Source organism: Lepidochelys olivacea, assembly GCF_965140295.1.
Source record: "Lepidochelys olivacea isolate rLepOli2 genome assembly, chromosome: 9".
NCBI lineage: Eukaryota > Metazoa > Chordata > Testudines > Cheloniidae > Lepidochelys > Lepidochelys olivacea.
Genome location: NC_140419.1, coordinates 58,115,973 through 58,187,908, shown reverse-complemented (window position 1 = coordinate 58,187,908; position 71,936 = coordinate 58,115,973). Strand labels below are relative to the sequence as shown.

The window sequence follows — 71,936 nt, the reverse complement described above, 5'->3', positions numbered from 1 at the left end:
CCGTCTTTTTGTTGTGTGTTTGTACAGCACAACAGGGTCCCAGTCTATGATTGGGGCTTCAACATGCTAGGGTGATGCACATAAACAATAATATTACATAAGTAATGAATGCACAATGAAAATGCAGCTGTGGGTATGACAAGTTTATTACATAGTACCAGTGTGTAGATGTTATGGTTGATCAGAAGATGGGCTATCTAGCACTTATTTTATCCATTTACAATAATAATAATAATGAAAATCCAGACCTATCATTTTCCATTTCACCTGCCCTTCCCTTCCCACCCCTTGTTTGTCATTTGTCTTCTTAGACTGTAACATTTTCAGGGCAGGGATCATGTCTTCCCACATCTTTGTACAGCTCCTGGCACAGATCCTAATGGGGTTGATACCAAATAGCACAAATATTAAAAACAATAATATAAGTACTATTGAATAGTTAATACCAGGGAACAAAAAGAAAAGGAGGACTTGTGGCACCTTAGAGACTAACCAATTTATTAGAGCATAAGCTTTCGTGAGCTACAGCTCACGAAAGCTTATGCTCTAATAAATTGGTTAGTCTCTAAGGTGCCACAAGTCCTCCTTTTCTTTTTGCGAATACAGACTAACACAGCTGTAACTCTGAAACCTACCAGGGAACAGTGACTAGCCAGGACTTCTGCAGGGATCTGGCATTCTAGGTAGAGAATTTGAGCATTCTGGTCCTCTTCAAGGCACTGAATTCATATCTGTGTGTTCAGTGAGCACTCAGTGCTTACGGTGCTTGCAAGAGCTCTGCTTTATGCTGTGCTTTGTTCCAACTGGCTGTGCACAACAACAAGAGCATCACAGTGCCCTGACCAGAGTCTCAGCTCTTAAAGGCCTGGACCCCAATAGCACGTCTATGTGTGCGTCTCTACAAGCGCGTATGTGTCTCTCTCTGCTTGGTTTTAAATAACTCTTTTGTTCCTGTAGCAGATGATTCATCAGCCTCAGGACATCCTGGGATGCCTGGCTAGAAGGAGCCACATGTGGGGCATGTATCTCAAGAGTCTTGTGTTGATTATCACAGAGAGATGTATGGTGGCCTCTAGGGGTGCATCTACACGGCAATCAAAGGCCTGCAGCTGGCCCAGCTCAGCTGACTTGGGCTCATGGGGCTATAAAATCACAGTGTAGATGGAAAAGGAGTACTTGTGGCACCTTAGAGAGTAACCAATTTATTTGAAGTGAGCTGTAGCTCACGAAAGCTTATGCTCAAATAAATTGGTTACTCTCTAAGGTGCCACAAGTACTCCTTTTCTTTTTGCGAATACAGACTAACACGGCTGTTACTCTAGAACAGTGTAGATGTTTGGTTTTGGGCTGGAACCTGGGCTCCGAGATCCTACGATGAGGGAGGGCTGCAGCCCGAGCCCAACGTTTACAGAGCTATTTTTAGCTCTGCAGCCTAAGCCCCGTGGGCCCAAGTCAGCTGAGTTGGGCCAGTTTTATCGCAGTGTAGCTGTACCTAGGGCTGATTAAGGCACAAGAGCCTGCAGTGGATTCTCCAGCAAAGCTCAGGACCTGGGAACTTACTGTCTCTCCCCTCCCCCATAAATTACTCTAATTTAGATGCAACTACATGGGTCACAAGTTGTTTTAAAAAAAAGCAGCAGCCCTCATAATGCTTCTGTTTCCTTCCCTGGGCTGAGGAGCAATGATGGGATGTTACATCCGGCTTCTAGGACACAGAATTAGCCTCCTGCCTGGGAAAGACACTGACAGCTCTGCCTGCAGATCCATCACTCCTGAGTTCTGAGGTCAGCAGCACATCACTGTGTTGCTAGGAAAGCCGTTCCATATCCTACAGATGCATCCTCTCCTCAGCTTGCGCCCTCTCCAACAACTTGCCATGTGAAAGACAATTACCTTTTTATTTTACCTTTCCTATTCATTTGCACCCTTGATGGTCATCTGACCAATTCTGCTGGCACATGGAGGCTTCAACTGTACTCTCCAGTGTAAGGAACATCATGATGCTCCACTCCAGGCAGTCTGGTTAGGAGAGGGACTGAGGGAGCTCTTCTGTCTGTGCCATTAGTCCATGCTTGGTCAAAGTATACTTCCAGGGTGGAAGCATTGGGTAGTGGTCACAGCAAGACTCCTAGGTTCTGTTCCTGGCTGTACCCTTGACTAGACTTCCTCTCTCTTGGGCCCCTGTCTCCTCCACTTTTAAAATGGGGATTTTAGAGCTAGTCAGAAAACGGGATTGCCATTCAACATAAAATGGAATGAAAACCCAAAATTTCAAAATTTTCCACAGAACAAAAATTCTGGAAAGTTTCAGTTCAGGACAATCAAAACGTTTCTGTTTAATAATGTCAAATAATTTTGTTTCAATAAGGTAAAACCATTTTGCTTTGATAACCTCAACACATAATATAAAATAAAACATTAAGTGTCATATATATTGTATAAATATAATATGTTCTTTTCATATTAATATAATGTAAAAATCTAACTGGATTAATCAAAACGATAAAGACAAAATGAAATGTTTGCTGTTGAAATGAGAGATTTTGACATCAAAACAATGCAAAAAAATCAAAAGGACGGTTTTTGACTTTTTCAAAATTGACACATTCCCACAAAATGTTTAGATTTTGATGAAACTGCATCGTCCAATAGAAAATTGCTCCTTCGAACTTGTTTCCACCGGCTTTGGGTAATACACTGTCATCCTTGTGTCTTGGGTGAGAGGCATTCCTTAAACTCACAGTTATCATATACCACAGAGCCTGGCTTGCTCTAACAGTTGGAAGCAGGAGGGGACATGGCTTTGGGGGATATCAGTGGAGACTGGGGATGTTGCAGCAGTGTAAACTGGGTTCCAACACTGCTGGACTCAGTTCTACAGGAGTAAGAGCTGTAGGACATGGCCCTGTATATATAATATTCAGTGCCTCAGCATTCCCCGCTCGTGGCAGAGTGGCAGGAGGTGGTAATTGCATATTAAGCTGAGCTGTCCAGCTGCAACGTGTGGACTCCATTTGCCGCATCATGATCCCTGTGCAAAAGAGCTTCCAGGTCATTTTCTAGAAATGGCTAATTACACAGGTATGTTCTGACACAACATTGCAACTAATGTTCTCACCTGCACTTGTGCTTGCTCACTGAGCCAATATTTTGATCTCTGTGACTCTTTGAAAATATATTGTTGTTTTCAGATAGAGGTTAAGCACTTATTAAGGAAATCCAGGTGTGTGTGGTGTGAATCTTCCACACTCCCAGGTTGGAGGAGGCCAGTCTTGCCAAATTCAGCTGACTCAGGACAAGCAATTGTTCTGATGGATCTGCTAGCTAGTCTGTCTTCTTGCTGCCTTGGCACAGGGCAGGCAAGAAAATTTTATACCTGGCTGGTACATTTTCCAGGCAATTTTGCAAGGAACATAATAAAAGAAAAATCAACACAAAGATCATCCCTAGCTAAAGCAGATGTGCAGTAGTGTACATACCATTTGATCCAAAGCCCACTGGAGAATGGAAAAGCTTCATGGGCTATGTGGATCAGACTTATTCAGGCTTATAGTACAAGGTAGACTATTACCAGGGCAAGCCAGGGGCTCTAAGGGTATGTCTACATAATGACTAAACACCCGCAGCTGGCTCATGTCAGGTGACTTGGGCTAGTGCTAAGGGTGGGGAAGGTCCCCGAATGTCTACACTGCAATTACTCCCTAGCCTGAGCCCCATGAAGCCAAATCAGCTGACACAGGCCAGCTGCAGGTGTTTAATTGCAGTGTGAACTCACCCTGAGTGCTACCCTGTCTGGTTTCTCAAAGACACTGGGGCCTCACCGTTCACGAGGATTCTTCTGAGATGCGCCTTTCTGAATTTAGCCTGCCCCCTCCCCCCAGAATGCACTGTGTCCCCATGGAGACACAATTGTTTATTTATTTGTGTTCGTTTTTTACATTTAATTTCATTTTGCCCTCCTTTTTTTGGTTACTTGAAGGAAGGAAGGAAGCCCAGGCTCGGATGTTTATTCGTTCTGTCCTGGCTGATGTTCCCTTGGTCTCGCTCCAGTGGCCAATAAACTGGCAGGGAACTGGAGCGTGGAGCACAGCAGAGCCTGGGAAAGGTCAACACCCTGCTCTCCCCCATCCTTGCGTCATGGCTCCTCTATGATTAGCTCAGCCTGGGGGACGTGCTCTCCCAATCCTACTCACCCTGGATATTCTTTTGCCAGTCGCAGTGTTCCTGGGGGGTTGATAACAAATGGAACCTTGGTGTCTCGGAGTAAAGCAGGGAGCACAGAGTGCGAGGGTTCACGGAAACATCTTTCGGCAAAGGCTATTGCACTGCAGAAGCCTGGAGGACGCCAGCCAGCCTTCATGGAGGGGTGCCCTGATCAGGGAGCGGGTACCCTGATCAGGGAGCTGCTGCCTGAATGGCAGCGTGGTCTAATGGTTAGCACAGAGACTTGGGAGGCAGGACTCCTGGGTTCCATTGTCAGCTCTAGTATTTGGTAGCCTGGCCGCGAGCAAACATTGTGTGTTTTGATACAGCTAAATGTGGACGTGCACACCTAGGAACAAAGAATGCCAGCCATGCCTACAGGGTGGGGGATGGTGTCCTGGGAGCAGGGACTCTGAAAAAGATCTGGAGGTCCTTGATTCAGCTGAACATGAGCTCCAGGTGTGATACTGTGGCCAAAAAAACTAATGTGATCCTGGAATATATAAACAGGGGAATCTCGGGTAGGAGCAGAGAGGTGATTTTTACCTCTGTATTTGGTAGTGGTGTGACCACTGCTGGAATCCTGTGTCGAGTTCTGGTACCCACAGTTCAAGAAGTGTCAGAGAAGAGCCACAAGAATAATTAAAGGATTAGAAAGCCTGTCTTATAGTGATAGACTCAAGGAGCTCAACCTATTAAGTTTACCAAAGAGAAAGTGAAGGTGTCTTGATCACAGTCTGTCTAAGTATCTATATGGGGAACAGAGATTTAATAATGGGGTATTCAGTTTAGCACAGAAAGGTGTAACACAATCCAATGGCTGGAAACTGAAGGTAGACAATTTCAGACTGGAAATAAGGCATATATTTTTAACAGTCAGGGTAATTAACCGTTGGAACAATTTACCCAGGGTTGTAGTGGATTCTCCATCACTGACAATTTTTAAATCAAGATAGGATATTTTTCTAAAGAATCTGCTCTAGGAATCATTGTGGGGAAGTTCTCTGGCCTGTGTTATGCAGGAGGTCAGACCGAATGAACACAGTGGGCCCTTCTGTCCTTGGAATCTGTGAATCTAAGAATTGACCAGTTGTGTGTGATTTCATATTACTTACTCTTTCTGGATCAAGTTTGCCGCAGTTTAAAGGACCAGCACATGGGCCTAGGCACCACTTAGGACCCACAGGGCAATTTTGCCTTATGTTGGCCCACTGGGCAAGGGGTGAATTTCACCTTTGATGCCCCAATTTCCCCATATGTAAAATGTGGGTGCTGATATCTACTTCCTTTGTAAAGTGCTTTGAGACTAAGGTGAATGCGCAAAATATTGTTATGTTTCATTATTCAGCCAGGTCTTCTCCTCAAGGGGTAAGTTCCCGACAAGGAAGCATGATAATGCAAGCAGAAAAGGAAACAGTTAGTTCCCTGGCTTGGAGAGGCTATCCCCAGAGCATGACCTTCCCAAAGTCACTCCCCCTTCTCTTCCTACTAAGCAGCCCCTCGCATAGCCCTTGCCCCAGCATCCATGCAAAGGGAGAGGGAGCTGTGCGGAGATTAATCTCATGTCCACCAGGAAAGAAGTAGTGTCTCTGCAGCCTGGTATGGATGTGAAACACAAATACCATGAATGTCTGAAAGTACATTGCAGCACATGAGCTGCAAGAACTGATGTTTCCTTTTCAAAGAATCAGTCTTGAGCATGGATACAGCATGCCAGCCTGCATGGCTGTTTAGCTGAGTAGCATCCTGATGACCAAGTGGATTTTAACATGCATGGGCTATTAAAAGGCATGGGAGGAGGAGCTCTGTGCAGGTCTGAAAACCTGTCAGTAACTCATTTTGCAGCTCTTGACTAGAGCCATTAGGTTGTAAACTCTCCGTTTCCTACAAGGTATGATATATGTTTGACATGGCCCATAATGGGAAAATATTTATGGGGTATTGAATATATGCCATATATAAATGGATGAGTGGAGCGTAACTCACTCAGCTGAGCTGGAAGGGCCTTTCAATCCTGGGCAGGGTCCAGCTGCTGAGAGACTAAATTCCAAGAAAAATGGAAGCTGCAGCACTAGCTCATTCAGTTCATTAACATCCTGGTATAAAGCTCTTATGCCGAAGGGTCAGGACAGAGAGCCAGGTCTTCATAGAATCATAGAATATCAGGGTTGGAAGAAACCCCAGAAGGTCATCTAGTCCAACCCCCTGCTTGAAGCAGGACCAATTCCCAGTTAAATCATCCCAGCCAGGGCTTTGTCAAGCCTGACCTTAAAAACCTCTAAGGAAGGAGATTCTACCACCTCCCTAGGTAACGCATTCCAGTGTTTCACCACCCTCTTAGTGAAAAAGTTTTTCCTAATATCCAACCTAAACCTCCCCCACTGCAACTTGAGACCATTACTCCTCGTTCTGTCATCTGCTACCATTGAGAACAGTCTAGAGCCATCCTCTTTGGAACCCCCCTTCAGGTAGTTGAAAGCAGCTATCAAATCCCCCCTCATTCTTCTCTTCTGCAGACTAAACAATCCCAGTTCCCTCAGCCTCTCCTCATAAGTCATGTGTTCTAGACCCCTAATCATTTTTGTTGCCCTTCGCTGGACTCTCTCCAATTTATCCACATCCTTCTTGTAGTGTAGGGCCCAAAACTGGACACAGTACTCCAGATGAGGCCTCACCAATGTCGAATAGAGGGGAACGATCACGTCCCTCGATCTGCTCGCTATGCCCCTACTTATACATCCCAAAATGCCATTGGCCTTCTTGGCAACAAGGGCACACTGCTGGCTCATATCCAGCTTCTCGTCCACTGTCACCCCTAGGTCCTTTTCCGCAGAACTGCTGCCTAGCCATTCGGTCCCTAGTCTGTAGCGGTGCATTGGATTCTTCCATCCTAAGTGCAGGACCCTGCACTTATCCTTACTGAACCTCATCAGATTTCTTTTGGCCCAATCCTCCAATTTGTCTAGGTCCCTCTGTATCCTATCCCTACCCTCCAGCGTATCTACCACTCCTCCCAGTTTAGTATCATCTGCAAATTTGCTGAGAGTGCAATCCACACCATCCTCCAGATCATTTATGAAGATATTGAACAAAACCGGCCCCAGGACCGACCCTTGGGTTACTCCACTTGATACCGGCTGCCAACTAGACATGGAGCCATTGATCACTACCCGTTGAGCCCGACAATCTAGCCAGCTTTCTACCCACCTTATAGTGCATTCATCCAGCCCATTCTTCCTTAACTTGCTGACAAGAATACTGTGGGAGACCGTGTCAAAAGCTTTGCTAAAGTCAAGAAACAATACATCCACTGCTTTCCCTTCATCCACAGAACCAGTAATGTCATCATAAAAGGCGATTAGATTAGTCAGGCATGACCTTCCCTTGGTGAATCCATGCTGGCTGTTCCTGATCACTTTCCTCTCATGCAAGTGCTTCAGGATTGATTCTTTGAGGACCTGCTCCATGATATTTCCAGGGACTGAGGTGAGGCTGACTGGCCTGTAGTTCCCAGGATCCTCCTTTTTCCCTTTTTTAAAGATTGGCACTACATTAGCCTTTTTCCAGTCATCCGGGACTTCCCCCATTCGCCACGAGTTTTCAAAGATAATGGCCAATGGCTCTGCAATCACAGCCGCCAATTCCTTCAGCACTCTCGGATGCAACTCGTCCGGCCCCATGGACTTGTGCACATCCAGCTTTTCTAAATAGTCCCTAACCGCCTCTATCTCCACAGAGGGCTGGCCATCTCTTCCCCATTTTGTGATGCCCAGCGCAGCAGTCTGGGAGCTGACCTTGTTAGTGAAAACAGAGGCAAAAAAAGCATTGAGTACATTAGCTTTTTCCACATCCTCTGTCACTAGGTTGCCTCCCTCATTCAGTAAGGGGCCCACACTTTCCTTGGCTTTCTTCTTGTTGCCAACATACCTGAAGAAACCCTTCTTGTTACTCTTGACATCTCTTGCTAGCTGCAGCTCCAGATGCAATTTGGCCCTCCTGATATCATTCCTACATGCCCGAGCAATATTTTTATACTCTTCCCTGGTCATATGTCCAACCTTCCACTTCTTGTAAGCTTCTTTTTTATGTTTAAGATCCGCTAGGATTTCACCATTAAGCCAAGCTGGTCGCCTGCCATATTTACTATTCTTTCGACTCATCGGGATGGTTTGTCCCTGTAACCTCAACAGGGATTCCTTGAAATACAGCCAGCTCTCCTGGACTCCTTTCCCCTTCAGGTTAGTCCCCCAGGGGATCCTGGCCATCCGTTCCCTGAGGGAGTCGAAGTCTGCTTTCCTGAAGTCCAGGGTCCGTATCCTGCTGCTTACCTTTCTTCCCTGCGTCAGGATCCTGAACTCAACCAACTCATGGTCACTGCCTCCCAGATTCCCATCCACTTTTGCATCCTCCACTAATTCTACCCGGTTTGTGAGCAGCAGGTCAAGAAAAGTGCCCCCCCTAGTTGGCTCCTCTAGCACTTGCGCCAGGAAATTGTCCCCTAAGAAAAGCGCCCCCCCTTGGGTCTTGCTGAAATAGAAATAGAAACACTTAAATAGAAGGGCAAAGACAGAATTATTTGTTAATAACAATTAATTTCCAACTGTGACTGAAGGGTTAATGCCAGATCAGAGTGTCCTAGGTAGCAAGGTTGTTTTCTGATGTTGCCTTTCTCTGGCAGTTCAGCTACCACCCCCTTCAGCTGATGCCAGGCTCCCCAGGGCTGACAGCAGGAATCATGGGAGTTGTAGTGGAACCCTCTCCTACCACAATGGCTACCAGCTTCCATCTGAACAGAGAGCTGGCTCTCCGGGGATGTGACAACGGGTTTCTCCATCCTTCTTCCGAGGGGGCGGGCCTACAGGGCAGATAATCCTGATCTCCCTCCTCCTGGGCAACAAGGGCACCCAAAGCTCCTCCTTTGGGCAGTTTTTAAAGCCTCTTACTTTCCTTGTGATGAGAAATTTTGCCCTGTGCTTCAGTGGGACTTGGCAAACCTCACTTGCAATCACTGTCGCCACCTGAGAGCTCCTGTCATCCTATTAATTGTCAAAGGGGACTGCTCAGTCAGAGAGCTTCTCTGTCTTGCTATGGCTCCAGTAAGGAGTGCGGCAAAGATCCCTAGAAAGAGGGAGTGCCTGACCAAGGAGAAGCACACCAGTCACCTCACAGGGGTCTGGTGTTGGACTGGGCCAAAGATGTCAAGGTTCGACTGTCTGCACTTCTCAGCTATTAGCAGAGCTCTGACTAGAGAAAGAGGAGGGCCTAATGGTTAGGGCACTATCCTGCTACTTGGGAGACTGGGTTCAAGGCCCTGCTCTGCCATGGCTGTCCTCTGTGACCTTGGCCGCGTCTCAGAGCACACTTAGATTCCTCACTGTCACTGAGCTCTCGCATCCCCATGATCCTTATCTTCAAAGTGCTCCATGGCCTGGGCCACAGGTATCTAACAGACCAGCCTGAGCTCTGAGACTAAGACTGTGGTCAACAGTGTTGGCCCTGGGCTCCAGGGAACTCTCAACCATAAAAGTAAAACTCCTCTGGGGTGATCTGTGGAATGAACTCCCCCAGGAACTTGGGAGTGTTGTTAACCTTCCCAGCTTCTGCTCCAAAGGCAAGGTCCATTTCTTTGACCTGCTTTCGCTAGGATCAACAAGCAACACGTATCTTTATTTATAAAACAAAAAGTAACCACAATTAAAAAACTCTACCAAAACAAGACACTCCTTATTATTCCCCCTCTGGGCAGAGGCTGAGCGGTGATAGACATGTACAACTGGCAAGCGCTCAGATAGTACAGCGATAAGCATGGTATAGAAACCTTCATAGACTAGAACACACCTAGGCCCAGATCCTCAAAGGAGTTTAAGCACCTGACTCCCTTTGAAATCCACAGGAGTTAGGCACCTAAATATATTTCAGGATCTCAGCCTTAGTCTTAGAATCATAGAATATCAGGGTTGGAAGGGACCTCAGGAGGTCATCTAGTCCAACCCCTTGCTCAAAGCAGGACCAATCCCCAATTAAATCATCCCAGCCAGGGCTTTGTCAAGCCTGACCTTAAAAACTTCTAAGGAAGGAGATTCTACCACCTCCCTAGGTAACACATTCCAGTGTTTCACCACCCTCCTAGTGAAAAAGTTTTTCCTAATATCCAACCTAAACCTCCCCCACTGCAACTTGAGACCATTACTCCTTATCCTGTCCTCTTCTACCACTAAGAATAGTCTAGAACCATCCTCTCTGGAATCACCTCTCAGGTAGTTGAAAGCAGCTATCAAATCCCCCCTCATTTTTCTCTTCTGCAGACTAAACAATCCCAGTTCCCTCAGCCTCTCCTCCTAAGTCATGTGTTCCAGACCCCTAATAATTTTTGTTGCCCTTCGCTGGACTCTCTCCAATTTATCCACATCCTTCTTCACGAACAAGGTCAGCTCCCAGGCTGCTGTGCTGGGCATCACAACATGGGGAATAGATGGCCAGCCCTCAGTGGAGAAAGAGGTGGTTAGGGACTATTTAGAAAAACTGGACGTGCACAAGTCCATGGGGCCGGATGAGTTGCATCCGAGAGTGCTAAAGGAACTGGCGGCTGTGATTGCAGAGCCATTGGCCATTATCTTTGAAAACTAGTGGCGAATGGGGGAAGTCCCGGATGACTGGAAAAAGGCTAATGTAGTGCCAATCTTTAAAAAAGGGAAGAAGGAGGATCCTGGGAACTACAGGCCAGTAAGCCTCACTTCAGTCCCCGGAAAAATCATGGAGCAGGTCCTCAAAGAATCAATCCTGAAGCACTTACATGAGAGGAAAGTGATCAGGAACAGTCAGCATGGATTCGCCAAGGGAAGGTCATGCTTGACTAATCTAATCGCCTTCTATGATGAGATTACTGGTTCTGTGGATGAAGGGAAAGCAGTGGATGTATTGTATCTTGATTTTAGCAAAGCGTTTGACACGGTCTCCCACAGTGTTCTTGTCAGCAAGTTAAGGAAGTATGGGCTGGATGAATGCACTATAAGGTGGGTAGAAAGTTGGCTAGATTGTCGGGCTCAACGGGTAGTGATCAATGGCTCCATATCTAGTTGGCAGCCGGTGTCAAGTGGAGTGCCCCAGGGGTCAGTCCTGGGGCCAGTTTTGTTCAATATCTTCATAAATGATCTGGAGGATGGTGTGGATTGCACTCTCAGCAAATTTGTGGATGATACTAAACTGGGAGGAGTGGTAGATACGCTGGAGGGTAGGGATAGGATACAGAGGGACCTAGACAAATTGGAGGATTGGGCCAAAAGAAATCTGATGAGGTTCAACAAGGATAAGTGCAGGGTCCTGCACTTAGGACGGAAGAACCCAATGCACAGCTACAGACTAGGGACCGAATGGCTAGGCAGCAGTTCTGCGGAAAAGGACCTAGGGGTGACAGTGGACGAGAAGCTGGATATGAGCCAGCAGTGTGCCCTTGTTGCCAAGAAGGCCAATGGCGTTTTGGGATGTATAAGTAGGGGCATAGCGAGCAGATCGAGGGACGTGATCGTCCCCCTCTATTCGACATTGGTGAGGCCTCATCTGGAGTACTGTGTCCAGTTTTGGGCCCCACACTACAAGAAGGATGTGGATAAATTGGAGAGAGTCCAGCGAAGGGCAACAAAAATGATTAGGGGTCTGGAACACATGAGTTATGAGGAGAGGCTGAGGGAACTGGGATTGTTTAGTCTGCAGAAGAGAAGAATGAGGGGGGATTTGATAGCTGCTTTCAACTACCTGAGAGGTAGTTCCAGGGAGGATGGTTCTAGACTATTCTCAGTGGTGGAAGAGGACAGGACAAGGAGTAATGGTCTCAAGTTGCAGGGGGGGAGGTTTAGGTTGGATATTAGGAAAAACTTTTTCACTAGGAGGGTGGTGAAACACTGGAATGCGTTGCCTAGGGAGGTGGTGGAATCTCCTTCCTTAGAAGTTTTTAAGGTCAGGCTTGACAAAGCCCTGGCTGGGATGATTTAATTGGGGATTGGTCCTGCTTTTGAGCAGGGGGTTGGACTAGATGACCTCCTGAGGTCCCTTCCAACCCTGATATTCTATGATTCTTGCAGTCCGATGAAGTGAGCTGTAGCTCACGAAAGCTTATGCTCAAATAAATTGGTTAGTCTCTAAAGGTGCCACAAGTACTCCTTTTCTTTTTATATACTTGGGTGGCTGACGCCTCCCACTCTCTGGGAGATAGGTCTGTATTACTATCCCCAATCTACAGCTGTAGTGGAAACGAAGGTATAGAGAGATTAAGGGCCAAAGTCTGTTCTCTGTTACAGTGGTGTAACTCCAGAGCAACTCTAACAAAGCCAATGAATTACCCAGATTTACACCAGAGAGCAGTCTTTGGCACTAAGTGACTTGCCCAATGTTATCCAGTGTAGAGCACAGCACAGAACCCGGTGTCCGGACTGCCAGTCACCTGCTCTCAGCACTAAACAAGGATAACATTGTACAGTGAGCTTACAGGGACCATGTTGCTGATCGGGATCCCATTAGCCAGTTTGCTGGTGGCTTTGCCAGTATCCATTCATCAGTCTATCAGTGTCCATTCCACTCCAAGAGGTTGGCCCTTCCTTAACCCTAGGGAGTGGGGGCAGCTCTGTGGTTGTGGGGGGGCTGTCCATGGGCACCATGCAAGTCCCTGTGTCTCTGCAAACCCAGGTCACGCCCAGCACCCTGTGCAGCAGCTGCCACTTTGGCTGGCTGCCCGCTGGCCTGTGCAGTAATTCCACAGGATAATATATGGCTGTGATGCTGCTAATAAGAGCTCTTTCCCTACACTTCCTTTCAATCTTCCTGTGCCCCTGGCTCTGCAGGGTCAATAAGTGACTTGCATTAAGGCAGTCTCCATTGCTCCTGTGTGTCTAATGCAGCCAGGCCTCTTGCAGGGCCTCTGATTAGGTTGGGTCAGGGATGGTGGGCTCTTCACAGGGAGGATGAATCCTCTACACAGTTTGGGAAAAGGAGATGAACCCCAGTGCCTTCCTCCATATGCTCCCTTTCCATGACGTCATAGGCCACCATCCCCTCCTGCCCCCTCAGCGACTCCCCTCTTTCTCCCAGCTGGCTGCTCTTCCCTTCAGGCTCTCTCTTTGCCCTTGCCCTCCCCCCTTTCTCTGTCTCACTCACTCACCCTGTCCATCAGCAGACAGCCGCTATTGATTTGCCTGCTTCAGCAAAACCCGGCTGTTAGCCGAGACCACTTACTCCCTGTTGTGTAGAGCTCTGAGAGAGCAACACATGCTCCCTTACCCTTTGCTCCTGCAGCCCTGCCCGCCATGCCAGGGCACCAAGGCCATTGTGGCAGTGGAGGCATGTGAAAATGCAGCCGTGCCACCTGTAAAAAAGTACCCACGAAGGTGTGAACCTGGGGCTGCCTTCAGGTGAATGTTTCCACCCTCCTGTACTTTATTCCACTGTGTGGGGCCCAATCATGCCTGCTGAGGTTCCTCTTGACTCTTGCCTTCTGCCTCTGCCATTAGCACGGGCTCAGCAGTCTCCTCCTGCTGAGCTCCAAAGCCTGGTCCCCTCGAGGTTTGATCCCATTTATGCCTTCCGCAGCTCTGGTAAAACTACCTCTCCTGTCCTCCTGCCCCCTCAGGGTCACCCTGGTGTCTTTCAAAGTCACCTCTGAGTCATCCTGGTGTCTTTCAAAGCTGGCCCAGGAGGAAATGCAGCTGGGTTCAATCATACTGAATGAAAAGGGTAACAGCTTCCCCTCTACCTGATTTCCTCATGAGGGAGTGAAGACCATAATGATTCATTTGGAGGTTTAGATGGTAGGGCAGTAGAGTAGAAGAAAGAGAGGAAGTGCAAGGACTGAGGCAAGGCTGTCACTCATCCTCTGTGGCAAAGGGATTCCCCTAAAAACTCACCTGAGGGCAGGAGATGGGAACTTCTGGAGTTCAACATGGAACCTGGGGATCCTGAAGCCAGAGGGGAGTCCAGTGCTCTGTCAGTACTTCATATCAGACCACAGGGCTCCCATAAACTCTCCACGAGGGATCCCAGGAATTCCATGGACTCTTCATGGGGGATCTCAGGAGTTCTGTTAAGGGAGGACCTATAGAATTCTGTATGCTTGGTAGAGGGGACTCAGAAAGTTTGTAAACTTTCTATAGTGTTGGGAAATTCCTTCAACTCTTCAGATGGACTTTGGTGAATCCATAAACTCTTCATCCAGGAAGCCTGTAAATCCCTTAAATTCATTCCCTGAAGAAGTTCCACGAACTCTTCTCTAGAATCCTGTGCTGGCTTCAGGGGTAGGGGCGGGGGCAGGGGCAAGGTGGCTGGGGGGAATGCATGAGAACATAGGTCTGGATCATCGAGTCTAGTCTCCCAGACAACCCTCTCATATAATCCCCTTCCTCATGGAATACTTAGGTGTGGTCTCCTCCAACATGCCACAAAATCTTCAGAACCTCCAGACCTATGTTCTCTGAGGGCCACCAAGAGCCCCTGGTGTAACAGGATGGGAGAGAGAGGAATATTGCCCACACAGACAGACAAGTTGAGATTTACATTAGACTGGGCAATCAGCAGGATTATTCTCAGATTCCCCTTACTACCACGAGGAAGCCAAGAGGCCCCGCAGAGGCTGGAATGCAGGAGCACACCTGGATCCAAACTACAGTCAACAACTGCCTGCGATTTATTCATGGAATGTTGAGCGTGCACACAGGACTGTACAACCAGAGAGCAAAATGTGGATGTTGCCCCAAGAAGCCCTCAGTCCAAACCAGGCAAAGGACGCTGCAGTTCAGCCTTTACATTTTAACTGTCCCCCTGCTCGAGGGACACCTGCCCCAATCCCTGCTGATGTGCAAAGCGCCCCCAGTTTAAAGAAGCAGAACACCAACATGGCTGGGATAGTAGTTCTTTAGGGCAGGGACCATCTTCTCATTGTATGTTTGTACAGAGCTTAGCACCACAGGGCCCCAGTCCTGACCAGAGCCTCTAGCTGCTACTGCAATGCATGCAGATAATAACAACAGACCTTCCTGGTTCTTGATCACTGTTCTTGATCATACAACACAGGGGAATTGGCATAAGGAGATGCACAGAACAATATGGCATGCAGTTTCTTTAGAATGCTTCCCCAGTGTTTTCAAGGAGCCCTGGGGATGGCAACTGATCAGGCAGAGCCAGAGGCTACTGATCAGGGCTATCAAGCAGGGAGAGTTAGGAAGAGGAAGACCGGAAATGCCCTCAGCAATGTCCTGCCTCCCAGGCAGGCCCCAATAGGGTATCTCCCTCAATGGAGGCAGCACCATACCACCTCTGATGCATGGATTGTGTTCACTGATACTTGCCCTGGCTGCAGTTCCAGAGATGTGATGACTCCCCTGCTCCTCACTCCCCATGCTTCTCTTTACAGGAGGGACGGGGAAGGCAACTGTTTACTCAGCTGCAGTGGCCCCAGCCAGCCGCTCTGCTATGTGTCATAGCTGCAGGCGGACGTTCTTCCTGTACCTCCACGGAAGATGTTTGCGGAGAGAAGGGTGTTGGGTTATTTTCCCACAGGGAGAGGATGAGTCAGGTGGAAAGCTCTTTGGAGTCCATCCAAGATATACCAAGGTTCCCCCCATCCCACAAGTGACTCCGTGGGCTTTGGGTGTGCACCAGAGTTGTTACTTTTGTTCCTTTCAGTGGCTCTTTGGCCCAACCAAGATTTGGCACGTGGCTGGTCTCCTGTGCCAAGGCAGTGGTGCCTGCCATGTGATGGCTGGCCTGTCAGGTCTCCCATGACTGCTGTGTATGGACACCTCACCCCATCGTGCTGTCAAACTGCAAGACTCTTGTTGCCTTTCTGAGGGGGGCTCTGGGCCTAGTGTCCTGAGCAAGCCCCCAGCCCACCCCTGGTATCTTGGCTTCCCAGAATGTCCAGCTACTGCAGCCTGTTTCAAAACTGGTCTCTGCTGTGACTAGTTACTGGAAATGGGCACAAGCCACAATTGTTCAGGGCCAGGTTTGGAATACCCCAAAGTTCAATGGGTGTCAGGAGCTGCAGCGTTGCTTGGTTATTATCTCTGCTAGTTACCCCAGTGAGGGAACAAAGCCCATGTCTGCTAGCTTGGGCCACATAGTACGGTTTGATTTTTCAAAGCTCACTGGCTGTCAGAATCCATGCCAAAAATGAGACTTAAGAATCAGGCTTGGGGAGAGAAGGGGAGAATGGGGAAGGCTACAGGACACTTCCCCTACCACCACCTCTACACCCCTTTCTATTGCACCACTTCCCAGTTCCTAGAACCATTTGCTCTGGAAGTCTCTATTAGCTGGGTGGTTTCCTCTGCTCTAGGGAACAAGCAAACATTCTTTTATAGAGGAGGGAAGAAACAAACCTGAGCCCTGTTTAATAATAACTGATACAGCCTAGTCCCAGCTCCTGTACTTATGGGGAAACGAAAGCTCAAGGGCCTAGGGCATCTCTGGTAGCTCTAACCACTAGGATCCCGCTGCTGTCAAAAGTGGAAGTTTTCACTAATGCAATGTGCACTAGCATGCAGTAGAGCTGGACACCTGGGCTTGGCTAGCGTAAGAGAAGCTAATGTACTCAATGCTTTCTTTGCCTCTGCCTTCATGAACAAGGTCAGCTCCCGGACTGCTGCGCTGGGCAACACAGCATGGGGAGTAGGTGGCCAGCCCTCTGTGGAGATAGAGGTGGTTAGGGACTATTTAGAAAAGCTGGACGTGCACAAGTCCACGGGGCTGGATGCGTTGCATCTGAGAGTGCTAAAGGAATTGGCGGCTGTGATTGCAGAGCCATTGGCCATTATCTTTGAAAACTCGTGGCGAATGGGGGAAGTCCCAGATGACTGGAAAAAGGCTAATGTAGTGCCAATCTTTAAAAAAGGGAAGAAGGAGGATCCTGGGAACTACAGGCCAGACAGCCTCACCTCAGTCCCTGGAAAAATCATGGAGCAGGTCCTCAAGGAATCTATCCTGAAGCACTTACACGAGAGGAAAGTGATCAGGAACAGTCAGCATGGATTCACCAAGGGAAGGTCATGCCTGACCAATCTAATCACCTTCTATGATGAGATTACTGGTTCTGTGGATGAAGGGAAAGCAGTGGATGTATTGTTTCTTGACTTTAGCAAAGCTTTCGACACGGTCTCCCATAGTATTCTTGTCAGCAAGTTAAGGAAGTATGGGCTGGATGAATGCACTATAAGGTGGTTAGAAAGTTAGCTAGATTGTCGGGCTCAACGGGTAGTGATCAATGGCTCCATGTCTAGTTGGCAGCTGGTATCGAGTGGAGTGCCCCAAGGGTCGGTCCTGGGGCTGGTTTTGTTCAATATCTTCATAAATGATCTGGAGGATGGTGTGGATTGGACTCTAAGCAAATTTGCGGATGATACTAAACTAGGAGGAGTGGTAGATACGGTGGCAGGTAGGGATAGGATACAGAGGGACCTAGACAAATTGGAGGATTGGGCCAAAAGAAATCTGATGAGGTTCAACAAGGATAAGTGCAGGGTCCTACACTTAGGACGGAAGAAACCAATGCACCGCTACAGACTAGGGACCGAATGGCTAGGCAGCAGTTCTGCAGAAAAGGACCTGGGGTGACAGTGGACGAGAAGCTGGTTATGAGTCAGCAGTGTGCCCTTGTTGCCAAGAAGACCAATGGCATTTTGGAATGTATAAGTAGGGGCATAGCCAGCAGATCGAGGGATGTGATCGTTCCCCTCTATTAGACATTGGTGAGACCTCATCTGGAGTACTGTGTCCAGTTTTGGGCCCCACACTACAAGAAGGATGTGGATAAATTGGAGAGAGTCCAGCAAAGGGCAACAAAAATGATTAGGGGTCTGGAACACAGGACTTATGAGGAGAGGTTGAGGGAACTGGGATTGTTTAGTCTGCAGAAGAGAAGAATGAGGGGGGGGGATTTGATAGATGCTTTCAGCTACCTGAGAGGTGGTTCCAAAGAGGATGGTTCTAGACTATTCTCAGTGGTAGAAGATGACAGGACAAGGAGTAATGGTCTCAAGTTGCAGTGGGGGAGGTTTAGGTTGGATATTAAGAAAATCTTTTTCACTAGGAGGTTGGTGAAACACTGGAATGCATTACCTAGGGAGGTGGTATAATCTCCTTCCTGAGAAGTTTAAGGTCAGGCTTGACAAAGCTCTGGCTGGGATGATTTAATTGGGGATTGGTCCTGCTTTGAGCAGGGGGTTGGACTAGATGACCTCCTGAGGTCCCTTCCAATCCTGATATTCTATGATTCTAAGGTAGAATTATATTAGGACAATAGCGAAGTTCTCCTCCTAGCTCTGCTGGGTGACCTGAGGCAAGTCACCTGACCCTGCCTGGGTCCTTCCCATGTCATCCCTATAGCCTGCCAGGCAACTCTCCTACTGTCTCACTCCTGGATTCCCCACCAGTTGTGCCAATCCTCCTCGGACCCCACCTCCATCGCCCCCTGCCTTTGCACCTGACACAGTTTGCTAAGCATATTTCCCTTGTGGCCAAGGAAGGGATGCAGCCTGAGTGCCAGCTGGGTCGGGACTGACCTGCAGTGGGCATTTACCAATTGCCCAGGGGATGCCAGGATTCTGCCCTCTGGGCCCTCACCTCATATCCATTCATCTGTTTACTGGTCTAGCTCCTAAGCCATTTCCCCTTCCCCTCCTTTGACGACAACCTTCCCACTGTCATTGCAGTTGAAAGGACCCTCCACAGATGAGTCACCAAGGACTCCGCCAGCTGCTGTCCTTTGCACCTGGGCTCGGCACCAGCATCTGGCTTGTCAGTTACTCACTTTGGCTGTCCCTGAAGCTTACTCAGCCCAGCTCCTTCCCCTGGGTGGGTCACTGTGCTGATGGGCGTAGAGAACATCTGGTTTACAGAGGAGGGGCTCTCACAGGGAGCCAGCTGCTTGTTCTAACCCAATTCTTTCCTTTCCTGATGCTTATTGTCAGAAGGACCTTGCAGACTGATATTTCCCCCTGCTCATTGCCTCCTCTCCCGCGAGTCATTCTAATCCCCCCCGGCAAGAATCCAGGCCACCTTCATAATCCAGCCATGTCTCCCAGGCAGCTGGATTACCAGCACACACCACATGCTGGGTGTTTCTCCCACAGCATCAAGATTTGGCAGGGTAAGGGACTGGAATATCTGGTACAGCCCTATGGAAGAGTGGGCTCACTGTGGGTGCCCCCTCGTGGCTGGGCATGGAAGAGCAGATCTTTTCTCATATAGTGCTCCCTGCCAACCACTCTCTGGCCTGCGCAGGCTCAGCCTTCCAGCCAAGCCATGTTAAAGTCTCTCTGCTTCAGTTGTATCATGTCCCAAATGGCCAGCATTCCACACAGGACTGCTTGTGAGTCTTTCACCCCTCCACGGGCCTCTGCCGTTCCATGCCTCTGTCAGCCCCATGACGTATCCCTTTTAACCTAACCACAACAAAAACTTCTGCCCCCTCCCTTGGGCTTATGTTTTAGTCCATCCTGGGTCCTCCCCAGCTCTCTGTTCCTCTGCAGAAAGCTGCCTCCCTGGAGTCTTGCCTGTACTCTGGGTGCTCTGCTCCCATCCACCCCCAAGGCAATCTGCCTCTGGGGTGGCTTCTCTCAGGCCTACTGCAAGAGTCTCCTTCACCCCTGGTGCCTGCTCTGATCAGGGCCTGTCCCAGGCTGCAAGCTCCATCCTGAGGCTCCTTTTCAGTGGAACGCCTCACTGGCTCTCTTCCCTGGAGGTCCAGGATTTGGCCTTGTCAGGGCTCACCTTCAGAGCATGCTCTACCTCAGTGACATCTCCATCACTCTCCAGGTTCCCTTCCCTGCTTCTCACAGAGGGACTGCAGGGTTCTTCCCTCTCTACCCCAAACCTTCCTCTCTTTATAGAACCCACCCAGCTGGACTTCATCTTTAATTAGGCCTGGCTCAGCCTCCAGGTGCAACCAGATGGGTTAACTGGCCTCTCAGGACCACATTAATCCTTTCACCTTCTGCAGGGGGTAAACATCCCCTCAGAGGCCCATTCTTCTCAGTTGTCACAGGATAGGGGAAGATCTCGCCTCCTAACTGTGGAGTCCTCACTGCAGGCTGGGATCCCTCCTCCTCCTCACCAAGGGGCTACGTGTCCTTGCTTTTGAGATAAGATCATAGCAATCTTCTAGGGATGCTCCTGAGTGACATCTTGGCCCCTCTGCAGTCAGGGGGAGTTTTGCCATTGATTTCATCTCTCTGCATGTACCAGAATGTCAGCCCATCAGAGTTGGCTATATTTTAAAGAAGCCTTATTGAGGGCGCAGGAACAAACTATCCTGATGTGCAGAAAGAATAGCAAATATGGCAGACGATCAGCTTGGCTTAAGAGTGAAATCTTTGGTGAGCTTAAACTCAAAAAGGAAGCATACAAGAAGTGGAAACTTGGACAGATGACTAGGGAAGAGTATAAAAATATTGCTAGACCATGCATGGGTGTAATCAGGAAGGCCAAGGCACAACTGGAGTTGCAGCTAGCAAGGGATGTGAAGGGTAACAAGAAGGGTTTCTACAGGTATGTTAGCAACAAGAAGAAGGTCAGGGAAAGTGTGGGACCCTTACTGGGGGAGGCAACACAGTGACAGATGATGTGGAAAAAGCTGAAGTACTCAATGCTTTTTTTTGCCTCGGTCTTCATAGACAGGGTCAGCTCCCAGACTGCTGCACTGGGCAACACAGCATGGGGAGGAGGTGAGCAGCCCTCAGTGGTGAAAGAACAAGTTAAGGACTATTTAGAAAAGCTGGACATGCACAAGTCCATGGGTCCAGATCTAATGCATCCAAGGGTGCTGAGGGAGTTGGCTGATGTGATTGCAGAGCCATTGGCCATTATCTTTGAAAATTCGCGGCAATCGGGGGAGGCCAGGATGACTGGAAAAAGGCAACTATAGTGCCCATATTTAAAAAAGGGATGAAAGAGAACTCGGGGAACTACAGACCAGTCAGCCTCACTTCAGTCCCCGGCAAAATCATGGAGCAGGTCCTCAAGGAATCCATTTTGAAGCACTTGGAGGAGAGGGAAGGTGATCAGGAAGAGTCAACATGGATTCACCAAGGGAAAGTTATGCCTGACCAACCTGATTGCCTTCTATGTGAGATAACTGGCACTGTGGATATGGGGAAAGCAGTGGATGTAATATATCTTAACTTTAGCAAAGCTTTTGATATGGTCTCCCACAGTATTCTTGCCAGCAAGTTAAAAAGGTATGTATTCAATGAATGGACTATAAGGTGGATAGAAAGCTGGCTAGATTGTCAGGCTCAACTGGTAGTGATCAACAGCTCGATGTCTTGTTGGCAGCTGGTATAAAGCAGAGTGCCACAGGGGTCGGTCCTGGGGCCGGTTTTGTTCAACACCTTTATTAATGATCTGGATGATGGGATTAATTGCACCCTCAGCAAGTTTGCAGATGACACGAAGCTGGGGGGAGAGGTAGATACACTGGAGGGTAGGGATAGGGTCCAGAGTGACCTAGACAAATTGGAGGATTGGGCCAAAAGAAATCTGATGAGGTTCAACATGGAAAAGTGCAGGGTCCTGCACTTAGGACGGAAGAATCCAATGCACCGCTACAGACTAGGGACCGAATGGCTAGGCAGCAGTTCTGCGGAAAAGGACCTGGGGGTTACAGTGGACAAGAAGCTGGTTATGAGTCAGGAGTGTGCCCTTGTTGCCAAGAAGGCCAATGGCATATTGGGCTGCATTAGTAGGAGCATTGCCACCAGATTGAGGGAAGTGATTATTCCCCTCTATTCAGCACTGGTGAGGCCACACCTGGAGTATTGCGTCCAATTTTGGGCCCCCCACTACAGAAGTGATGTGGACAAATTGGAGAGAGTCCAGCAGAGGGCAACGGAAATGATTAGGGCCTGGGGCACATGACTTACGAGGAGAGGCTGAGGGAACTGGGCTTATTTATTCTGCAGAAGAGAAGAGTGAGGGGAGATTTGATAGCAGCCTTCAACTACCTGAAGGGGGTTACAAAGAGGATGGAGCTAGGCTGTCCTCAGTGGTGGCAGATGACAGAACAAGAAGCAGTGGTCTCAAGTTGCAGTGGGGCAGGTCTTGGTTGGATATCAGGAAACACTATTTCACTAGGAGGGTGGTGAAACACTGGAATGGGTTACCTAGGGAAGTGGTGGAATCTCCTTCCTTATAGGTTTTTAAGGCTCGGCTTGACAAAGCCCTGGCTGGGATGATTTAGTGGGTGTTCGTCCTGCTTTGAGCACAGGATTGGACTAGATGACCTCCTAAAGTCTCTTCTAACCCTAATATTCTATGATCAGGAGGCGTGCCCCCCGGCCCAGGTTAACCAGCGTGCACTCAGTGCACTTGCAGGGGGAACCCCTGGTCACTTGGGGTGGGTTGGGGGCAGTGGACGCACAAAAAACTGCCAACTCAGGGCCAGGAAGGGGACCAGGCAGGGGAAGAGCCTGCCTGCACACTGTGGGGAGAGCCAATGGACCGGAGTGCGGAGCCGGTCCACCCCCTTGGGGCAGGAGCCACTGCGGGATGCGTGGGATGGGCTCACTCTACAACACCCTCCCCACCCAGGGACAGGTCATCACCCCCACTAGGGCTCCCACCCTTCAGGGGCAGGACCTGACTCCCCTTCCTAGGACCCTCTCTTCCCCCATTCCAGGGCCTCACACTCCTTGGGGGCAGGGAAGGTGGGGGGCATTTGCATTGTGCACAGGGCCCCAAAATGTGATAATCCGGTGCTGGGTGCATCAGTGGCCTGGGGAGCACAGCGGCTGCATGTCACCTGATGCACCCCCTCAAATAGGCAGTAGCAACGTGATTCATCCTGACGGGGGCTTGGGGGGAGGGGAAATTAAATTATTAGACAATTATTGTGAAAACTGTCAGTTATAAAACACTGCCAAGCACCTCACAGGAATGTCTTTGAGGCCTATAATTCCTGACAGGCACTGGCCTCTCCTGCTCTAGAGGGTCCTGTTGCTAGTGAACATACTGGGTCAGATTCTGGGTTCATTTACACCCATTCAACACAACTCAAGCTGTGTCCCCCCTTTTAACACAGGGTGGGTCCCCATAAGCGGTTACTGCATCTGCTTGTGCTTGCAGCTACTGAACTCCATTCTGCGATCACCGACTAGGTTCAATTCCTGCTGCTGACTTATCAATGCTGGGTGCTCAGCAGCTGTCAGAACAGTCCCCTTTGTTTGTAGCACACATCTTTTGTTGCTTTCTATGAAGGTACCCAGGAAGCAGTAAATGAAAACACATTGGTGAATTATTCTGACAAGTCCAGTAACCAAGAAGAGCTCACTGCCTCCTTCCAGGCTGCTGCTGCAAAGCTAATGTGATCCCAAGGCCTAAAAGCAGGCAGGCATGCTGGCTTGTATGTTGGATAGTATAGGAGTATGCCGCATGGCTGTTATCAGAGATCAGGATCAAACCTATGCGGAGTGCAGCTCATCCCACATCTCCTTATTGCAGAATTTTTACCCCTTCCTCTGCAGCATCTGGTACTGGCCACTTTCAGGGACAGGATACTGGGCTAGACGCTCTGACCCAGCCTGGCAATGCAGATGTTCTTTATACCGTGCCTTGCAGGTTCTAGTGCCACAGTCCTGAATGGGCGCTGCAGTGGATATCTGAGCTTTTGCTCGTGTGAACTGCACCTGGCAGCATTTTCATCACTCTGGCTAAGCAAAAAGTTGATAAATGGGTCACTTGAAAAGGGACAGAGGCAGGACGTGCTCTGGGTTACTCACTGAGATAAAGGACTGTGGCTGGGGGCAAAGGGGGGAAACTGAGGCAGCTTTTGGGTCTGGACAGGGCTTGAGGCAATTGAGGATTATTTACAGCCAGGGCTGGTTTGATTGCAATGGGACCACCAGGCGTGCCGCGCCTCTGAGCACCAGGCCACTCCCTAACTATGGATGCAGGTGTCTGATGCCAGCCCCCGAGTTTGATATCACTGGCTTGTGTGAGTTGCTCAGGGCCAGAGAGGGAGTTGAAACCAGTGCTAGGATGAGAGCCCAGCAGACCCTTCTGGGACAGCCTATAGAATTTCAAAGAAAACAAGAACCAGGTGATGGATCGTTGTGTGTTTTTTTGAAAAACACCCTCTAGAATTATTTTTCTGCTGTAGAAAAATTAAGGATCCTTCAAAAAGCAAAAGGAAGGAGCAGGCTCCAATGGCTTTTCCAGACATTTCTGCAGAGCCCCTTTATGTTGCTATCAGCCTCCATTTGATTCCCCAGGACCATTGCAGGTGCATGCATGGACTGATTTGATTGGGGGGGGGCAGATGCTACCTGAGTCAACAAGTCCGCCTGTTCCATGCATGGGGGGAAGGAGGGGGAAACCACATTCGATTTGATAGGACAACAGGGTGAAATAAGCAGATAGGAATCCCATGGGCCTTTCTGGGCCCAATTCTAAAGTGACAGGAGCCATGGTGTAACTAACACATTGTGCCCAAATTGGGCCGAGCATAGTGTAAAGCAGTGAGCACCAAGATGTGGGTTCTGTCTAGCAGGTGGGCAAATGAGTATGGCTGGCACATACTGGGAGGTGGGGGAAAGGGGTGGCTGGAAGCAACTACCACGAGGTGTAAGATAAAGCAGACTGCCCCCCCCCACTCCCCATTTTAATTTACGAACACCGCACCACCTTCAGCATGTCTCACAGTAGAGAGAAGCAGTACAGGAACCAAGAGCTGGAAGTTAAAGCCTGACAAACTCAAAGTAGACATAAGATATAATTTTTTAACACTCATGGCGATTAAGCACTGGAACGAAGCACCGAGGAGAATCATAGAATCATAGAATATCAGGGTTGGAAGGGACCCCAGAAGGTCATCTAGTCCAACCCCCTGCTCAAAGCAGGACCAATTCCCAGTTAAATCATCCCAGCCAGGGCTTTGTCAAGCCTGACCTTAAAAACCTCTAAGGAAGGAGATTCTACCACCTCCCTAGGTAACGCATTCCAGTGTTTCACCACCCTCTTAGTAAAAAGTTTTTCCTAATATCCAATCTAAACCTCCCCCACTGCAACTTGAGACCACTACTCCTCGTTCTGTCATCTGCTACCATTGAGAACAGTCTAGAGCCATCCTCTTTGGAACCCCCTTTCAGGTAGTTGAAAGCAGCTATCAAATCCCCCCTCATTCTTCTCTTCTGCAGGCTAAACAATCCCAGTTCCCTCAGCCTCTCCTCATAACTCATGTGTTCCAGTCCCCTAATCATTTTTGTTGCCCTTCGCTGGACTCTCTCCAATTTATCCACATCCTTCTTGAAGTGTGGGGCCCAAAACTGGACACAGTACTCCAGATGAGGCCTCACCAATGTCGAATAGAGGGGAACGATCACGTCCCTCGATCTGCTCGCTATGCCCCTACTTATACATCCCAAAATGCCATTGGCCTTCTTGGCAACAAGGGCACACTGCTGACTCATATCCAGCTTCTCGTCCACTGTCACCCCTAGGTCCTTTTCTGCAGAACTGCTGCCTAGCCATTCGGTCCCTAGTCTGTAGCTGTGCATTGGGTTCTTCCGTCCTAAGTGCAGGACCCTGCACTTATCCTTATTGAATCTCATCAGATTCCTTTTGGCCCAATCTTCCAATTGGTCTAGGTCCTTCTGTATCCTATCCCTCCCCTCCAGCGTATCTACCACTCCTCCCAGTTTAGTATCATCCGCAAATTTGCTGAGAGTGCAATCCACACCATCCTCCAGATCATTTATGAAGATATTGAATAAAACCGGCCCCAGGACCGACCCTTGGGGCACTCCACTTGATACCGGCTGCCAACTAGACATGGAGCCATTGATCACTACCCGTTGAGCCCGACAATTTAGCCAGCTTTCTACCCACCTTATAGTGCATTCATCCAGCCCATACTTCCTTAACTTGCTGACAAGAATACTATGGGAGACCGTGTCAAAAGCTTTGCTAAAGTCAAGAAACAATACATCCACTGCTTTCCCTTCATCCACAGAACCAGTAATCTCATCATAAAAGGCGATTAGATTAGTCAGGCATGACCTTCCCTTGGTGAATCCATGCTGGCTGTTCCTGATCACTTTCCTCTCATGCAAGTGCTTCAGGATTGATTCTTTGAGGACCTGCTCCATGATTTTTCCAGGGACTGAGGTGAGGCTGACTGGCCTGTAGTTCCCAGGATCTTCCTTCTTCCCTTTTTTAAAGATTGGCACTACATTAGCCTTTTTCCAGTCATCCGGGACTTCCCCGGTTCGCCACGAGTTTTCAAAGATAATGGCCAGTGGCTCTGCAATCACAGCCGCCAATTCCTTCAGCACTCTCGGATGCAACTCGTCCGGCCCCATGGACTTGTGCACGTCCAGCTTTTCTAAATAGTCCCTAACCGCCTCTATCTCCACAGAGGGCTGGCCATCTCTTCCGCATTTATGATGTCTTTAAATCCAGACCAGAGGCCTTTCTGGAAGATCTGCTTTAGCTGAACACAGGCTACTGGGCTCAATACAAGGGTGAGCAGGTGAAATTCTCTGGCCTGTGTAATGCAGGAGGTCAGACTAATTGATTGAATAGTCCCTTTGAGCCATAAACGCTAGGAATGAATCATTGGGCCACTGCCTGGCACCTTGGGTGCTCCTTTACACTGGTGAAAAGCCAGTGTGGAGCATGCCCCACTCCCATTGGTAGCATTTACACCTCCTTAGCACGGACTTTGCACTGGTAGGGGATTGGGGGTGACAGAACAGACAAGTGATGGCAATTCAGGCCAGTTGTGTTTGACACAGTGAGGCTGTGTTGAGATCAGCTCCCTCCTCTCCTGCACACAGGCAGATGTACACACACAGAACTATATGCGGTGATGAGATATCACAGAGAACAAGCAGCGAGGCAGGTACAGGCTGTAGATAACTATCACTGTTGGGCTACACTTCTTGTTTCCTGCAGGCACAATTCTCAGCCGTCTGCTTGCCCAGTGTAACTTTAGCTCTCTCCCTGCCCCCTCCAAGCTGGGTGCTGACTCAAGTGCTGCTAATTGAAACAGCATAGCAGTGAGATTGGCAGGGCAACAGCAACTGGTCTTATGGGAACTAAATGTGCTGTTAAAACCCAATTGAATTAAGATATTTCCTCTCTGTGCATTCCTCTCCCAGAGAGCTCAGCTCTTGCTAACAGCCGTGGCTGTGATTGCCACCCAGCCCCTTCCATAACCGCTCTACTTTCATCTTGCTGTTCTGGCTCTAGGTGGCTGGGATTGGGTGGGGAGTGGGAAAGTACTATGCCTGACACCCTGCAGATGGCACTGTGCTGTGGGACAGCTATACTGCACTCACTTGCACGCCAAGACTCAGCACTCTGCATGATGGGGCAGATCCCCAGCTGCTGTAGATGGATGTAGCATCCTTGAATGGATCTAGCTCTGTCCAGCTTTGGGGTGAAATTGCCCCCCGATCGCCGTGAGTTTTCAAAGATAATGGCCAATGGCTCTGCAATCACATTCACCAACTCTTTTAGCACCCTCGGATGCAGTGCATCTGGCCCCATGAACTTGTGCTCGTCCAGCTTTTCTAAATGAGGGGGTGGGATAGCTCAGTGGTTTGGGCATTGGCTTGCTAAACCCAGAGTTGTGAGTTCAATCCTTGAGGAGGCCACTTAGGGATCTGGGGCAAAAATTGGGGATTGGTCCTGCTTTGAGCAGGGGGTTGGACTAGATGACCTCCTGAGGTCCCTTCCAACCCTGCTATTCTATGATTCTTTCTCCACAGAGGGCTGGTCACCTCCTCTCCTCCTGTGCTGCCCAGTGCAGTAGTCTGGGAGCTGACCTTGTTCATGAAAACAGAGGCAAAAAAAGCGTTGACTACATTAGCTTTTTTCACATCCTCTATCACTAGGTTGCCTCCTGCATTCAGTAAGGGGCCCACACTTTCCTTGACCTTCTTCTTGTTGCTAACATACCTGTAAAAACCCTTCTTGTTACATCCCTTGCTAGCTGCAACTCCAAGTGTGATTTGACCTTCCTGATTTCACTCCTGAATGCCTGAGCAATATTTTTATACTCCTCCCTGGTCACTGGTCCAATCTTCCACTTCTTGTAAGCTTCTTGTGGGCTAGACCGGTGCTTACTGAGGACTCAGAATGGGCTCACAGGTTCCATCGGCAGCTCCTGCATAAGTCAAGTATTCTGACTGCTTAAATCTGTTCATCCTTCCTGGTACATCAATCACATGGCCCTTTGCCAGATGGGCCCTCCGCCACAACAGCCACAACTGTGGCCTTCCTGGCATCCCATTGAGTGGTAACTTGATGGGATACCAGCACTGATAGTGATATTGCCACTCCTAGCCCTTGGGGGGCGGGGATTGGTGTTGCAGTGTTGGGCAAACTTAGCCTAGAGTTCTAGGAAAGACTCCTTTCTTCTCCTGAAGTTCTTCAGCCCCCTTTTTCTTGCCCCAGCTCTCAAGAACAAGTTGGTCCCATCAAGTAGGTGGTCACGGTCCAGACATCACATTTGTGCTCCCCCATTGGAGATCCTCTGCAAGTGCAGTAGGGAGCTATCTGCTTGGGCAGTACGTGCCTGACTGATGCACGGTGAATGCCATGCGCTGCTTGGCCGAGCCTCTGTGGGCTATAATATTTGAGTCTAGCATGTGGGTGTGAGTGGTGTTGGTACCTGTGACATACAGGAGGTTAAGACTGGATGTTCTGCTGGTCCCTTCTGGCCTGGAACTTGACAACTCTGGTTCTGTGCAGGTGCTTGGGGCATCTCCACCTTCTCAAGGCAGCTGCCCCATGACTGCCTTCCAAAAGCTGCAGCAGCCAAACCTTTCCTGGTTAGCATGGGGTAGGGTTGCCAACCCTCCAGGATTGCCCTGGAGTATCCAGGAATTAAAAAATAATCTTTCATTTAACTTTAGGGTCATGTGATGAAATCTCCAGGAATACATCTGCCCAAAATTGGCAACCCTAGCATGGGGTGAGACCTGAGCCCTCCCTGGCTTCCGCTCTGAGCTAAGGCCTACAAAATGGCAGTGGCACTAGAGGGCTGATGGGATTTCCCCTGGGGAATGACGGGAATTTGACCTCTTCTCCCACAATTCCTGAAAGGTCTTTCAAAATTTCCCAGAGGCCACTGCTTCAGAAAGCTATACCAGAGGGATTCTCAAACTGGGGGTTGGGATCCCTGAGGGGGTCATGAGGTTATTACATGGGGGGGTCGCAAGCTGTCAGCCTCCACCCCAGACCCGACTTTGCCTCCAGCAGTTATAATGTGGTTAAATATATAAAAAAATTATAAGAGGGGTCGCACTCAGAGGCTTGCTATGTGAAAGGGGTCACCAGTACAAAAGTTTGAGAATCATTGCTATACCAGGTACCCAGAAGGTGCAATACACTGGTAGTGTGAATGCAGGGCAGAAGTACAACCACACTGGCCCTGCATGGCTGACGTGGACTCACTGCACTGAACCGCTGGTAACTGCATCTCCAGCACAGACAAGTCTCTAAGGCACCAAGTTCCCAGAAGGAATCCTAGTGGGTGGGAGGATGTAGTGGGGGTGGGGCATTTTTGTCCAGGCTCCGTGTTTCAGTTGAGAGAAGAGGGGGATGGGAGGATTAGCAAAGTTCCTGCCTGGCATAAAATTGCTTAGACAGAAGGTCAGAGACTATGGATAAACCAATGGTATTTAATTTATTTTTTCAAAATAAAAAACGGAAGGAAGTTAATAAATAATGTAAGATGGAGAATGCATTAATGAAAGAGAGAGCGAGAGGAAGGAAAAGAAAGGAAGGGCCAGAACAGAGAAAGAGAAAGAGAGAGAGCACAAGAGGGGAGAGATTCCTGCCTTTATTGATTGTATATGATTACATTAGGCCTATCAAATATTAATACTACATCCCACAAGAGGTCCTGCTGTGTGCTTTTCCAAGTGAGCCTTGCGTAGGCAATGGGAGCAGACTCCAAGTGGGCAAAGGCTACGACATCTTAAGCTTCCGGTCCTAGTGTCTCCAGCTGGCAGGAAGCATAGGAAGCACTACGACCCTCAGGCAATGGGGCTGAGCAGTCTGCACAGGCAGGAGGATCTGGGATGCAGATCCAGAATGGGGCTGGGTGGCAAAACAACCCTTATGTCTCCCAGCACTGCTGCAATGTTAGACCCATCTGCCCACGGAGAAGTCCCAGACACAACATTTGGAACCAGAACTCGTTCCAGACTTTGGATTGAACCATTTTAGGTAGACCATAATGGATCAATGTACTCCACATAACATACAATTATTGTACACACCACACACAGCAGGGGAAGTGGCACTAGAAACATTGCCATCCAGCTCCAAGCACACAAACTTCTGCTGCTTAGACTAAAGGAATATAATACCAGGAATAGACCCTTTATTTTGCCTGGGGGCCAGGTCTCTAAAAGGCAGTATCACTCACTCAAAGCTAGTAAATTATAATAGAAGTGAGCCACAGTTTGGATTTGGACAGAGACCTCAACATGAACTCTGCTCAGAAAGAACTGAGGATGGTCAGATCTGGGCTTGTAGTCCAGGCTCATGTCTGCCCACAACATCCATTGCCACAAGAGCAGGGAGAGAGGGTGGCCTGACACCTTGGGCTGCCCTAAGATAGCTGCATGTTGTAGGATATGTTTAGCACTAGGCAAGCAGTGGTGGTTGGGGAAGCATTGACCATGATGGGGCATGCTGAGATGGGCCAGGAAAACCAACATCAGAATATGGCCTTAAGTATCACATTATAGCACATTAAACATCATGGGCCAGATCCTCAGATAATGCAGCTCTATTGACTTCAGTGAAGCTCCATCACTGAGGATCTGTCCCTATTTCCCGTTTTAGCCCACTGAACTTAAGCCTCCTCCTCCTCATCCACCACTGCTATTTCACTGGTCTTTGAACAGCCCTTCTCCCAAGGAATAGGGATCAGTTGTGTCAATCAGTTATGGTGTTACAATATTCTCTGCAAACTGGTCTTATCCTTGTACATCAATTAAATTCTAAATAGCAACAAAAATCAACGTGCCTGGGCATTACAATAGGGAGAGCACTGATCCCTTGAAGTCTGAGGACAAATACTGTGTTGGGAGAGAGTTGCACTAGTGGACTGAGCACAGACTCAGTCCAAATTCTAGCTCACTGTGGGAAAAGTCCCTCCTCTGTTCTGAGGCTCAGTTTCCCCATCTGTAGACAGGGGCGAAGGACACTGGCAGGCCTGTCAAGAGAAATGTGGGGTCCCAGTACCTCATGTTGGCCTCCCCTTTCACTTTATTTACACAGATATTTGTGGGGGCTGACCTTGGGTCCCCAGTACAAGCGGTCCCCCTCTTGTCAGCCTGGATACTGGCCAGTCTCACAGAGCAGTGGTGCTGATGGTGGTAAAGCTCTCTGGGGATGGAAGGAGCCGTGCAGTTTCCATATTCACAATTTAATCGCAGGCCTGATTGCAAATTGATGTAATGCCACCTCTCAAGTGACTGACTAGACACCTACGTGCCCCTCACCCCGAGTATCTGAGCACCTCACACTCACAAATGAATTTGAATGCAACAGTCCTGGGAGGCAGGGAAACATCATCCTCCCATTCCAGATGGGGAACCAAGGCCCAGGGTAGATTGTGTGGCCTGCCCAAGGCCAGCGAGGCTATGGCTGAGCCAGGAATTAAATCTAAATCCCTTATGGCCCAAGCCAGTGCCCAGCCTGCTAGCCCCAGAGCAGCACCTCCAACACCAATTGTCTCAGGGGAGCTTTCCCCCAACCAGCAAGTTATGTGCCAGCACTCAAAGGCTCTCTGTTTCTCCTGTTTCACTCAGGAAGGCTCAACCAGAGGGGCTCTCTGGGTAACCTTGGTGGGTAGTAGCTGAGCTTATTCAGCAAGGGCAGCCACCTCCAGGGTGGTTGCCTGAGTTGTGAGTGGCCTCCAGGGTGGGTGCCTGAATTGTGAGTGGTCCATATGGACATATTTGAGTTCTGGGACTCCCATTCTTTCATGGTCCTGACGCAGAAGCCTGTGAGAATCAGTGGCTGCTGCGATCAAGCGAATCCGGTCCAGGCTCCTCCTCATCTCCTAGCAGGCATGGGGACACAGAGGCTGTGTCCATGCAGGAGTGCGCTGTGGTGCTGCCAGGGATCATACATGAGCCAGATCCACCCCTCTGTCTCCCCAAATCACAAGCTTCTCCTCTGACTTACCCTGCTTTTCCTGCCCTTCCCAGGATTCCCCTCTGCTCTGGACTGGCCTCACTCAGAAGCAGGCAGAATGCTGTCCTTATTACTTCAAAGCTCACTGCAGTCAACAAGGGTCTTTCCAGTGCCGCTTTGGACAAGGCCCCTGAGGCATCCCCCTTGTCTGCCCCACACCCTTGGATCTTAGAATCATAGAATCATAGAATATCAGGGTTGGAAGGGACCTCAGGAGGTTATCTAGTCCACCCCCCTGTTCAAAGCAGGACCAATCCCCAACTAAATCATCCTAGCCAGGGCTTTGTCAAGCCTGACCTTAAAAGCTTCTAAGGAAGGAGATTCTACTACCTCCCTAGGTAACGCATTCCAGTGTTTCACCACCCTCCTAGTGAAAAAGTTTTTCCTAATATCCACCCTAAACCTCCCCACACTGCAACCTGAGACCATTACTTCTTGTTCTGTAATCTGGTATCACTGAGAACAGTCTAGATCCATCCTCTTTGGAACCCCCTTTCAGGTAGTTGAAAGCAGCTATCAAATCCCCCCTCATTCGTCTCTTCCGCAGACTAAACAATCCCAGTTCCCTCAGCCTCTCCTCATAAGTCATGTGTTCTAGACCCCTAATCATTTTTGTTGCCCTTCGCTGGACGTTTTCCAATTTTTCCACATCCTTCTTGTAGTGTGGGGCCCAAAACTGGACACAGTACTCCAGATGAGGCCTCACCAATGTCGAATAGAGGGGAACAATCACGTCCCTCGATCTGCTGGCAATGCCCCTACTTATACATCCCAAAATGCCATTGGCCTTCTTGGCAACAAGGGCACACTGTTGACTCATATCCAGCTTCTCATCCACTGTAACCCCTAGGTCCTTTTCTGCAGAACTGCTGCCGAGCCATTCGGTCCCCAGTCTGTAGCGGTGCATGGGGTTCTTCCGTCCTAAGTGCAGGACTCTGCACTTGTCCTTGTTGAACCTCATCAGATTTCTTTTGGCCCAATCCTCTAATTTGTCTAGGGCCCTCTGTATCCTATACCTACCCTCCAGCGTATCTACCTCTCCTCCCAGTCTAGTGTCATCTTGTTGAAATACATCTGGTTTGTTCCTTTAAGTGTTTCTCTTTCACCTCCTCAATGCCTCTGGAGTACGGAGACCTGGGGCTGATTCTTGCCTCATAGGATATCTCAATAGGAGTCACTTGTATCCTACAGGAGAGATTCAGGACCCTTGTTTCTATTCCAAGCTCTGCCACTGGGCAAGTCCTGTCCCCTCTCTGTGCTTCAGTTTCCTCCACCTGTGAAATGGGGATGCTGCTGCTGATCTGGCTTTGCAAAGCATGTGGCTGCAAAGGGCTCAGTGTGGTTATTTTCTCTCTGTGTCTTTCTCTTGCTTAAACTGGAATTTTTGAATCAGCTTCTGCTTGCCGCAGACTGGAAAGCTTTCCTGCCCTGCTAGCAGCCAGTACTAAATTATTCATGACTGACAATGAGGAGCTTCAGCCCAATCTATCTTCCCCCAGTAGAATGGGCCATGATAAGCAAAGCAACCAGATTAATAACATTTAAATAAAGAAAATCGCTCCCTCTGCCCCCTTGCTGTGGAGTAACCAAGACGGCCACAGGAGATTCACCTTCTGCCTGGCAGGGCTACTGCCGAGTTTGTTAACACACTAAACCTGTGCTAAAGTCAAGCTAAAGGAGGGAGAAAGGCAGTAGATGAGAGAGAGAGGGAGAACATGTGTTCTAGCTCAGCTGCTCTGTCCCACCCCAGAGGAGGCTGCATTTCAGTGATGTGTGGGTTAGCCTGCAGAATGGAGGGTGCTGTAGGTAAGTCAAGGACACTGTGATGTAGGTATCTGAGGCACATCAGAGGCACCGTTTCTTCTCCTCTGTCCCATCACACCACCACAGCCTTCCATCTCCTCATTCTCACACCTCCGTCTGAAGGGACCATGCCTCCCATATGTTCATGAGTGGGTTCTTCCATCTCTGCTCTTTGGTGGTGGGGGTGGGGTGTTATGTGGCCTTCATGTCTGGCAGTGGCAGCAGAGGCCTCTTCTGGGGGAAGCCATGCATAATGTCTCCATGGGGCTTTGAACCTGGCTAGCACTAGCAAAAGGCTGAATATTAAAAAGAAATAAAATCACCCCCCATTTGTGCTATTCTGTCCAGGCTATTCCACATGCCCATTGCCATGGTACCTCACTGCCTGGGGGAAGTCACAGTCCAGATCCATATCCGCACCCCAGCTTTAACCCAGCTTATGTGTTAATTATGCAACAAAATTAACCAACCCCCAACAGAACCACATCCCTTCTGCACATTCACAACAGCATTCCAGCCAGCCCTCTAACCCCACCTCCTTGGAGCCCCCAGATGTGAGACCCCACTGCATCCCCTCTGCCGGATCACTGCACACGGCACCCAGGAACTGCCAGCACCGAGACCCCACTGCATCCCCTCTGCCGGATCACTGCACACGGCACCCAGGAACTGCCAGCACCGAGACCCCACTGCATCCCCTCTGCCGGATCACTGCACACGGCACCCAGGAACTGCCAGCACCGAGACCCCACTGCATCCCCTCTGCCGGATCACTGCACACGGCACCCAGGAACTGCCAGCACCGAGACCCCACTGCATCCCCTCTGCCGGATCACTGCACACGGCACCCAGGAACTGCCAGCACCGAGACCCCACTGCATCCCCTCTGCTGGATCATAGAATCATAGAATCATAGAATATCAGGGTTGGAAGGGACCTCAGGAGGTCATCTAGTCCAACTCCCTGCTCAAAGCAGGACCAATTCCCAGTTAAATCATCCCAGCCAGGGCTTTGTCAAGCCTGACCTTAAAAACCTCTAAGGAAGGAGATTCTACCACCTCCCTAGGTAACGCATTCCAGTGTTTCACCACCCTCTTAGTGAAAAAGTTTTTCCTAATATCCAATCTAAACCTCCCCCACTGCAACTTGAGACCATTACTCCTCGTTCTGTCATCTGCTACCATTGAGAACAGTCTAGAGCCATCCTCTTTGGAACCCCCTTTCAGGTAGTTGAAAGCAGCTATCAGGATCACTGCACACGGCACCCAGGAACTGCCAGCACCGAGACCCCACTGCATCCCCTCTGCCGGATCACTGCACACGGCGTCCAGGAACTGCCAGCACAGAGACCTCACTGCATCCCCTCTGCCGTGTCACCACGCAGGCACCCAGGAACCCTTGTACCCAGACCCTACTGCATCCCCTCTGCCATATCACAGTACAGAACTACAAATATATCACCCCTACTGTCTCATAGCACTGGAAGCCCCAGCTCTGGAACATGACTGCATTGTCTATGCTTCTAGAACAACACCACATGGGGGAATCTCCAGCAGTGCATTGTGTGTGCTCTGTGTTACCTAGAACCTTACTGGACCCAAGACTCATGCTATTGCACTATTGCTAATTCATACCCTAGTGCACCTTCCACCCTTCTGCCTCCCAGCCCTGCAAACATCAGTGCAGCTAGAGCCAGCAATGCATTCTCCTGTTACATTAATAAAAATTTTACAGCACGGTGGCAGGAAATGCATTTTCAGTTCATCTGCTGCAGCTATTAGCTTACCAGGAAATGGCTGTCTGGCAGGCAGCCACGGCTTCTTACTTAAAGGGCAGCACACACCCAGAGGAAGAGAGGGAGAATGAGAGCAAGAGGACTGCACTGGCCTAATGGACACATCGCTGAGGCACTGTAAGTACCTGCAGCTGCCACTCAGAATGGGGGTGGGGACTGGGGAGAGAGAGAGAGCATCTGGACACTTGAATGCAGATGTAAACTCACATGTAGCAGAGACACCAGGAAGCTGAGTCACTCTCTGGCTGGAAATGCTCCCGCGCTGGTAGTGGATAGTGGGTGCATGGAAGGGGAAAGGATGGATTTGGCTTGTTCCATTTACTTATTTTTGGATGAATCTGGGCTTTGTGAAAGCAACTCCCTGAGAGCACTGGCTAGAGCCAGGGGAAGGAGTCGAATGGGAGGAGATCAGTAAACTTCCTCCACGCAGCTCTATGGATGCTCCTCAGTCCTCACCTGGTCCTCACCTGAAGCCCACGTGACTAATCCAGCTGTGGGTGCCAGTACAGCTCTGCCAATGCACTTCAATCTTCCACCACAGCCCCTGCTATTCCAGTCCTGGCCCCGTATACAACTCTACCAATGGACCTCCATCTTAACCTAAATCCACTAGCTCAGAGCCAGAGGTATGCCCTACATGCTGGTGCCCAGTTTCCATGGTGATGGGCAGAGTACAAGAACCTGAATAGAAAAGAAGTGATGCTATTGAGAGAATCACAGCAGGCTCTGTTATTAATTCATTGTCTTAATAAAGTACGTTGGGGCCAAAATCTTCTTAACATCAACTTGGCCAGACGTAGAGCTTGCCATAGGTGTGCAGCACTGGCTGGGCTATTCCAGGCCAGTGGCTGGTTAATAGGGACGCACTGCTGGAGAGTCTCATCTAGCTGCCAATTACCTTTACAACACTGGCTGAGGCTGGGAAGTCTCGTTAGCCTCATTTCGCAGACAGGAAGACCAAGGCCTGGAGAGACAAAATGTCCTGTCCGAGCTCACCTGTGACAGGGCTGAGGCCTGAACCCTGGATCCCTATCTAGCACCTTAGCACCAAGTGCATTCTTCCTCCTCTGCTAAGGGGCAGTTACTAATGACCCCACAGCACTTCTATAAGAGAAGGGTGACAAAGGTTAGAACCCAGCCCCCAACTGTCTCATCTCTGCAGGACTAGCAAGAGTTAGGCCTTTTTCTGGGCCAGTAAAATCAGAAGATGCACAAAGACCAGATAGGTTGGTGTGACGGGGTGCACACTGCTAGTGGCACTGCCTCCTGGTGGCTCTGGGGATTAACACTGGCCAGGCATTGCCCCCTCCTCTGGCAGCGTCTCTCCCGGCATCCTCTGGCCATCTGCCACTCAAGGGCACCTCTTTGTGACTCAGCCCTGTGGCCAGGTCACCACATGTTTCTCCTTCTGGAGGGTGGAGGTAATATTTAACATTTGTCTGAGTTTAGCTCATCTTTGGTGCTTGTCATCAGGTGATCTCAGAGCGCTTTACAAAGCCAGTCAGTAGCATCATCCCCATTTCACAGATGAAAAAACTGAGACACAGGAAGGTGAAGTGACTTGCCCAGGGTCATCCCGTAGCAGAGCTAGGAATAGAACCTAGGTTACTTAATCCCAGCCCAGGGCACTGTCCCCTACACCACAGCCTCCTTACTAACAGCCAGCCACCTCTTTGCTTACTGCACTGTACCTCTCCAGTCTGGATGGGGGCAGACACAGCAGTAAAAGCAATGGAATGAGTTAAATTTCTGTCCTTTAGAAAAATGAAGGCTGAAGGTGGGGACAGGCTCACAGTCTATAAATACCTTCAAGGTAACAGTATTAATGAAGGAAGGGAATTGCACACAGCCCCTGGAGATGGCTAGGCAAAGGGGCAAAGGCTTGTAGGTAGGGAAGGACACGTTTGTAGGCTAGCTGTAGTCGCAGGAGAAAGTCCTTAGAGGTGACCGCAGCTGTGTGCAGAATGCCCCACACTGAGGTGGGCAAAGGTGTTATTCCAAACTTTGTGCTGGCTTCCCCTGTAGTCAGGCCAGTCAACCCTGGCTCAGCTCGACTGGGATGCTCCCAAAATTCATCAGTCTCCAATGCCAAGGGCTGAACACAGGATGTTTGCTGCCATCCCATTGGTCACGAGGCTGGTGTGTTCCACACCTTGCATCTGTCTGGTTTTTGGGGAAGGGACCACCCGCTACCCTGTGTTTGTACAGGGGCAGATCCTCAAAGGGATTTAGGTACCTAACACCAACTGAAGTCCCTGAAGATCTGGGCCACATGGCTGAGCACATGGGGCCCTGGTCTCAGTTGGTCCTCAGGCACTGCCATAATAGACATCATTCATAATATTCACAGATTTTTATTCAAGGAATTTTCTAAGTGATTATCTGATATCAGCATGAAGTGCTGGACTTCCCCAGTTTCTCCTGGGGCTGACCCTTGTTTTCCCTGGGGCACAACATTCGTATCCTCCCATTCCTCCTGGGGTGTTGGGTCTCCCCCATCCTCGGCCCCAACCGGCAGCTTCCTCATTTGCTACTGGGGTGAGGCACAGGGCCTCCCTTTTAGCAAGGTGTGCCATTGCACTCCCACCGTTTTCTGCTGGGTGTCATCTTTCTTGTGGGGCCATAGTGAGCTCCTGGGAGGTGGGGCCATGTCTCTCTGCTGGGGGTGCAGCATTAGGGCTTCTAGTTCCCCAATGGGGATCCCCTTTTCTGGGCACAGTGGTGAGCCCCCGAGTCTGGCTGAGAGCAGAATGGCTGAGGACAATAGGAACCAGCTGTGTGTGGAATGCAAATACAATTCTAAATCAGGTGTCTCAGCCCAGCCTCCTGAGCCCATCTTCCTGGTTCCTTTTGCCCTTGTCTTTTGGGCAGGAGGCTAGACTGGCAGTGTCCTTCAGTGCTTGCTTGCCTGGCTGCCACGAGAAGGTGCTGAATTCCCGTGCTGGAAGGTTTGGGTACCCACTCCTATACTTGGCAGGCAACCTCAGTTGTGCCACATTTCAACCTATCATCAGGTATGCAGGGCCCAGAGCGCATCCTGGGTGTCCCCTGCACAGCCAGCCCAGCTAACAACCTTCCCCCAAGCCAGGCAGCTTCATTGGCTGCGACTGTCCTTCCTGTGGCTCATGATGTCCTGCAAAGGTGGCCATGAGAGGGGGCTGTGGGGAGGGGAAGGAGAAGGAGAAGGAAAGAAAGGATGGTAGAAAAGAGGGTGGAACAGACAGAAAGAAAGAAGTGACAAGGGAAAGAAAGGCATGAAAGTAAAAGCTAGGCAGGAGGGAGAAGAACAAGGAAGGAAGGTCTGTGATACATAAGGGAGAGGTTTATTAAACTTTAACAGAAAAGAAACCCCAGTTTGAGAGGAGGGGACCAGCTATATTTAGTGTTGGGTAGGATGTCAGCTCTGAAAATAGCCTGCTAATGAAATCCTCGCTCCCTCTGTCACATAGAGTGGGCAGGGGAGGGCTGGAACACTCTCACACCCGCAGCTGAGGAGCTCCTGACATTCACAATGACTCGTCCTTTTTCATTTTCCGGTTTCTCCTATTCTTAACTTCTTCTGCCTTACGTTAAGCAGAGGAGTTGCACTGGCCAAAAAAGTGAATGTGGGGGCGGTGCTGCTAAGCTACTGCCAAATCCCCAGCAACATGTGACCAGATTGGCAATTTAATACCAACTCTCTCTCACACACACACACGGAAGTTAAAGTCACATTGAGGCTGGAACTTAGCGGGCTGAAAGCAAGGAAATTCAGAAATGCCACCACGCCAGCCTGAGTGACATTATCAGCCATCCCTGGCTTTAGGGGAGTAGCAGAAAGTCCAGGAGGTGTATTGCATGTGCATAAGGACTGGAGCTGGAGGCAGAGGGGCAAGTGCCATGTCTCTTAGGGCTGGCTCTTAGAACAAGGAGCAGGGAGGCAGGTTGCATGGGGAGGATATGTCATGGGAACTGAAGAGGGATCCAGCACTGGGTAGCTAGCTCATGCAGAGAGTTCATGTCCATAGGAGTTAGGGATGGCAGCAGCAGCAGGGAGGCAGGTCATGTAGAAGGACAAGGCTATAGGAGTGGGGGATTAGAGCAGACAATGGGGAGACCGTTTGCATGGGAAGTGCATGTCTCCTCGATTCACTGATGGGATTGGCAGCTGGAGAGAGGGATGCTTGGGAAGTTCATGCCCAGTGATTCAAGGGGAAGCTAGCTGTGAGCAGCGCACATCCCTGGCAGTCAAGGGGGGAACAGTAGTCAGGAGTTAGGCCACGTGTGCGTCAGGGAGGGAGTCAAACAGCAGAGAGGCAGGCCACCTGGGAAGCACGTGTGCACAGAAATCAGCAAGCATGCCTTGAAAGTACAGAGGTGAATTGGGTCATGTGAAGGGGGTGCACACTGGGCACTGGAGACTGCTGCTAGAAAATGCTCTCCAGATGCAGTCCCAGTGGCCTATGCTGTGAAACCTTCAGGCCTGCTAGATCCCATCCACCTAAGAAACAACCTGTTATCTAAGGTTAAAGCACCTGTTGGAAAATCTTGCCATGTCCTCTGCACAGAACACATCGTCTTCCTTTTACTTGCATCTTCTGTCCCTCTCCCTCCACCCTTGACTTCTTATCAAGTACAGTTGTGGTCCATTTCCTAGTGGAAACAATCTTCCCCATTAGAAAAGCATCACAAGTGATGTTATTTGGCGCCAACATTGAAAGTCTGAGTGGAGAGGCCAAGAGCTGAGTGGGATATGGAAATGCTGTTCTCTTCTCCATGGTAGAGGTGGTCTCACCGGATCAGGGTTGGGCATATGGGCAGGACAATGAAGGGGAAGTTTGCCTTGTTGCAGTCTACCTGCCCTGTGGATAACCAGAGGCCTTCTGTCTGCAGGGGCAGCCGGTCTGGGACCCTTTCCCAGCACTACATGGGCAAAATAAAAAGAGGGCACCAAGAGAAGGTCATGACATTGTGGTGCAATGAGTTCATCACAGATGACTAATGGGTAGAGCTGGCTGCTGCAAACATTGTGGAAGAACTGCTGCCCTATGGTGTGCCCAACCTGGAAACGTGGGCTGGAAGATGTGGTTCAGAAATCTCCCAGCAGTGACACATTTCTACAGAAGAACCCCTTATGGGCACCATCCATTTTGGCAACATACTATATGCCTCAGGGAGCCCTAATCCCTTGGTTGCCACAGTCCATTGCATTAGTGCACAGTTAGTTTTGTAAAGGGACCACTCAGTGGAACAGAAATAAGTCTATTCACAGGACTGCAGCCTGGGAAGTTGCTGCTTTATTTAACTGCATCACAACAGTGTAGGTGTGGGGGAGAAAACACCGTCTGATTAAACAGTAGGTAAGGGAGGGGTGGAGCCTGGCTCCATCCCGTAATACTCTGGGTAACCCATTTAACCCTCTTGTGACCACCTTACTACAGTTAGGGAGAATCAGTGAGAGCCAGTACCAGCAGGTTATTCAGGCAGAAAGCATGTTTGAGTCTTGGGTGGTCGAAGTAGGTGACTCAGAGTGCGAAGCTCTGGGTTCCTTATCAGGGTCTTTACAGACTCGCTGTGTGACCTTGTGCAGGTCATGTCCTCTCTCCGTGTCTCAGCTACCCCATCCATAAGATGGGGATGCTAATGTTAACTTACTGTGTGCTGGCACTGTGAGGCTAAACTTGTTCATGTCTGTAATGTGCCATGAGATCCTCAGAGGAGGAGCTACATAAATGCAAAGTGTCATACCACCAACAATATCACAAACAGAACCCTCCAGAAAATGTAACTGGACAAACAGGCAGGTGAGCAGAGGGACATTTTGTGTTTGATTCTTCATGTTCTTGCAAAGCCTTGAGCAAGCTGTCAGATACCCACAACAAGGCACGAGGAAAGCACAGCAACTACAGCTACCTACATATCATCATCATTATACACTCAGCTGCTGCTTGTGTGTTTGTGTATTAGTACAGAGGAATTGAAATGCGGTGGCAGATGTAGAAATCTGTTAAAATCTCTGTGAGCAGGGCCTTTCCCCACCTGCCTTACAACCGTAGCCCACACGCTGTGTAGAATAACAACCCCCCTCCGGGGCTGGCTTTATCAACAAAGCAACAATAAGAGAAATTTCAGCTCAAACCTGCTCCCCAGGATTGAGTGCAGCTATGGCTCCTCTCTCTCAGCCCACACACTGGATCCTCTTTTCCCAGAGAGCCCCTCCCACCTCCCTTGTATCCAAGTAGCAAATTGAACCACCTGCCTCAGTGGGTCAGCAGAACCCACTTAACTCTTTCCCAGCAGAATCTATGGATGCCAACAGTTTAGGCAGTTCCAGACAAGCTCTGTCAGTCTGTTTCAATCTCAAACCATCCTGAGATCTTTGCTAAGGTTTTATTCAGCCCAGCTCCTTATTCACAGCAAACTCCCATTGCAGTCAATGACTAAATCTCATTGCGTGCTGCAAAGTGAGTAAGGAACTCAGAACTTGGCTCTAACAGAGGGCCAGAGTCTGCTCTCAGACTGGCATAACTGCATCAACTCTACCAGAATGAATGCAGTTTGGAACAGCCAGGAATGAGGTATGGGCTCGAAAGGATGCACAGTTGTTTCTTTCTTAGGAAGCTGTGCTGGGCTCAAAGGGAGAAAACAGTGGAAAGTACCTCCATATTTTCTGTTGGCTAGTAAGTGTCATATGCCAAATGAATTATTTGATTTTAATGAGTGGTTGCATCTCCTTCCTCCTATCATGGTTTCTGTTTAACTTGTGCCTGGAATCCTGGGCTTGCCTGACTAATCCTCCTCTGTGATTTTGTTAATTGGGACAGGAGGAGTCTGCTGTGTTCCCCTCAGCCCCCCTGCCCCCGGTTGAATTTGTGATCTTCTCACAAAATCCCAGCACCTTGTTGTAGCTTCTAGCCTCATATTGTTTTAAATGACTTTTACATAACACAGGAGGACAGACTAGATGACCATCATGGTCCCTTCTGGCTTTAAAATCACAGAACCTTAGGGCTTGTCTACACTGGCACTTTACAGCACTGCAACTTTCTTGCTCAGGGATGTGAGAAAACACCCCCCTGAGTGCTGCAAGTTTCAGCGCTGTGAAGTGCCACTGTAGACAGTGCACCAGTACTGGGAGCCGCGTTCCCAGCGCTGGTAGCTACACTCCTCGTGGAGGTGGGTTTTTTTAGAGTACTGGGAGTCCTCTCTCCCAGTGCTCTGCCGCGACTACACAAGCCATGTTAAAACGCTGCCACGGCATTTTAACCTTGCCAGCGTAGACTAGCCCTTAGAAGTGAGGGGGCAGCAGCACCCCCCTAACTTGGGCTGGCCAGTCAGAAGAGACATGGGTTTTCCTAAACCCTCCCTACCATTTCACTGAAAACCAACCCTCCCAGCTTGGATTGTAGCATCAGCAGAGACCAGACATCTTCTGCTTCAGCGTAGGATATTCTCCCTCCCCACTGCACTGCCTGCTACTCTTCAGTGCTTCCAGGCTGATTCATGGTGGTTAATTATTAGACTGTCTGCAAAGGCAGAATCAAAGATGGTTAGACTTGGAGGTGGATGGACAACATGTCTAGAAAATAATGCTAAACTCTGCCTTGGCTTCATTATGTTAAAACGGAAACTCATAACTAAATAGTTTATGCTCCAAATGTATCTATTTTGTTTTCTTTAACATTTTCGTGAATTTAAAAAAAAAAGCAATGAAAATATTTTTGTGGGGAGGGGGAATTAATTCACCCCTTGAAGCATTGGAAATCCAAACACAGGAAGTAGATAAGAACCAGAAAGTGAAACTCATGAGAAACTGAAAGTGAAACTGACTGGTCTAGTTTCATTGTCCCATTGGCAACAGGTGAAGGAAAAGAGGCAAAGAGTCCTGTGGCATCTTACAGACTAACAGACGTATTGGCGCATAAACTTTTGTGGACATATTCACCCACGAAAGCTTATGCTCCAATACATCTGTTAGTCTATAAGGTGCCACAGGACTCCCTGCCGTGTTTACAGATCCAGACTAACATGGCTACCCCTCTGATAAGTGAAGAAAAGTAACTGAGATTTCAGGGTTGATACAGTGTTGCTAATCTCAGGGGTTATTAACACAGGGAAACACATAAATAAATATATACATATATATTAGGGGCCAGATCCTCAGATGGTATAAATTGGCATGATGGGGAAAATGATAAAGGATATAAAACATGAATGGCCTGAAGAAGGTAGACAGAGGGGAAATAAATGCCCTTTCTCATAACACAAGAAGGAGACATTTAAGGAAATTAAAAGGTGGCAAATTCAAAACTGAATAAAGGAAATCCTTTTTCCCATAATGCACAATTAGACTGTGGAACTCACTGCCACAGGAAGTTGTTGAGGCCAGGAACTCAGCAAGATTAAAAAAGGGATTGGACATTTCTAAAGATAACAAGAATATCCAGTTATAATAGTTAAGGCTAGCAAGTAGTGGAAGGAATATTAAACCTCATACTTCAGGGTTTAAACAAACCTCTAACTAGTAGGGATCAGGATGAGACCTAATGCGGGGAGCAGATAATCCCACATCTGAGCAGAAGGAACTCATTTCCAGGCTGGCCTTAGATGAGCATCTGTGGTTGCGGCTGCATGCTTTCAGGTTTAATTTAGTACTTATTTGTATTACAGAAGCAGCCCTCCATGAGCAGGTCCTCGTTTTGTTAGGCACTGAACGTGCACACAACATGAACCCTGAAGAGCCTACAGGCTAAATAGACATGGGTGGAAGAAAGGAGAGATTATTATCCCCATTTGACAGACAGGGAACTGGAACAGAGAGGGATTAAGTGATTTACTTAAGGTCACACAGCAGGTCAGTGGCAGAGCTGGACTAGCACCCGGTAGAGATCTGCTCAGGCCTAATTTTTAGGCTCAAACCAGGCAGGGTTTTCCAGCCCAGCTCCCCTCTCCCCCGCCCCACCCGATCTCCCAACCCTGAGTCAGCATCACCATTTCCTGCCCCTGGGCTTCTCTCTCCTCCTCCTGCCAGGCCCCTGCTGTGGTGGATATGCTGTGCAATGACTCCTCAGCTGGCACACCCACTCTGGAGTGCAGCACAGCGAGGTGCCAGCTGCCGGAGTGTACAGCTGCCCCCACAGGCGCGTGGAGAAGAGCTGACCTGACCCAACCTGAGCCCAAGAGGGTCCCACTGTTTATCCAACTGAACATTGTAGTAGGATCCCATCAGGTTGGAGGCAAGTCACAAGGCTCTAGAACCCAGCTCTTCTGAGTGTGAAGCCACTGCCTTAACCTCAAGGCCATCCTTTCCAGACCAACCTATGCTGGCATCCAAGCACTTGATTCTCTTCCCACTTCCATGGCTCTGAATCAGGATCCATTCCACTGAAGTCACTGCTGCCAGTGAGCTGGAAATCAGGCCCTGAACTGTAGATCGCTGAGGGTGCAAAGAGTGCTCACGTGTGGAGGAACAAAACCAGAGGCCAGTGTTTGAAAACCTGGCCCTAAGTGGCCAGGTCTAGAGTCTGGCAAGGGTTGACACCTCTGAGCTGTTCAGAGGCATGAGCAATGGATGAATTTTTAAGAAAGATGAATTCAGACTGGAAGAGGTGCAGAGAAGGGCTACAGGATGATCGGAGGAATGGAGAACCTACTTTATGAGAGGAGACTCTAAGAGCTTGGCTTGTTTAGCCTAACCAAATGAAGGCTGAGGGGAGATGTCATTGCTTTCTATAAATACACCAGAGGGATAAACACCTGGGTGGGAGAGAATTTATCTAAGTTAAGAGCCAATGTGGACACAAGAACAAATGGCTATAAATTAGCCATCAACAAGTTTAGACTTGAAATTAGATGAAGGTTTCTAACCATCAGAGGAGTGAAGTTCTGGAACAGAATCCCAAGGGGAGCAGTGGGGGCAAAAAACCTAACTGGCTTCAAGACGGAACTTTGTAAGTTTATGGAGGGGATGGTGTGATGGGACTGCCTACAATGGCATGTGGCCCAACAGCCACTGCTAGTAGTAAAAATCCCCAACGGTTGGAGACAGGACAGTAGATGGGGAGGGCTCTGAGTTACTGCAGAGAATTCTTTCCTAGGTGTCTGGCTAGTGGGTCTTGCCCACATGCTCAGGGTCTAACTGATCACCATATTTGGGGTCAGGAAGGAATTTTTTCCTTGGTTAAATTGGCAGAGACCCTGGGGGTTTTTTTTGCCTTCCTTTGCAGCCTGGGGTCCAGGTCACCAGCAGGTTTAAAGTAGTGTAAACAGTGGAGTCTTTGTAATGTGAAGTCTTTAAACCATAATATGAGGACGGCAGTAAGGGAGCCAGAGGTTCTAGGTCGATTTCAGGAGTGGGTGGGTGAGGTTCTATGGCCTGAGATATGCAGGAGGTCAGAATAGATGATCAGGATGGTCCCTTCTGAGCTCAGAGTCTCTGAGTTCTAGGTGATCAGACTCCCCATTTCTGGCAGGCTAGATGGAGATAGAGAAGAGCTGAAGGGGGAAAATGGAGAAAAGAGGGTGGTCAGACCATCAGGGTAGCCAGCAGAGCTCAGCCACTCAGGGATTAAATGAGGGGTTGGGGGGTGAGCCGGGGCCAGAACCGCTGCCAGGGGCAGTTTTGGGGAAGGGGGTGTAGGGGAGAGGCAGCTCTCTCCAGACGGAAATATTGAAATGGAGCCTCCTTAATACGGTTAGGTTTTTTCCTCTCTCTCTTTTTTAATTCTGTTTCAGTCATTATCCAGGGAGCGGATACACCGAGCCCTATGGGGAGTTCTAATGGGCCGATTCAATTTCAGCTGGATGACGCCACTTAGCCAAGGCATTAAGAGCTCCAGCTCCGGGAAAGCGAACGACAGAGGGAGCGAACGGGGGGTCGGAGCGACCGAGCTTGTACCAAGGAGCAGCAAACCCCTCCCCTCTCACCCATTCACAAGACGAGCGCGGCGGAGAGCTGCATTCACAAATCGCCAGCCAGCAACCCTACCCCCCCCGCCCAGAGCCACCCCCCATACACACACCCCCAGCACCTACCTGACTAGCCCCCGCAGCACCTCGCCTTGCCCAGCTCACGCTGGCTCCGCGCACCGCCCAGCAGGCTGCAGAGGGAGGACGGGCCGGGTTTGGGCTGGGAACCTGGGCGTCCAGGCTGCTCGCTGTAGAGCGGGATCTCGCTAGCCCTTAACCGCGCATACATAGACCGCGAGCTCGGGTCAGCCCAGGGAGAGGCGGCAGGAGTGGGTCTTGCCCTGGCTCTGAGGAGGACCGAGCAGGAGTTTTCATTCAGACTTTCTCCAGGGAGAAGCGGCCCAGGAGTGTGCGGGGCTCTGGCCCCAGCTAGGAAGGTGCCGTTAGCAGCATGGACCTGCACTGGCCTCAAGGTAAGCGCGCCTTGCCCATTGCCACACCGGATGCCCGCGGAGACCCCCGGCTGTCTCCCTGAGCGGAGCAGGCTGTCGTGCACCGAGCTGGGGGGCACAGAACCCCAAAGCTCGCGAGCGATCTCGGGGCGCTGCCTTTCCGGCTCCTCGCCGCCCTGCGGGGATGCGCCGCTGGCTCAGGGGCGCGCACGGGAGAGCTGAGCCGCGCAAAGCCTGCGGAGCCAGTGGGTGCCGGGGCGCGGCGTGGCACCGCTAGCGCCGCCCTGCAGGGGCTGTGGCGACTCGCGGGCTGCGAGCTCCCGGCTCGCCTCGCACACCCAGCGCAGCAGCTCCCGGGCACTACGGCTTGAGGCGTGTGTTAGCCTGGCCGCTGTGTCCGAGACCCCGGGAGCAGGTAACCCAGTGCCCGACAGGTCCTAGAACCTCGCCCGGTTCCCAAGCAAGCCCCGCTCTGGGAGTGAGGCTGGGCGGAGGCGCTGGCTGGAGAAGGTGCACTCCCACCAGGGTGCCCGCTTTGGGGGTGGGTGCGGGAGCTGAACCGCATAGCACCGGCCCCGGGGAAGGCCCGCGGTCCCTCCCCAGGAACACAGGGAGGGAGCCTTTGCAGGAGGCATGGGATGGTGAAGGAGAGAAAGGAGCCCGGCACCGCCTGGCTCACAATCCGGGGTAGAGGCGATCTCCCCGCCCGCCCGGCCCTGTGAAACTCGTTCTTGGCTGCTCGGCATGTTTCCTGCGGCTGAAAGCGCCTGTGAATCATTTGCCTTTACAATCTCCCCCTATGGCCCATTATCGCACAGACTTTACAGGGTTTGGGGTAGCCCGGGGCCATAAAACTGCCCTGCTTCCGGGGCTTGTCAGGCAGCGATCATCAGCCTGGGAGATAGCGGCGTCGGGGCTGGGGGAGGGAAACCTGAGGCAAAGGGTCTCCTGGTTGGAAGTGTCTCATTAGAGTACCTGCGCGGCAGAATAGCAGCTGGCCCCTGCCTGTTAGCCAGGTGGTTGGTCTGGGTTCTCCGCTAAGGGGCTAATGATATGAAATACACACAGTACTGTAGGCAGGAGGGAAAGCAGACTCAGAACAGAGGCATGAATGACTGTGCGCACTCAGGTTTTTAATGGGGTTATTATGGGTATATGTGGAAATAGGACTAGACTTGCTTAAGTCAACAGTGAAACTTCCAGGCTGCCATGGGAACTGCACTGGGCACCAGGTTTGGGGAAAGTGGGTATGTCAAGGCCCCGAGGAGATACCAGGCTCCTTTGGTACAGAAAAAATCAGCTCTAAGGCGAATGTGACAGCAGCAGGCAGGCTTCAGTGGGCTGTAGGCCTCCTGGACAAGAAGGTGGGAGTGGGAGTGCTGTCCTTCAAAATCATGGCAGTGCCCCCCGTTCTGCCTCCCCTCTTCCTCTGCCAGGGAAAGGCTGAATTAGAAGGCAGGCAATGGGTATCACCTCAGCTGGAGTTGCACGGTGTGTGTACCAGAGGAGACCCAGGTGTTCTGGAGTCCAAAAGGGGGTTGGAGAAGAAAAAGTGTGATTTTTTTCATGCTCTCAAAAGCTTAGACGCTCTGGTGAATGATTCTATACAAACTCCAGAGAGAGAGAAAGATAGATTGATAGATAGATCTGTCTATCTATCTATCGTATATGGGGATGGACAGACAGACAGAGCTAGATATATATGCACACACACACATAAAAGAATGAGTATGGGGATAGACAGACAAAAGAATATGTACAGGGATAGTCAGACATACAGAGAGATAAAGGGGTGTGTATGGGGATAGATAGACACACAGACAAAGATAGCTTTATATCTAGAGCTCAGAAATAAGTGCATGGATTTTGCTCACTTTTTCCAGTATAATTCACCTTTGGGTTGAGACCCAGACTATAAAAGTTCAGCTGACAATGACCCCTCCCCACAGCTATGAGGAAATTGTTATGGCAGTGGGTTTGCAACTTCAACCATGGGCCAAATCCCCAGCTGGGCTGAACTCCTGCAGCTGCCTCTGAACCTGCTGGGAGTCACACGTCCCCAGCCCTTTGCAGGACACGGCCCAGTAACACTATCACGGATAGTCTTATAGGACCAGATTGGTGCTGGAATTAGGAGGCCTGATGTGGTTTCCATCATATATAGGGTTCAATGGCTCTCAGCACCCCCACTATACAAATTGTTCCAATACCCTTGGATCCAGAGGAAAGCAAGCCCCAGTGGCATCTAAATACACAGTATTGGGGCCACCTCCTCAACTGGTGTGAATCAGTGCAGCTCCAATGAATTCAGCTGAGCTCTGCCGATTCACCCTAGCAGAGGATCTGGCCTGTGAATCTCTCGACACACTGATCTGTGGTGGCATGGATATGTCTAGGTAGATACATCAATAGACAGAAATGCTCCTGTGTGAATCTTGAACCCACCCCACCCCTGGTCAGTCTCCTAGCTCCTGTTGCTGCTGCTACTCCCTGCTGAATGGGCTGTTCTCTTGATCTGAAACAGGCTGTAGTAGTTTTTTCTCTCAGCAGTTGCCAGTTCCCTGCCTATTCATCCCTGACTTTTTTCCTTTACCTTTGCCTGCAATATCTATTTCGGTCCATCCTGCTGGCTGGATTGGATTCATCACATCCGGAATGGCAAACAATTTATTGTCATTCAATCCGTTTTTATCCTGTTGGACATCGGGAGCCTTGCTGGGTCCTAGTGCCCATCCTGTCCAGAATCATATCTTCTGAGCCCAGCCTCCACTAAGCCTTGAATCACATCCTCTTGGCCCTGGTACCCACCAGGTTTGGCATTATAGCTACTGAATGCTAGATTCTAACAGGTCCAGAGTCAACTCCACTGAGTCCCAGTGACCAAGCAGGTCTTGAAGTGTACTGTAGTCAGTGGGTCCTAGCCCATATTGGGTCGGAAATCTTCTCTGCTGAGGCTCCTGCCCAGCAATCTGGAATCCTCTCTGATGTGTCTGAGTATCCTGAATCCTATCTGCCAGATCCCCATGCCCAGCAGGTCCTGAAACCTGCTGGATCCTCTATCTCGCCGGTTCCTGAATCCTATCATCTGAGTACAACTTCCTGTTCACAAGATTCTAGTGCCCATCGGGTCCCAGAACCTAGCCATCGGGCCCCAGTGTCCAAGCCTTGCAGGTCCCATTGCCTTTCGAGTCCTTTATCTTAGGGTATGTCTACACTATGGAATAAGGTCGCATTTATAGAAGTTGTTTTTTTAGAAATCGGTTTTATATATTCGAGTGTGTGTGTCCCCACAGAAAATGCTCTAAGTGCATTAAGTGCATTAACTCGGCGGAGTGCTTCCACAGTACCGAAGCTAGAGTCGACTTCCGGAGCATTGCACTGTGGGTAGCTATCCCACAGTTCCCACAGTCTCCGCTGCCCATTGGAATTCTGGGTTGAGATCCCAATGCCTGATGGGGCTAAAACATTGTCGTGGGTGGTTCTGGATACATATCGACAGGCCCCCGTTCCCTCCCTCCCTCCGTGAAAGCAAGGGCAGACAATCGTTTTGCACCTTTTTTCCTGAGTTACCTGTGCAGATGCCATACCACGGCAAGCATGGAGCCCACTCAGGTAACTGTCACCCTATGTCTCCTGGGTGCTGGCAGATGTGGTACTGCATTGCTACACAGTAGCAGCAACCCATTGCCTTCTGGCAGCAGACGGTGCAGTACGACTGGTAGCCGTCCTCGTCGTGTCCGAGGTGCTCCTGGCCATGTCAGCCAGGAGCGGCTGGGCAGACATGGGCGCAGGGACTAAATTTGGAGTGACTTGACCAGGTCATTCTCTTTAGTCCTGCAGTCAGTCCTATTGAACCGTCTTATGGTGAGCAGGCAGGCGATACGGATTGCTAGCAGTCGTACTGTACTATCTTCTGCCGGGCAGGCAAGAGATGAGGATGGATAGCAGTCATATTGCACCATCTTCTGCCAAGCAGCCATGAGATGTGGATAGCATGCAGTCCTTCTGCACCGTCTGCTGCCAGCCAAAGATGTAAAAGATAGATGGAGTGGATCAAAACAAGAAATAGACCAGACTTGTTTTGTACTCATTTGCTTCCCCCCCACCCCTGTCTAGGGGACTCATTCCTCTAGGTCACACTGCAGTCACTCACAGAGAAGGTGCAGCGAGGTAAATCTAGCCATGTATCAATCAGAGGCCAGACTAACCTCCTTGTTCCAATAAGGACAATAACTTAGGTGCACCATTTCTTATTGGAACCCTCCGTGAAGTCCTGCCTGAAATATTCCTTGATGTAAAGCCACCCCCTTTGTTGATTTTAGCTCCCTGAAGCCAACCCTGTAAGCCGTGTCCTCAGTCACCCCTCCCTGCGTCAGAGCAACGGCAAACAATCATGCATCTGAGTTGAGAGTGCTGTCCAGAGCGGTCACAATGGAGCACTCTGGGATAGCTCCCGGAGGCCAATACCGTCGAATTGTGTCCACGGTACCCCAAATTTGACCCAGCAAGGCCGATTTAAGTGCTAATCCACTTGTCAGGGGTGGAGTACGGAAATCGATTTTAAGACCCCTTTAAGTCGAACTAAAGGGCTTCATCGTGTGGACGGGTGCAGGTTTACATCGATTTAATACTGCTAAATTCGACCTAAAGTGTAGACCAGGGCTTAGTCCTGCTGGTCCCAGTGCTCTCCAGTTTCCATGTCCTTTTCTTTGGGTTATAGTAACTTTCAAGTTCTGTGTTCTAGCACCCAGTCGTACTACCCTCAAAACTGCTGGGTTCTACTGTCCTCTCAGCCCTCATATCCTACCTGTTGGGTCTTGGTTCCAAACCCTGTGCTTTCTGGGTCCTGTTTCTCTCCAGCTAGTTCATGCTACCTGCATGAAATCTAGTGTCCTATGGGATCCAGATCCTACCCTCTGGTGCCTCTCTAGATCCTGAGTGTGATCCACTGGGCCAGGCCCTATACTGAGGCACAGCCGTGGAGTTAGCATCAGTACTGCTCACATGCCCTGGACAAAGTCATAGAATCACAGAAGGTCATAGAAGATTAGGGTTGGAAAAGACCTCAGGAGGTCATCTAGCTCAACCCTCTGCTCAAAGCAGGACCAACCTCAGCGAAATCATTCCAGCCAGGGCTCTGTCAAGCTGGGCTTTAAAAACCTCTAAGGAAGGAGATTCCACCACCTCCCTAGGTAACCTATTCCAGTGCTTCACCACCCTCCTTGTGAAATGTTTTTTCTTAATATCCAACTTAGACCTCCCACACTGTGCCTTGAGACCACTGCTCCTTGTTCTGTCATCTGCCACCACTGAGAAAAGCCTACCTCCACCCTCTTTGGAATCCCCCTTCAGGTAGTTGAAGGCTGCTATCAAATCCCCCCTCACTCTTCTCTTCTGCAGACTAAATAAGCCCAGTTTCCTCAGCCTCTCCACATAAGTCATGTGCCCCAGCCCCCCAATCATTTTTGTTGCCCTCGGCTGGACTCTCCAATTTGTCCACATCCTTTCTGTAGTGGGGGCCCCAAAACTGGATGCAATACTCCAGGTGTGGCCTCACCAGTGCCGAATAGAGGGGAATAATCACTACCCTCAATCTGCTGGCAGTGCTCCTACTAATGCAGCCCAATATGCCATTAGCTTTCTTTGCAACAAGGGCACACTGATGACTCATATGCAGCTTCTCATTCACTGTAATCCCCGGGTCCTTTTCTTCAGAGCTATCGCTTAGCCAGTTGGTCCCCAGCCTGTAGCAATACCTGGGATTCTTCCTTCCTAAATTCAATCCCCTCTCATTCAGCCTTTCCTCCAGGCTCTTGTGCTCTCCAAATTCATTCTCCAAGTTCACTCTGTGTGGTCCTACATACTGTATTACCAGTTCAACTAGTTATTCATAATCTGAGGTCTCAAGGACTGTAGCTGTCCAGCCTACACATTAGCGGTGCAGCATGGAAGTCCTATGAGCCCATGTGCCTTCCCTACCCCGCTTTCTCTAGACATCCAGGACTACCTTGGGTTCCTTAGGGCCAGATGTTTTTGCGCACCCACTGGGTTGGGAGTCACACAGAAACTCCCTTGAATTAGCCATCACAATGGCTCAACATCCTTGTATCTCACTAGCTCAGACTGCCATTTACACCTAATGACTCTGTACCCTTCGAACCCATTCAGTCAATAATGTACACTTCTGGGGAGAAGCTCATTCAGACTGTCCATTACAGAGTGGTGATTGTGAGCACATCTCGTTAGTCTGGTACATTTCATGGCCATCTGTATTCGTCCTGGCATTTGCTGGATCTTATTGCCCTTCCCCGCACTTCACCCTTCCCTCTTAAATTAATTTCTTCTGGCCTTATTCCTGGCTGTCCATCTGACTAGGGACCACCTGTTTGAGAAAACCCCACATTTACTGTCAGTGCTACCTGGTCTGGATCATTAGCCAGAACAGCCCCCACTGGTGGGATGGTGGCTAGAGAGAAGGCATTATAAAAATACTGAAACCACTTGTCCAACTCTTATTAAGAAATGCTGAAAATCCACTGTTATGCAAAGGCAGTTCTGGCGCATCTTTGAAGTCTCTTTAAGCAGTTGATCCTAACCCCTTCCTCCCTTAAAGCAGACTGGAGATCTTAGCAACACAATACAACACAATGGAATCAGATTGGTTGCCTTTTCTTTCCTTATGGAGACTAGGGACAGGACAGATCTCACTTTAACAATCAAAGTAAGTTGCCTTTGCTCTTGTCTGTTCTTTCAAGGTCAGCCTAGCTAATGAAAGTCAATCTTCTCTCCACTTTGTATATTGCCTGGGTAGTATTTTACCCATAGTTCCTGGCCTACAGGCAAGTCTTCTTCTCTGCCATCATCAGACTGGTTTGCTGAATATGTCTAAAGCTAGTGAAGAGGGTCAGTATTTAAATAGCTTCCTTCTGCAGAACTGTGGGCTGTGAAAACATCCATGCAGCATATGGTTGCCTGTAGAACTTGCAAGATGAGGACAGATTGTCCTAAGAAAGCCAGAAAATACTGCATAGCAACCCAGCTGTCAGTCGAAAATACATACTGTTGATAGGTACCACCAATAGGTACAGTAAAAGATCATGACTTAAAATGATTTGCAACCCAGGTTGGGGTTGTTTTCAGTGTACAACACGAAACAATTAACTTTCCCTCCTTAGGTGTTGTTGGGACACTTCCTGTACCCCAATTTGCACACAGAAGCACTATAAGAACTATCTAGCTCCATGAGGCTGTAACTAGAATCCATAGGCACGCAAATCCTGATCACATTTTTCTTCCTCCTCCCCCAAGGACTGCCCATATTCTAAGGTCACAGGTGTCTTGCTCAGGTTATTGTCAGGTGACCAGATAGCAAGGGTGAAAAGTTGGGACAGGGAGTGGGGGGTAATAGGCACCTATATTTGGGGCTTTGTCTTATATCAGCACTGTCCCTATAAAATCGGGACATCTGGTCACCTTAGGTTATTGTTCCTCCTACAGGCCATACCCAGGTCTAGAAATGCTGTCATCATGAGAGAGCATTAATCCCTGAATCTGAGTCAGATGGCAAATACCTTCCATCCATGGATCTTCCCCTGAATATTGGTCTCACCTTGAGGCTCCCCTAAAAAGCATGGTTAGAGACCATTCCCATCCCTGTGACCACCTGGCACAAAGCCAGAATGAGTTTCCAGTGCTGCAGTGAGAATCAGGAAGTACCGCTTTCTGAAAACAAAATCCTGGCAGCCTCTATGCAGGTAGCATATCCTCTGACAAACCCCAATTGCCTAGAGCAAATCTGGTTAGCACGAACATTTTGTCACTATTGAAAAAAAAAGCTTTTCTCTGAGTGCTCATGAAAGAAGTAAGCATGATCTTTACGTGTCATGGGATATGAATGGAAATGCTCTGGAGACCCCAACAAAAAACACTGGGAAACTAAGTTTGAATCAAACACATCAGAGATTGAGATGTTGGCTCATCTTGTTCATCCCTGTCCAGTGCAGGGATTGATCCATAAAGTATATGTTCAGCATTGTGTGCAAGCGAGGGAAGGGTGGGGTGGAAACACCAGGACAGATCATCATTCTCTTCCCAGTTCTGTCCCAGGCTCTCTGTGTGGCTTTGGAGAAGTCACTTCACATCTCTGGGCTTCAGTTGCCACCTCTCTAAAACAAGGACAATACTTCCCTACATTGGAGGTGTGGGACTTAACTCCTCAGTAAAAAGAAAAGGAGTACTTGTGGCACCTTAGAGACTAACCAATTTATTTGAGCATGAGCTTTCGTGAGCTACAGCTCACTTCATCGGATGCATACCGTAAGTCTGCTGCAGTTTCCACGGTATGCATCCGATGAAGTGAGCTGTAGCTCACGAAAGCTCATGCTCAAATAAATTGGTTAGTCTCTAAGGTGCCACAAGTACTCCTTTTCTTTTTGCGAATACAGACTAACACGGCTGTTACTCTTAACTCCTCAGTATTTGCAAAGTGCTTTGAGATCTGAAGCTGGGAAGTGCTAGCAAAGATCAAAATATTACTCTTTGCTTGAGTGACTGGTGATAGAGCAATAGACCTCACCATTGAGAAATGTTTCTTAATAGCCGACTAAGTCTCCCTGTCCTCATACTCACTCCAGTCCTCCCAGTTATGCCCAGTGGAATAATTCCTCTCCCTCCCTGGTGTTTATGCTCCTGTGATAGTTTGTCCATGGCTTTCCCATCACCCTTTGCTTCCCAGTTTGTTTCAATGCTGGAGTTACGGTTGTAATTCAGGTGTCTTTTCTCTCTCCTGCTCTGTTCCACTTCCCTAGGATTTTCCGATGTGCCCTGATGCTGCAAGCCCTTGTTGCTCTCATCCAGAGTGGCTGAACTCAACAGTGACAAGACAATGGATCTGCCTGCTGAGGACTTCCAACAAGTCCTCTCCATTGACCAGATACGCTCCATCCGTGCCAGCAATGACTATGTGGAGAGACCTGCCGTCTCCTTCAAGCAAGCTCGGTCCAACCCATCCCTCTCACAGCAGGCCCACAAGCAAGAGTGGTCTCAGGACTGCCTGGTGTCTTCCACCTTCCAGGACCTGCACCGCAGCCACAGCCAACACCACCAGATGTCGGCCTTGCAGCAGCACCTGAGTCATTCCAGCACTGCCAGCTCTGTGTCTCACAGCACCACTGCCTCGGACCAGCGGCTGCTGAGCGGGGTCACGCCCTCACATTCTGGGCACTCACTCATCCGGACACAGCCCAGAGCGGGTGACCTGAAGCCCGAGGAACCGCTGAAAGGTGTGGTGGAGAAGGCCACTCTGCACTCTGGACACCTCTTCATCTGTGAGGAGTGTGGGCGTTGTAAGTGCGCCCGCTGCACAGCCACCCGCAGCTTGCCCTCCTGCTGGGTCTGCAACCAGCGCTGCCTTTGCTCTCCAGAGAGTCTCCTCGACTATGGGACTTGCCTGTGCTGCGTCAAGGGTCTCTTCTACCACTGCTCCACTGACGATGAGGACACCTGTGCCGATGACCCCTGCTCCTGCAGCTCGGGGTCCTGCTGTGCCCGCTGGGCTGCTATGAGCTTCCTCTCTCTCCTCATGCCCTGCCTCTGCTGCTACTTCCCTACGCTGGGGTGCCTCAAACTTTGCCAGCGGGGCTATGACAGTCTGAAACGTCCTGGCTGCCGCTGCCAGAACCACACCAACACAGTCTGCAGGAAGATCTCCTCCTCCAGTGGCACACCTTTCCCTAAGACTCTGGATAAGCCAGTATGACATTCCTGGGGAGCAGAGTTGGCTATTCTTCTTCTCCTTCACCTCCCTCTGCTGCACACCCCCTTTGGGCACAAAGCAAACAGATGAACAATCCGCCAGCCACCAAGCCCCACAAAGGGAGTGTGAAGCATGTTCTTGAGACAAAGGAATTGTGCTTCTGTGCCCAAGCCCCACATGACAGGTTTTGCACATTTTGGCAAAGGACCAGGACAGAGGGAATCAGAGGCTGACAGTGCACTCGTGATCAACAGGGGGCTTTCAACATGGGACCTGGCTCAGGACTCTGTGACCTCAAAATGCCTTAGGAGCTGTTTTTCTGTGGTGGGTTTCAAAAGGGTGACATGTCCAAGCGCTAGAAGCCTCTGGGGACCAGACCACAGAACCCATTTTCTCTCTGCAGCTTTCCTAAGTGGCACCTCCCACAGGCTTTCCCTCAGTTTCCTATGCTGTTGTGCTATAGGCCAGTCTCTGCAAAGGGAGATGGGCCACTGCAATGTACCAACCAATGGCAACACCTTAGTCCCCTCCCCTTAGCAGAACAAGAGAGAAAGCTCTCAATAATTTCAAGGTAAAAAGGAAAATAAGTGAGCCCAAATATCCAGTTTTTAGGAGCTCACTGGTCAGTGGAAATAGGACATGGATAGATTAAGGATCACGCTGGCATGGAAAGGGTGTGAAAGGGTGATGTGGACAGAAAGGAGTCCCACTCTCACTTGGGTACATCAGTGGGTCTTCAGCAAGGGGAATTCACTGTAGTAATTGGTATTTCAAAGTAGATTTGGCTAAGAGAATGAAGCAGGTTAAATCCCAGGCTGAGGGTCAGGGGGACTGGATACCCTGAGGGAGTGGTAAAGGTCTGCTTGCAGAGCCTTACAATTTGTAAAGTGTCACTGTGACTCTAGCTCAGGTTGGTGGTGACTGACAGGTAACACCACGTGTTTAGTGGTGAGTTGGTGGTTTCAGCCTGTCCATTGGTGGTAATCCTCTACCACAAGTGATACTCCTGTTGGCAGGCTCAGTGTAGAGGCCAAGAACTGGGTGGGTCATGGAGCCTGGCCTTCCTTCTTAACTCTGGATGTCAGAGAGAGATATATGAGTAGGGCAGTGTGTAGGAGGCTTGCCCTTCTGCCCTGCCCAGTAGATCAACAGAGTCCTTCAGTCTCTGGGGCTGTCAATCTGGTACCTTTCACCAGCACTGAATTCACTTTAATAAAAGAAAAGGAAAGCTGAACCTTAAAAAAAATTAAGAACCCCGACTTCTCTCCTTGTGCTGATGCTGTAAAAATGATCATGTCCTTGCCTGGGCCTGAAAATGGTGCTTAGCTGAGGCTCCAGCTTTGGGCTGGTGGGGAAAGGGAGATCTGTGTGTTAGAAAGCTGAACAGGATGGGTAATGCATGAAGCCAGCCTTCCCTCCTCAGCCAAAGCGCCTCAGCATCCTCACTCATCTCCACATATTATAGAGAAAGCTACACAAAAGTGGATTGGCTGCATAGGTATGCATCCTATAAGCAAACCTGATATTGACACAGGTGTTCTAAGACAGGTGACACCTTCTGCAAACTAGAGATGGGTCTGAACCAAATCCACAGGTCTGGAAATCTTCAGACTATGGGGAGGTTTGGGTATGGGTGATGGTTCATGGTCAACACCTATAGTAAACCAAACCAAATCCCTGTATCTGAATGTTCCTGGTCCTTGAGGAAGTTCAGATCCAGATTGTAATCCAAAATTTCTGGCTTACTCATCTCTGCTGTAAAAACATGGTGCCAAACTCTCAGTTACAACCTCAACGACTTCAGAAACTTGGCCTGTGGAATGAAAGCCAGGTTGACCCTTCAGTGCTATATCCGACCATCACATCCATCCTCAGAGGCGTGTGTGTGTGTCTGAAGAGAAAAAGGCATAATAACCTTCCTGTTCCATTGGAGTAAAGGTTCGGGAGGGCTACAGGACATGCAAGAGCTGGAAAAATACATGCAACAAATCCCTCAACTGTCCCAAATCTTCCTCCAAGGCACTCCAATGTTTAGGGCACAGACGTCACACACACCTATCCACCGATGACTCCTCTTCCTTTGGAATTACTTTGATATATTTTTGTATATATAAGTATAATGTTACTATGGCTAGGACTATTATAATAATATTCATGATATTGCTGTGACTGGTGCCATATGCAAGGTTTGGCTTCCTGGTACATTTACTAACTCCAAAGGAATATCTCAGCTCAGTTGTGCTAATCCTAGATCTTGGTTTATAGGTAATCTGGGGTATTTTACAGGCTCTCCTAACAGCGCTCTGTACTGAGTGGCCTGGTGAATGGGAAGGGTAGGTATAGAAGACAGGAGAAGTCAAGAGTTCTATTCCTAGGTGGAAGTTTGCTCCCTGCTGCGTTGTACCATTGGTGGGGGTCCTCCATTTCAGCCAAGTCCAGAACCATGTTGTGGGAGTTTGCTTGTCCCATTGGAAGCTGGGAAGCATATTTATATAAGCTGTGGCATTCATATGATACACACACACACACACACACACACACACACACACACACACACACACACACACACACACACACACACACACACACACCACCATGAATTGTTTTAATGCTTCAGAATGAGCAATTCCAAGCATAGCAATGCTATGCAGAGTGATCTGTGAAAAACACCAGGTCTTCCCTGTGAGAGTTCCACTAGACGTGTGTGTGTATAGATGATCAGTCCATATCTCTGTTCCATAAATTATATAATGTATTGCAAACATATATTTATATATGCAACAATAATTAGTGTGATTTATAATTCCAATTTCTGCTGTCAGATAAAGAGTAATGTACACAGAGACATGTATATTGGAGGGACTTCGATAACGAGACGCACCATACTTCTTTCTTCGCTAGCACCATTCACTTTTTACCAGAGTTAGTCAAACATTTTCTGTCATAAGAATTTTTTTAATGGAAAATGACTTCTTCCACAAAATTAAAATTTTTGTGTAAAATGCCCCTTTTCATGGAAAAATGTTTTTATATTATTTTAATAAGAACCCAAAATATTTAGAAAAGGTTTATTTGATGAAAAATCAGTGTAACTTTTCATGGGGAAAAAACAAACCTACCCCCACCCCCCCACCTTCCTGATCAGCTTTGCTTTTCATGTTTTCCTTTAAAGGGGTGGGCATGTCCATTCAGTCAATGCCTTTCTTTCTTCACAGTCCATCTTTTCCTCTCACTTGTTCATGGAATGACTTGATAATGGCTTCTTGAATGTTTCCATGGAGAGGAATCATGATGTCATGAAAACACAATGGTGAACTCCTCAGAGTGCTAGAGAAGTTGCGTGGTGAGGGGAAGGGCCTGATCTTCCAGTCCCTGTGAAGGCAACATGCCTATGGAGTACGAGTCTATGGGCATTATGCTTCTGTTATGCGACCACAGATACCTCCAATAATTGTCAGAAGATTACTGGCAGGTCATGGTGATTTCTGTTTACATGTTCTTTCTTCTGTGCCAGTGTGAAAGTTCCCACTCTGAGAGCACATTGTGCCGTATCATGGGTGTTATGGATCAGGAAATCTGGCCTATTTTGTAATATTTTAGAAATATTTTGCAATTTGTCAATTTTTTAGCAATACATTCTGTAAAATATGGAACACTTGAGTGGAAACCAGAGATTGGACCGAGTCACAAAACATCAGATCCAAGACTGTTCAGTACCAGGACGTTGGTTGGGCCATTCTTGGTGTCAGTTGTGAAATTCAGAACCATGTTCAGAATCTGAGTTGTACTCCCTTCGAAGTTCAGATTTATTTGGATCCAGGGGCTTAGTTGGGACTCATCTCTATTGAAAACTATCAATTTCCTCTTCCAGGCGAGGGGCAGCAGGAGAGTCTATTTATTAGACAAGGACAGAAAACACCAGGCCAGGATTTACCAAAATCTGTCTGAAGGTGAACAACATGGGCTAATTGGTTAATTAATAACAAATAGTCCATCTTCAACCTGGGTCTCCCTGTGAGTTTCCCAAGATCTCCAGCTTGGTAGAGCTTTCTTCTATTCTGTCAAAATGCAGTTTACCATCAGATATGGATCTAGTGCTGGCTGGGACTGCCACAAAGTGGGAGGGATCAGATCGGCTCCAAATGTGTGCAGCAGGTTGATCTAGTGTTATGTTTGATTCACCTTGGTGTCCAAATGTAAGTTACAGTTGTCCTCTGACAGAGAGTAAGAGCTTTGACTGGGATTCCCCAGATCTCTCTGTGTACCTGGGATTTTACTGTGGCTTATTCCCAGAGTCTGATTGTTAGACAGCTCCATACAGGGAAAGCTATGCTCAGTGCATGTGGTGTTCTGCATCTGATCTCATTCAGAAAATAAAAGCTGGATGAGGTAGGTTTTCCAGCTGAAATTGGAATAGACAAAGTGCATTACAGTGTACTTAGATGTGGGAAAAGGGACTTATGTCAGAGGACCCTGTTGGGCTCCAAGCTGCTGAAAGGGGGAGATGCAGGGTCTGAGCTGCCTCCCTGTCTGGTCCCACTTTTGGAGCAGAGGAAGGAAAGGAATCTGGCTGTGGGTTCTTGCCTCCCCAGCTGATTCTACTGCTAGAAAGGGAGACAGAGCTGGCCTGTGTGTTGCAGAACTTGCATGAGACAAAAGGGCCCCATAAGAGCCAGGCCTTTAATAGCCACTTGCTTTGCTTGTGCCCCTCTTTATATGAGCTCCAAACACTACTCGGAGGTTTGCACCTTGCAGCTCTCCTCTCTTTTGCACAGGAAGGTGAGGTGCTGCCCACCTCCTAGACTCCTGCACTGGCCAGAAGGGGGCACTGTAGAGTGATGTGAAGTGCCCCCTGCTGCAACAGCACTCTGAGGCCCTGGGGGGCAGGCTAACAGACAAAGAACCACATCCTTGTCCCCACCAAGCCCAGAACCTGAAAACACCTTTAGTCTCATTCCAGAAGCATGGCCCTTTTGAGCAGAGTATCTCCAAGGGGTTTCTAGCTGATGGCTAGTCTCAGATTCACTCACTCCCCACCCTTTGCCCTAAGCCTACTTGCCTGGTCTCTTTCTATCCCCACTTGTGGCCAAAAGGCACCAAAGCACAAAAGAGCAATTTCAGAACAATTGCATTAGTGCAATAAAACCATACTGGAGTTTGCATGGCTAGACTGGCCCGAGGATAAGCAGATGGCACGTTTATAATGTTCCCCAATCCCCAGCACACACTTTGTTATTGATCTCTCTAGCTGCCTCTTGCAACTGTTGCATTTCCAGTCTGAGTGAGCCTGCAGAAGTCTGGGGAGCTGTGGGGGATCTGTGCATATCCACTGTTCTGACTTCTACCGCTCCACACCTGGGAAAAGGGAGAATGGATATGCTTCAGGTGGTCAAGCAAATCTAGTTCAGGATCTTCTTCTGCATGAAGTATCCACAGTCCATTTCTGCTGGGTGCTTACATGCAGTTGAAATACAGTACCCAGCATCCATTCCAGATGGGCAAAGCAATACTACTTAGCATCCACCTCCTTATTCCAATCTGCTTAGGGGTCCTTCTTAGTGCGAGACACTAGTGCAGAGCTCATTAGCAAATGCTTTCTGTCACCGATAGCCTGTGATCAAACCCACCCTGCATTTCTGGGCCCACCTGAAATGGATTCTTTGTTCCACCCTTTACAAGCTACTTCAGAAGATGCCCAAAGGCCACATGTCTAGAAAGACGATGATAGGGAAAGGGGCCAAAGATCTTTCATTATAGTGTGGAGTGTGGTCAGGAAAGACTTTGGATAGATGGGAGCCAAGTTGAACTAAGTCTCTTTCAATCAGTCCCTTGCAGGAAACCTTACATTCAATGGTCTGCATTGTGAATCAGTGCTGACCAAAAGGGAATCAAGTTTTGCATGTGATGCAACTGGGTTTGGAGAAAGAGGGCCAGGCCCTGCTGCCACTGAAGTCAGCAGCGAGACATGCACCAACTTCAATGGGAGTGGGATAGAGCCTGTCAACAGCAAACTCAGGGATTTGTGGTGAATGCAGCCTATGTTGCCCGCCTAGCATCAGGGCATAGTTCCTATGCACACTGAACACCTAGGCTGTGTTAACCCCAACATCAATAGTGATGAGAATTGTTATTTGTGGATGCGGCCCATTCAGTTCCCCCACACTGCTGCTCCAGTCTCCCTTCTCGTCTCTCCCCAACACCCAGCCTTTGTTCAAAGGCTCCTTCACGCACTCTGCTGCCTCCTTATACCCCAGCTATCTGTAGCATAAACTCCTTAGAAGACTCATTCCCTCTTGACTTCAAAGGAAAGCCCAGTACCAAGGACTGAAGCATCTAACTCTCTGTTTATTTGGTACAAAAGGCATCCTGTACAGTGTATAAAGAGAGCACATCCCACAACGGTCATGTTGAAATTCTTTTGCCGGTCTAGACAGTCTAATACCTGGCCATAATCCTGTTACTGTTTTTTGACAATACTCTTGTACCAGTTACGAAAAAATAAAGTATTTATTTGAAAAGTTTATTTTAAAGATAAAAAAATTACCTATTTATTTTAAAGCATCCTCTTCTGTTTGGTTTTCTTCTCTTGCAAGCTAATAACTGTTACTGAACCACTGCTGAAATAAAAGAAGTAATTCTACGGGTGGCTTTCCAGGCCACTGAAAGCAACCATTCAATAAAATATATATATTAATTTTGAAACCTCTCTTTTGTTCTTGTCTCAGGGGGAGGGGTAGAGAGAGGCAGGGCATGGGCACGACTCAGTCTGCTGCTGCCTCGGCAGAGGGCAAGCTGGCACGTTAGTGGTAGGTCTACATGGCACACTAAGCCCAGGTCTGTGGGACCCAGGCTTGTGGACTCGAGTTTCCAAGCCTACGTTTGAGTGTCCACAGTGCAATGGAAACCCAGGTTTCACACCTGTATGCAGACCCGAGCCTGAACTTCCGCTATGGTGGCTGTGCACTATCGTATGCTGCACTGACTATTGGAGTTCATGCTTTCATTATCAGGGAGCTGCGAGGTGGGTACTCCTCATGCTGGCACTGATAGGGCATCGGTGGTTGGGGGTTTTAAGCTGTTTTATAACCTCAAAGTGTATATAATAGTTTAAAAGAAACACTGACAATCATATGCCTAAAGGCTGCAACTTACCTGAGTCCCTATGGGCTGCGTAAATGCTCGAGGCAGGTTTTTGTCTCTGCAACCTCGTAGCACAGTGGATACCACAGTGACTAGATACCATGGTGATTGGATGCAGACATGCCAAACCCATGAGAAAACCACAAAACTATTGGGCTTGTTTTTGGCTTAATTGGCTTGTGAGTTGCTTGTTGGCTAGTTTTTGGCTTGTAGCTTGTTGCTTGTTGCTTCTTTTTTTTGATGGGCTCCGGGCAAGGCGGGGGAGAGAGTCAGGGGTGCACAGTAAGCCCACCACAGTCCCAGACTGCATGCTGGGGGGATCTAGTCACATAGAGTGTTGGGGTTCTTAGGGATTGGCTTGTTTTGGCCTTGTTTTGAAATGGGATTAACTTGATTTTTGGCTTATTGTGAAAGTCGCGGTGCTTATTTACGCTGTGAAAGTTGGCAACTGTGAGTGGATGACTAGACAGATAGAAAGATTAGATTAGAGATTCACAGTTCATAGAGTTTATGGCCAGAAGGGACCATTATATCATGTAGTCTGACCTCCTCTGTAACGTTTCAGCCAGATACCCTTGTATTTCAACCCATAACTTGTTTTTGGCTAAAGCATATTCTGGAAAGGCATCCAGTCTTGATGTGAAGACATCAAGAGATGGACAATCCACCACTTCAATTGGTAGTTTATTCTAGTGGTTAATCACCCTTATGTTAAAGCTCTGTGCCTAATCTGTAATTTAAATTTATCTGGCTTCATCTTCCAGTCATACATTCTTGTTCTGCTAGGTTAAAAAGTCATTTAGTCCCCAATATCTTTTCCTTGTGAATGTACTTATACACTGTAATGAAGTCACCTATCAATTTTATTTTTGATCTTTAAGTTTTTCACTGTAAGGCATTTTCTCTAGCCCTCAAATAATTTTTGTGGCTCTTTTCTACACTTGCTCCAATTTTTCAACATCCTTTTAAAAACATGGACACCAGACCTGGATGCAAAGTTACAGCATCACCAATACTGTATAAAGAGGTAAAATCACACCCCACTTACTCCTATTCATTAACCTGCTTATATATCCAACAATCACATTAATCATTTTTGCCACAGCATCCTACTGGGGTCTCATGTTGACTTGCTGTGACCCCCTAGATCCTTTTCAGAGTCACTGCTTTCCAGGACACAGTCCTCTAGTCTCTATGTATGGCCTACCTTCCTCTAACTTTGCTATTGGTTGTATTAAAACACGTTTTGTTCAAACAGGCCCAGTTTACCAAACAATCCAGATTGCGTTGTACGACTGCCCTGTCCTCATCATTATTTACCACTCTGCCAGTCTTTGTGTCATCTGCAAATTTTATGCACAGTGATTTTCTAGATAAATGTTACAGGATAGATAGCTAGGTAGATTGTATTAGATGAGCTAAATACTATCTATCTATCTCTATATCTATCTATCTAATCTCATCTCATCCAGAAATTTGAAGTCCTCTGAGTTATCCACAAAGGCCAGAATTGTGTCCTCATCCTGCTTTGGTAGGGACGAGGACATCCTCTATGGGCAAGAAGGGAATTGTGTCTTGATGGGTCTTTCAGATCATAACTACCAGATGGTAACAATATATAGTGGTCATTCTGTGCACTGGACACTAGCTCACAAGTAATGGGAGGCCATCACAATTGATGTTGCTAGTCTTGAGAGTTCAAAAATCACATACCAGACTCCCCCAGAATCATGAGATTGTCTTAAAACTCATAACATTTTTAAAGACTAATTAATGTTGGATGCTTATTATTTGCTTTCTCCTTTTTGAGACTTTATGAGTCATATTTTCAAGCTTTTCTCTCCAACCACGAGGACCAGAAACTTACTATTTTTCAGATGAAAGCTGAGATTCTCATGTAATCACCTGGCTCCAGGAGCTGTGGCTTTAAGGAAAACACCAAATATCACAAGCCTCATGATAAAGGAAAGAAACTGGGCAACACTGAATTCATTTCACATGGTCCAGCCAACAGTGCATTCAGTGACTATCAAACTGGGCTCAATTCCGGTCAGCAGCCGGAGGCAGTGTGGGCTGATAAACAGAGGAATGCCCTGGGTCCTATTCTCAGTTCAGCCACTGACAAGTCACTTTAATAGATTCAAAGAGTTTGAGGCCAGAAGGTACCAATAGAAAATGTAACTGTACAGTGATTTTCACTCTCTCTGATATTGTCAAGTGTATTTGACCCTATGACCTTGAGCAACAGAAGCAAGTGTCTTATCCTCCACCACCAGTCTATCTAAAAATCTGAGCTGAGCCGAGATTTGAACCCAAGCACACTAAGCAAGTCTTATTCTCCTAAACTAAGACTCCACACTTAACATTTTGGTGGTGCTGGTTCCCCACCCTTGGCTTTGTTTACTTAGGTTGTAATTTCTTCAGGACAGTCATTGTCAAATACCATATGTACATACAGCACCGAGCTATGGGCCGCTGATCTCAGCTGGGGTCTCTAGGGACTACTGTAATATGATTACAATAAGACTCCTTATCCAATTGTTCTGAATGGCTGCACATACAAGTTCCCTCCCTTTGTTTTGGGAAATCGGTCTGGGCCTTTCCTGTGCATGTGTGTACTCCAGTTCAGTTAACACTGTTGTGGCAGCATCTCTTTCCAGATGCGTCTGTCACTGCTGGGAATTAGGGAAGTGTCTAAGGATGACAAAGGGAAAGATAAAGTGTTTTCTGTGTGTGTTCAAAGTGCTGCAGTTGTTCTAGATTAAAGCCACAGCCCTAGGCTCACATGAGCTGCTTCAAGGCAATCTACTTCCTGCTATTCGCTTCCCTCCTGGGCTGGTGCTGTGATGAAGGACTTTGCATGTGGCAGCAAGATCTTTGGCTCTTGATGTGCAAATTATCAGTTAAAAAAATGCCTCTAAAAAATTAAGGAATGTCACTGGGGGGTTCTATTTATGTCTCTCTCACTGAAACCAAAACAAATTTGCCCCTTTCAAAAGCTAAATGATTTTTCCAGCTACCAGTGCTGCAAACTCCACCAAGAATCTGAAAACACAGCCACACTCCTTTTTGCCTCTGATGTCATCACTGGCAGAGATAGATATCCCACCACCAGCATCTAGCTGGCAGCTCTGTTAATGGTATCCAAGGCAGACTCACAACCCATGTCTCCCTCCTATAGCTGTTTTAACTTGGTAATGCTGCCAACAGGAGTCAGAATTTGCTTTCATCAGTAGTAAATCAGCTCTGACTCAAAGACACACAGGGAGTGGATCAGTTGCATAAGAAGGTGCCAGATTGCTTATGTGAACATAAAGGTAATTTAACCATTAGGACACTGGCTAATCATGAGAGGTTTTATCTGGAGATAGGCTCCAACCCCAGATCTGAACCCCAGGTCTTTGGGGAAGCTCAGACCATCTATAATTAGAGCATGCTGTACCAGAGATGAGGAAGAGTCTGTGGCTGGAAGTCAGAGGCCTGAATTGTCTCTTCTAGGCACATCAGGTGGCACCTGCTTCTCACTCTGGCCAGGAATACCCTCATCTCCCCTGATAACTTGTCTTTCTGCCTCGTCTCTCCCTGTTGGCAGTTCTGCCCCCTGCTGCATGCTGGGGAGCAAGCTGCTGCAGCCAGAGTGTAGAATAGGCATGGAGCCTGGAATAACCTCAGGGCTGAGATGCTGTCTGGCAGGGAAGGTCAGCAGTTGCCTTTTGGCACTGGTGGAGAGGCGGGGGAGCACTTCATTGGCGTCAGTGGGGAGTGGAAAAGGAAGAGAAAGAAGGTGTGAGCTCCTTGCAGTGGGGAGAGAGATGGGAGCTGATTTTTTTCCATCCTGTCCTTCAGCTGAGAGCTCCAAGAAGAAATATACTTGTCCTCACCCCTCTGAGGGGCTGACCCTGCTGTCCTTGCTCTGAAGCCTTTGAGAACATTGCCTGAACAAGGAAAATCTTGTGGCTGATTTGGGCCTCAGAGATCTAGGTTCTGCAACTGGCTCACCGTGGGGCCCTTAGCAAGTCCCCGTGCCTTGGTACCCTTCCCCTACAGAATGCGGTTAATATACTTAATTAGCCATGTGACTCTTTGTCCTCCTGTGACGTGTATATTGTGGTAGTGCCCAAAGGCTCCAACTGGGAGTGAGGTCACTTTGCGCTAAGTACTGCACCCGGGGGCCAGACCACATAGCAAGATTGATGAGAGTGACTACCCACAAACTTGAGGAGCAGCTCTTTTAGCTTGAGCAGTAGAAACTCATGCATTTAGCTCAGAGATCCAACAGCTGACCCAGCCAAGGCAACCTGACACTGACTCCGCACTGATACTATTACAGTAGGACTCTGAGGCTTCATCAGTGTTTGCAAAGAGCTTTGAGATCATCAGATTTAAGGAGCTTTTCTTATAATCTTGCTAGTATTGTAATTGTCCCCACCAATGACCTGCTGCACTGGCTGGAGCAAACTAAGTTTGGATAGGACCTGAAGCCTGAAGAAAGAGACAATGTGAAAGAAAAAGGTAATGGATTTGTCACGTTTGCACACAGGGAACAGACCACACCGCTCTGCAGAGGTGCCTTCTGTGCATCAGGCTCAGGGTGACCAAATGAATTGACACCAGGAAATTCTCACTGGAGATAACTATACAAACTAATTGAAAATAAATTAAGGAACATGACACCTTGCTTGCAGATCAGATATCTATAGCTTACCTTTCCCAGAATAACTGCCTCCTGCACGTCATATGCCAAGGTGAAACCAGAGATATATACATAAAATAGGCCACCACTCCTGCAGGGAATGGAAAGTCCCTTTATTCCTAACTCGAGACATCATAAGGGTTAATTGGAAATGGCCCCAACCCTGCCCTCTACCTGCATGACCAGCTCCCGTTGACATCAGTGGAAACCATGCATATGGATCAAGGGTGTTGGATGGCCCAGTATATTGTACTTTTGACCTTAAACAAGTACTCAGGTACTTCCAAGTAGCAAGGATAATTCTCTCTCTCTCTGTCTCTCTCTCTCGCTTGCAGATCCCTAGCTCTGCTAGCCTTGTGACTAATGACTAGACCCCTCTCAAGAGGAGAGTTGTGTTGCTTTCACCCCAACAGGGTTTAGGTTAACATGAGTGATGAGTATGTTTCTTAACAAGTCTGCCCTCTAAGCTTGAAAGCCCCCCAATCACTCTTGTATGGTTGGCTGTTCCTGTGGTCTGTGTCTCATTTAAAGGGGAGATTTAAAGAGCTAGGTTTCTTTTATTTTTGTTTTTACAGTTTGCACATTCAAAGCTGATCCTTCAAACTGGATGCCACTCATAGGAAGTCCTGCCACCTGTGTGAGCTCTCAGATCAACACTTAGCCACATCACACCTAAATGACAGTCTGAATGCAAGAAATAGACATTCTCTTAGGGGGCCCATATATGCAAATTGGCCTATAATATGTGCTTATACAATCCAACATTTTCAATCACGGGAGCCTAAATCCATTAATATTATCATAGTGCCTAGAGGACCTAACCAAGATCAGGGTCCCATTGAGCTATTCACTGTACAAAGTAAGAGACAACACAGAGAATGTATGAACAAAAACGGCTTGTCCAACATCGTGTAACAAACTTGTAAAAAAGCAAGGAATTGAACCCAGCTCTTTTGGAGGCCAGTATAACTTTGTAGCTACCAGACTACCCCCAGCTTCTCTGAATTTTAGTATTGATACATGGCCTGATTTTCAAGCTGCTGTATAAACACAACAACCACTAATTTCAAGAGGAGCTGCAAGTGCTCAGATCTCTGAAAATCAGGATCCTTTTATTTTGAGGTCTAAATATGGATTTAGATGCATAACACTACACTAGATCCCCATAGTCATGGGGCTAAATACTTTGCATTATTCTGGCTGATGTGAATAACAGAGACTTGGTGGGATAACTCACATGACTGGAGTACTGTCATGGATGGATATAAACTGTTCAGGAAGGACAGGAAGGGCAGAAAAGGTGGGGGAGTTGCACTGTATGTAAGGGAGAAGTATGACTGCTCAGAGCTCAAGTATGAAACTGCAGAAAAACCTGAGTGTCTCTGCATTAAGTTTAGAAGCGTGAGCAACAAGGGTGATGTCGTGGTGGGAGTCTGCTATAGACCACCGGACCAAGGGGATGAAGTGGATGAGGCTTTCTTCTGGCAACTAATGGAAGTTACTAGATCGCAGGCCCTGGTTCTCATGGGAGACTTCAATCACCCTGATATCTGCTGGGAGAGCAATACAGCAGTGCACAGACAATCCAAGAAGGTTTTGGAAAGGGTAGGGGACAATTTCCTGGTGCAAGTGCTGGAGGAACCTACTAGGGGCAGAGCTCTTCTTGACCTGCTGCTCACAAACCGGGAAGAATTAGTAGGGGAAGCTAAAGTGGCTGGGAACCTGGGAGGCAGTGACCATGAGATGGTTGAGTTCAGGATCCTGACACAGGGAAGAAAGGAGAGCAACAGAATACGGACCCTGGACTTCAGAAAAGCAGACTTTGACTCCCTTAGGGAACTCATGGGCAGGATCCCCTGGGAGAATAAGATGAGGGGGAAAGGAGTCCAGGAGAGCTGGCTGTATTTTAAAGAATCCTTATTGAGGTTACAGGGACCAACCATCCCGATGTGTAGAAAGAATAGTAAATATGGCAGGCGACCAGCTTGGCTTAACAGTGAAATCCTTGCTGATCTTGAATACAAAAAAGAAGCTTACAAGAAATGGAAGATTGGACAAATGACCAGGGAAGAGTATAAAAATATTGCTCGGGCATACAGGAGTGAAATCAGGAAGGCCAAATCACACCTGGAGTTGCAGCTAGCAAGAGACGTTAAGAGTAACAAGAAGGGTTTCTTCAGGTATGTTAGCAACAAGAAGAAAGTCAAGGAAAGTGTGGGCCCCTTACTGAATGAGGGAGGCAACCTCGTGACAGAGGATGTGGAAAAAGCTAATGTACTCAATGCTTTTTTTGCCTCTGTCTTCACGAACAAGGTCAGCTCCCAGACTGCTGAATGGGCAGCACAGCACAGGGAGGAGCTGACCAACACTCTGTGAAGAAAGAAGTGGTTCGGGACTCTTTAGAAAAGCCGGACGAGCACAAGTCCATGGGGCCGGATGTGTTGCATCTGAGAGTGCTAAAGGAGTTGGCGGATGTGATTGCAGAGCCATTGGCAATTATCTTTGAAAACTCATGGCGATCTGGGGAAGTCCCGGACAACTGGAAAAAGGCTAATGTAGTGCCCATCTTTAAAAAAGGGAAGAAGGAGGATCCTGGGAACTACAGGTCAGTCAGCCTCACCTCAGTCCCTGGAAAAATCATGAAGCAGATCCTCAAGGAATCAATTCTGAAGCACTTAGAGGAGAGTAAAGTGATCAGGAACAGTCAGCATGGATTCACCAAGGGCAAGTCATGCCTGACTAATCTAATTGCTTTCTATGATGAGATAATTGGCTCTGTGGATGAGGGGAAAGCGGTAGACGTGTTGTTCCTTGACTTTAGCAAAGCTTTTGACACGGTCTCCCACAGTATTCTTGCCAGCAAGTTATAGAAGTATGGGCTGGATGAATGGACTATAAGGTGGATAGAAAGCTGGCTAGATTTTTGGGCTCAACGGGTAGTGATCAATGGCTCCATGTCTAGTTGGCAGCCGGTATCAAGTGGAGTGCCCCAAGGGTCGGTCGTGGGGCCGG

General features: G+C 48.7%; 1 protein-coding gene across 1 annotated transcript; it reads left to right on the top strand.

The window, feature by feature from the left end:
* The first annotated feature begins 47,015 nt into the window (after positions 1 to 47,015).
* SPRY3 (sprouty RTK signaling antagonist 3) lies at positions 47,016 to 60,010 on the top strand. Its single transcript, XM_084639232.1, has 2 exons — positions 47,016 to 47,358; positions 56,145 to 60,010. Exon 2 carries the CDS (start codon positions 56,222 to 56,224, stop codon positions 57,092 to 57,094), a length of 873 nt encoding a protein of 290 aa, XP_084495358.1. The 5' UTR covers positions 47,016 to 47,358; positions 56,145 to 56,221; the 3' UTR covers positions 57,095 to 60,010.
* The last annotated feature ends 11,926 nt before the right edge of the window (positions 60,011 to 71,936 follow it).

What these genes read in the sequence shown, in the direction of transcription:
- SPRY3 (XM_084639232.1), top strand. Translation starts at nt 56,222, where the DNA reads ATGGATCTGCCTGCTGAGGACTTCCAACAAGTCCTCTCCATTGACCAG.